Below are 71067 nucleotides of genomic sequence, written 5' to 3'. Positions count from 1 at the left end.
CTCAGCTGAGGAAAAACACTTAAAAAGTAATGTCCCTCTTTAAGATACCTGGATGTCTAGGCATGAGATAAAGGACAGAAAGATATGTCTCCCCTGCCAACCTTTTTTAATCTCCTAGTGAAAATTCAGGGTGTAAAGATAACCTTAAAATAGATACTTGTGGGTTTCTGCTGTAATAACAAGTGGAAGAAATGACAAATGCCAGAAGAGGCAAGGGTTTGTTCTTTAAATGGTTAAAGCAGATTGTGATGTGACTGGAAGGGACCAGCCAGAAGGGTGGTGAGCACCAGTGAGTGCTTCCTTTTCCCCAGTGACCCCCATCGCTAGAGAGCCATACTGTTATCCCACAGCAGGTAACTCATCTGAAACCCACCCTGAATCCATGTGCAGCAGCAACAAACCACGTGGTTTGTTGGTGTAGCTTGAGAAGTCACTTCTGAGCCTTCTCAAGAGAAAGCATATTATTCTGTGAAACAATTTGTTCTTGTTGAATGAAAAAAAACCAAAAACCAAACAACAAAATTCCAGCATTCATCATTTTTACCATTGTAAACTCCAATGAAGCTATACATGTTTCAAATTCACATGAATGTCAAAGAGGGAAAGATTCATTTTTGGCTCACAGACTTTAAACTTGTTAAGAAGGCACAGATGCAATGACTGATAAAACTGAAGCCTACACTTTCTTGCTTTGCTGTGGAAGAGAGGAAGTGGTTTTTCATCTAAAATGTGATACCACAAAGAACTAACTCTTTCCATGCTAGAGTTGTACAGTGTTCTTTGTAGCTAGGTTCTTGGCATCTATGAAAATATGACTAATAAAAGGACTGCAGTTGAAGAGATATGTACTGAATCCAGCTACTAAAATGAAGTAACCTTCATCTCAGTATGGGCATTCCTCATCAGAGCGCTTCTAGGTTTCTTAAAATGGAGTGTTGTTCCTGCTCTCTGCCCGGTTTAGCTGCTGCTGAGGTGCAGCTGCAGGATATGACTACCTAAGGGAGCTGTCAATACCTTGAGCTGCCAGGAACACCTGAATCCACGGGGTACCTGTCTGCTGCCATAAATGTGTGTACTTCCATTGCACCCACTCACCCCAATGGAAGAGTTGGTTCTACATGCTGGCCTCTCTTTTCAGGAGCATCTAGGATTTCTTGTGGGGTGAAGCTCATGGATTTAAGGAGCAAGAGGATGCAGTGCCAGAAGTTTTTTTGTATGATCCTGTACCTGAAGGAAGTAGCTTACACAGGAAAAATTTTCAGGGAGGATGGACTCTCAGATGTGCCCTTCTTTCTGCCTTTTGGCTTTAGGAAAGGGTGGGGGTGCATGTGATTTAGGGAAGGAACCACAGAGTAGGGATTGCTTGGGGGCTCTCTCTTAGCTCCCAGAACCAGCAGAATTCACCTTGATTGCTTATAGCAATCCCCACCTGCTGTGTGTGTACTTGTGCTTCTCATCCCCTTTGAGCGATGCCTTCTTCCCACATACTGTGATGGACTGGAGAAGTTGAGCTTCTGTTCTGGCACAACCACACAGAGGGCCTTGGCTGAAGAGGGGGGCAGATATGCTCAGCAGGTGCCCTGTGAGCCTGTCTGGAGCATGCTGCAACTGCCTTTGGCCTCTGATTTGTTTTCCTTCATAAAGAAACTAGGCTGTTGAGAGGGGATAGGAGAGAAAATGCCATGTACTTGGGCCACTTAGAGCGTAGAGGTGGGTGATATAGCAAAGTCTTGCAGTTTAGATGTGGCCAAAGGGTAGGTAACATTGAGGTCTTTTATTTAGTTACTGAAAACCTATTAGGTATAATTTTAATCGTAGTAAGGCCTCATTGCACTAATGAGAAGGAGTAAAAAGGTACCTTTTAATGACATAAATTAGTTTCGGTTTTAAAGCACTACTTGAATTCATTCTTCAGTGTTGAAGAGTGAAGAATAATTGCATTGGCTTCTTGATATCACTGCCTGGTATATTCAGACCATCTGTGTGCATGTTATCATAACTGAGCAATGGCTGTAGATCTTTTGTGTATGCAGCAGAACTATGGAGCCTGACTTGAGGCTTCCAGATGACACCAGGTCTAGGATTTTGTTCTGAACATCATTTTAATTGTCTTCTAATTGATGTTTTGAAAGAGAAAGTTTTGAAAGATGCAAATGGAAACTTTCTGGAAGCAAAATTCCCCTGAAGCCCCATAAACAGTTTCTCAGGTTACCTACGTGATTTCTTGTTCTTACACCAACCTGCTGAAACAAGGCATTGTAAGAGCTCTCTGCCAGTTTCCCTTCAATATCCCAGCCCTTACAAGGGTCTGGTGATGTTTGGTATTTTGAAGCGCTTTAAGATCCCTGATGAAAGGTGTTGTAAAAATGCTAGAACTGTGTGTATATTTATTGAGAGATCTTATTCCCATTCCCCAGCTGCCCATCTAGAATGTAACAAAAAAGTATTTTCCCTCTGTGGCACTGGGCAGGGCTGGGAAAGCAAGTAGAGTCATATTGCCACAGCTGTCTGTATGATTCAAAGAGCAATAAACCTCTTAACAAACATCACAAAACCCCACCTCTACCTCCTCCAGGTGCAAGGTTAGTGTGTGTAGGTGACTTGCCATGCTAGAGCAGGGTGGGAATGAAGGGCTGTTGGTGGCTGGATTGCAGCAGCCAGGTGCCTGATCTCGTCCTTAGTGATGTGCTGCAGTTTGCTTTGGCTTTTTCTCAAAATTGGGGTGACCCCCACCTGGTGTAGAGGCATCTCTGGGTGTCACTAGCTGGCACTGTAGCCGACCTGCCAAATAATCAGGGGGTTCTTCCAGATGGGGAAAAATACATATGGAAATTCCACATATCCAAGATGTACCATGCTAGCTGGCAACAACCCACAGGAATAACCACTCTGGCAACAGCCTGAGTGTGCATATCAGATCTTCATGTACCAGAGAATGATCTTGAGATGATGGGGAAAGGCAAAGCAGTCGGAGACATGTTAATTGTCTGGGTGTTCTTACCAGCCCTTCATCCTTGTAATCAAGAGACCCAAGGGTTCCTAATTATCTGTTGGTATCTGGCTTTCAGGAAGTTGGGGTAGGGGGATGTATAAACCAAGGACTAGGCTTGTTTCCACCAAACCGTGGAAAATGCATGCTCCAAGGGTGTAAGATAGAGCGATTTACATGCAGGAAGTTTCTCATCTCTCTGTCTCCCAGATTTTAGCTGACTGTGTAATAGATAAGTGTGTAGGAAAGAAATCATCTGGCTTGGATTATCTTCTTGCAGGGAAAGCATGAGCACAGATTTTGGAGATGAGCTACGCCCTGCACTATGGTTAACCATATCAACAAGCAAAAACTCCCCTTGCTTATATTAACAGCAAGATCATGCTCCGCATCCTATTTGATAAAAGCATGTTTTCTGTTTCAGTTTTTTACAAAGGTTGTCGGGCCTTGCATACGAAGTTGCTAAAGAAGTCTTGTACTGCTGCTGCTGTAGTCCTTGGCCCTTTCAAACCAGGTTGAAAAGCACAGTATGAACCCAAGAGTCCTGGGGGTAGGCCAGCTGCTGGATCATGTTTTCTTCAAAGTGGGCAGCTTTGGGTGCTCTGATAATTTTGCTGTTTGCTTTTTTTGTGTCCTTGATCCTAAACATAATAGGCATTATAACATCTGACATGTGTAATGTGCTGTACATAGAATGCAGGAATCATTTGCTGTTCTGTGCTAGCAAGCAGCCTTCCCTTAGGATAGAGTGACTGTTATTTAACAGCCATAGAAATACATAAGGAAGCTGGAAAGGAAATAAATATGAAACAGGAAGCAAAGCTTTTTCAAGAACTGAAGAGGGAGGTCTATTATTTAACATTCAGGGATGCTCTCTATCCCTTGTGATGCTCCTGTGAGGTCTTCTGAATCTGGGCTAGCTTTTCTCTTCACTTTAACAAAGGCTGGATGGGTTCTGATGCAGTGAGTCCCCATGAGAGTTGGCTAAGGCTACCCCGGAGTGTCAAGAGGGAAATCAAAAGCAGCATTTTTAGTCTTGGTGCCTGATTTCATTCAAGCTGGCACCACACCTATACAAGGGAAAGCAAATCAGGCAGGCAGCTAAACTCATACTTCCTTCTGGTATAGCAATACGTTTTGTTAAAAACAATCAGTCAGTTATAATCCTTATACAACAGCTGCAGTTTCTCCTCTCAGTCTCTCACACTGTGCCATTATAAATAGATTGTCATATTCCTTGCAGCATTAAATTGCTTTCTACATTCCAGTCCCTGGAAGAACTGATTGACTTGGGAAACCTGCCATTTTGGTAGCCCTCCAGAAAAAGTGATTACTTATTTTTACATCTGTTGCCAAACCCCTGTAAGTATGTTACCATTAAAAAGTCAGTATTTAACCACAACTACCGTAAGGGGGTATTTGATATGACAGTTGTTTCATGCTCTGTTATGTTTCTCTGTACACAAAAAGTGAATGGGTGGTTTTAATTAGAGGAGGGGGCCTTCCTAGCTATATCTACACTGCTTTGAACACACAATACATTCTTGCTTCTTTAATCAATGCAGAGATAAAGGATTTAGAAGCGCAGCCCACAAAAAACTCCAACCAAAAATCCAAACAGAAATATACCTGTTGTAGGGAGCACAGAAGCAAATAAATGTTAAGTGCCTAAGGGTGGTGCTTTAAGTGGTGTGGTGTGTGGCTTTGAGATGCCAGAAGAATAACAATATTTCCAGCATTTGCCTGTCCTGTGGCCCAATGCAGTGTGCTGTAAGCACGGCGGTGTGCTGGGTACTTCAGAGTCGGGGATGTGTCTCTGTGTTTAGCAAGATCTGTTGCCATAATGACCTGATCCTGCTTTGGTGAGTCAGTGGAAACCTCCCCTCTGAGGTGAGTATTATACCATAACCCTTAAAAAACTTTCCAAGACAAGACAAAGGTGTCTCATGCTTAGCTCTGCGAAATAGGACATTTTGTGCTGTGCAGTTCTTAATGAGGCAATGTCTGTTGCATTTTAATAGAATTCTCTTAGGAATTGGCCCAGATTGGAGTTCATTCAGTGGCTGTTTATACAATTAACATTGAGTGCTTATTGATTAAAACTCAAACACAGCCTCAGAAGCAGGCACCAGTCCAGCCTGACCATGCTCTAGACCGATGCCCCCTCAGTGCTTGTTTTCTCCCTCTTTCTGTCTAGTCCTATGAACAGTGGATTTTTCACTTCAGAGGGAGAGCTTCAGAGCTGTTATTGTCTCTCTTCTGCTCTTCACCAACTCTCTTTTTAATCTGGCTGTGTTTGGCAATTAAATGCCACATGAGAAGGTATGAAGTGGGCTGAGAAAGGAGCTGAGTCTCCCCTTCTGGGCCAGCTGCTATAAAAATACATTTAATGCTCAAAGGCTAGGGGAGGAGGTGACGTCCCTAAAGTGTCATTTTTGGTAGCTGATGACCATAGGAGAAAGCCTACTGGACTCATCTTTCAACAGAAGTGAAAGATAGAGGAGACATTAAGTTTATAGCTGAGGCTTGGAGTGGGTATTAGGAGGTTCCTCTAGGGCAGCTGCTATCATGCAGAGACTTTCTGGTGAGCCTGATGAGCTTGTGATCTGACAGGGGTCTTATAAATGTATGTTCCTCCAGGGATTGGTGGCAGGTACAGACTCTGGTTTGGGTCATGGCTTTACACTTGGATGCTTCTCCTTTTCTGAAATGCTTCATTAAAGTGAAACCTAAACCCAAAGACCTCAGAGTGCTTTTTGGAATAGGTAAATATAGCAATTTCATAGTTTTGGATGAGGGCAGGATTTCTAAAGATAGCCATGTCTACCATCATCTACTGTCTGTTCTTCTGTGAGGGGTCTTGTTTGACATGTATTTTAGTACTAGATTATAGACAACAGACTATTTCTTGATGGATGGTAGAGGAATATGGGGCAGAAATAATTTGTAATTGATGCTCACAAAAAGGTACAGATGTAAAAAAATTCTATTCCTTTGAATTGAGTAAGAATTTAAAGTTACTTACTGGAGTGTCTGAATACCAATTTACATCTGATCTGTGGAGTGTTTTAGCAGGCTCAGCCTATTTAGATTGAACAGATAGTTATTTCATGCTAATCAGAATACCTACTGATTTAGGACATCTAATGTTTTTCATCTAGCTAATAGGAATCTCTTCACTTGTTCTTTTCCTCCATAAATCCTTCTAATGTCCAATGCTCTTTTTTTTAATATGCAAGTCCATTCTTCTGAATGTGAAGAGCAAGGTTGAATAGGATGCTTACAATATCACTTATAAGGAAGTAGCTCTATACTACTGAAAGCAGCTGGCTAGTAATTACTGTAAAATCAGCATCCTTTTGTACTTTCAACCAGAGCATTAGGGAGCTTCATGCCTTGGTTCACCATCAAATCCAGGTCTGGGATAATATAAATGCAAAGATTCTAGAGTTTTTTCCCAAAGCAAGGAAAAGAAGAGATAACAGACCATTACATATCTACTGTATTTTCCCCGTACTACCTTATTGCTGAGCTGCAGCACTTTATCATCACTTCCTTTTGTTATTCCCTGTTGCCAGACATCTACAAAATGCCTGCAAAGCCTTCAACGTGAAGTAGGAAAGATGATGCCTGTCTCCAAGTCATGAAGATTGTTTACAATCCAAATATTTGAAGATGTTGCTAGTTATATGGTAACTAGAACCCCTGTAACTCAATGCTTTAATTAAAGGTTTCTGTTGACTGAAACAGAGATGATATCTGATTTAAAAGCTGTTGCTGCAGCTAGGTTTTAGCTACCTCTAAAGCTGACACCAGAAAACATGTAATTCAAAGCAAATATAAATTAAAAAAGAAAAAAAAGTTGCTGGCTGGTTGCTGTGCAAATGTAGTCAGCTATGAGTAGTCTGGCATAACAGGAAGAATATCTCTGATGGAGGAAATTGCACTCTCTGAGAAAGCCTCCAGCTTGTATTTTCTTCTGTTTTGTGACTCTCTATGGTTTTAATCTCTCACAGGACTCTCTGCTCACAGAAAATACCATCTGAACAACTTTCTGTGGGCTCTTTGAACAACTTTCTATGGGCTCTTTGCAGCTTCTTACTTCTTCTGTGGTTTGGCCAACATTGTTTTTATTGGTGTTGGATTTGGAGACTCAGTTATTTGTGTAGTAGCAGGTAGCGAAGGACTCAGATTGACCGTGCAAAGGCATGAGCTTGAACCTTACCAGCTTCTTGTTCCTAATAAATGTGAGCAGAAATCTTCCCTGAGGGGGATTTTAAGAAGGCATCGGCTGCTTTGGAGAGGTATCCAAACCTCTGGACCTTTTTAGGTTTGCCCTTCACTTCTTACAATCAAGAAAGAAATGCATGACTCTTTGAGGAAGGTATTTTAAGCTTATTTTCTTTAATCTTCTGGGTTCTGTGGTTGTGAGTCGCCTGAGGTCATACAGATATTTTTTAATTAATTCTCACTGCTTGAATAACAAGAAAATAATATCTTCGTTTTCAGCTTCTGTATTCTCCAGCTTCATAACTTTGGGCACTCCTGAAATGAAGCTGAAGTCGTTGGGCCATTTCAAGAGTCCTTTTGTATTTATACTAATAAAAACCCTTCTCCCTCAGAAAACATTTGCCATACTTCAAATGTTTATTGTTCAGCTGGGGCAGTGAACAGCTGTATTGAGCAAAGCCCCATTTGCATTCCTGGATGATTATAGAGTACTGTCAGCGACTGTTTAATGTGTACGTTGCAGTAGAATCTGCACGGCCTGGAGCACAGAGAAGAAGAAAATAAAAGCCCTTTGAATCTGAGTATGAAATTATTACACAAGGATACTAAAAGCAAGGAAGAGGTCATTGCACCCCTGGTAAAATGTCTTTTGTGCCTTCTTGCATTGAATTTCTACCTGTTTTTTGACAGGAGAGCACTCAGCTCAGCCTGTGTGTTGGTGTGCCTCAGCACAGAGCCTTTGGAACTCTTTTGCCCAGAGATGGCTCAAAGCTTTTCTCCAAACCACATTTGCATTGGAAAATGGAGTCTGTCAAAATATAACATGTTGTGGGCTCACACCAGCATTCAGGGGGTAGAAGGAGGGGACACATGGCTGCTCTGGGCATCTTCAGCTTGTTCTGAGTGGTGCCAGACTGGATTGATGTGACAAGACGAAGGCATTTTGTTTCAACCAGGAGTGCTCCTATTGCTTTTCATTTGGTTGATTTAAGTTAAAGGGAATGTTAACATTAAAACCTAACAAAGGCAACAACACTTCATATTGTGATGTTGTAGATGTGAGATATTTCTGCACTTTTGAATTGATTTATTTTAAAATAATTTCTAGATAACGTAAAAACTTAAAAATTGGACTTTTTAGGTTTATCATGACACAGAGTTGGAAATGCTGAAGTTGAATGTGTCCCTGAAATGACATAATTTCTTGCTTTGACCTGTGCCAGATACCAGTGTCTGAAAAATTAAATTTCCAGACCAAAAAGCTTAGGAAAATTTTATTCTCTGTTTCACTTACAAGCCTTTTAAAAATTTTTGTCATAAGTAACAAAGTTACGCAGCTGTGCTAGTAGGGGAAAGATTTTGATTCATCTATGGTGCTTAGATGGCTGCCCTGCCATAAGCTACTGTCTTGCTAATGTCATCCAACAGGCACAAAGGAAGAAAGAACTACTGCAACTTGTTCATAAAAATTGTTTTAGTCCTTGGGATTGTTTCAAACATGTTCTGCTTGGATGAGTTTTTGTGCTAAGAACAATGTTTTTACTCATCCCCAAATCATCTAAAAAAAAAGAAAGGGCCATGTAGCTGCTGATTGTCTTTTAGCAGTTCCCAAGTAAAGAAGGAAATTATATTCAGGCAGGCCTTTTAAATTGATTTGGAAGTCTCATCTGCACTTGTCTTGCATGAGAGCCCTCCTCTTCACTACCCCTCTGCTGTGTGCAGCCTGACTCTACTCCTCAGCTTGGCAAATAATAGTCTCAAACGTGGGTTAAACTGACAAGCAGCTCCCCAAAAAAAGGCTTTTTTAAATAGCTTTGTGAGAATTTCCAGCAAAATGTTTCAGGAACATTGGATCCTAAATCAGCTCCTTTTGATTAACTTCCATGCAGCAGGCTATTGCAGGGCTACCTTGATTCTTCCTCTTAATAAGGCTTATTTAAGGGGCAAAATAATGATAGTCTTGCAAAATGCCTGCTTTTGCAGGATTTTTGCTACAGTTTTGATGACTCAGAATTATCAGATGTAATTCTTTTGAATTGCACGTGGCCAGTAACTGTTAACCCTTTTGCAGGGTATTAAACATTTGAAACTGTTTCATGGTAGCATTTTTGTTAGGAAATAGGAAATAAGGTTTTGCAGGCTGTGCAGAAATTCAGTGCAGGTTTTGGGTTTCCTCTTTTTGTGATGCTATTTTCTACAAAATTAAATACTCCTTAAAAGAATATTTGAGTTCATGTAACATTAAAAAAGCTTTAAAGGCAAATAATTTCTCCAAACCCTAGATAAGGCTCTGCCTAATGAACTTAAAGAATTAATTTTGCTTAGGAGACAGTGCCCCAAGTCAAACTCTTTGGGACTCACTTCATAAGATGAAACTGGGAATGGAGCTGCTAGCCATGTACAGCCCACATCCCTAAACCCAAGGGGAATTAAAAAAAAAATCACTTTTTGTGTACAGCTCTTGGTCTATGTCTGCTACTTCCTTGCTAAGAAACTTCTCTGAACATTTACTCACTACTCTAAGTGGAGATCTGTGTAATGTCTCCCCTTTTCTTCCCCCTTTTTTCATCTGAAGTGCTGACTTCAGAGGACATTTTCTCTGAGATAGTGGGGAACAAGATACAATTTTCCCTTGGATTGCTTCCCAATCCTGTTCCTATCTAGCCTAAATTAGCCCAGCAGGATCAAAGGGATGGCCATTTGTGTTTCCCAGTTGGGAAAGGATGCAGCCTGAAACAGCAGGGAGATGGTTGGCTGTGTAACTGGTGTTTCTGATGCAGAGCAGGGAGACAAGAGATGGAGAGGACTGTGACCTGAAAATTATACCTTGAGCCCACTGAAAGTTTAGAATAAAGATTTCAAAGCTTTTGTTGACTCTCAGATTGTTTAGATTTAAGTGATCCATCAGACATTCGAGTAAGGAAAATGCCATTATTTGGAGAAAATGCTCCATTGCAATGGAGCCACAAGACTCTCAACTTAAGGGAAAGGAGCAGGGATGCCTCTGTGGATCCACTGGGATGCTCTGACACATCCTACTCAAGGCTGTTGCAGGAGAGGTGCGGCTGCAGTGGAGTCGCCACTCTGCTCTGGACCTTGCCACATGGATAGTGCAGCCTGCACTTATTTTCTGTCTGTTATACTTAGGGGGAAGTGTGGTGCACTGATTGATGCAGCTAAAAATGAGCATGCTAAATCTGTTTGGATCTGCAATGTATTTCAACTTTGACCTTTGATATCTTTGGCTGCCACTGTCATGCATCTTCTTTTATCAGAGACTTCCAGTCTCATGTCAATTTTAAGACATGGGCTGAGGGCTCTAGGGAAAATATTCACTGGAGATTAGGAGGAGACTTTAATGAGCACAGCGCAGCAGAAGCACTCGCACGACAATGGCTTTTGAAAAACCTTTCTCAGGGCAGTTGCAGCAAATCTGGAGCACGCCCTGATTTTGTTCACTTGAGATGTCAGCTGCAAGGCATGTTGTTCCATGTGAATTTCCCTTTGCATTTCACCCGCTAAAAATGTCTACTCTGTGCCTGCTGGGGTCTTGGAATGAATTTGGGAACATGTCCAAAAAATGGTGGGTGGGTGTGTTGCGTGGGTGAAGGGTTGTAGACAGAAATCCTCATTAGATGAGGGAATACAGAGAAAAGATGATGCCAGTGCTCACCCTGGCCAGAGCTGGGACAGAGGGAGGGAGGAAACATTTGTTTCCACAGGGCGCCTCAAGATGCTGACCCAGATTTGCAACACTGCAGTGGTGGGGTTTTCACAGCACTGACTGCGCTGGCAGCAGCTCAGCAGGACGTGGCTGATGCAGCATGAACCTTCCATCACATCCTTTCCAGAGTGATGAACCTGAAAGTCTCTGAAGCCTGATGGCTGGATTGGGAATTGCTTCCCAGTTCTTCCCCTCTTCTTCTCTGTAATTACTAAAGCTCTGTAGATCACCAAAATCAGTGGATTTGTAGTGGTATGAGTGTGGTGTCAGGTCCCTCAGGATATACCCACCAGTGCAGAGCTGGCTACAGATGCATCCACCTGCCTACGAACTGCTTCAGTAAGAGTTTATCCCTTTTACCTGTGTCCTAATTAGTTGCTCAGTGACCAAAAAATGATCACTGCTTAGTCTTAGTGTTTCCCCACCTTCAGTCAGGTAAAACTATCAGTGTTCTTTTACGTCTCGTACAGTTCTGTTGAAGGAAATTGTGTTATTCAAACACATAAAAGATGCAGAACTTGGACTAACCTAGAGCTTATTTAATAAAACTCTGTTGACTTTATTGGCTTCTTCTTTCTGTTCGAGGTACAGATCCACATCCTCCTTGCATTTTCACCTGCCTTCAGAGTTCCAAGCTCAGACCTGTAGGAAGCACCAGGGAAAACAGGAAGGCTGGACTTGCTGCTAAGGCAAGTCTAAGGTCTAACTCAGTCCTGCTGAGATCTGTTCAAACTGTCATGGACTTCTGCTTCCTGTTTGTGATCCATTTTCTCCCTCTAGAAAGTGGGAATGATTCTATTGACTTGCTATCAAAGCATTAAATAGCTAAAGAAGCTGAGGCTTAGAAAGAAGCAGACAAAGCACTAACTGTGGCAGCATCATGCAGTCCTCAAGGAGATTGTATTTGCTTCATCACAAAGCAAGGCCACTGGGAAGGTCATGGCAGTTCGGCTTCTTGCTCAAGCCCCCTTCACAGGATTTGGAGGGCAACTCAGCCTGGCTCCAGCTGTGTGTGAGCCCTTAGGTCTGTGGATGTGACTGTAAGGTAGCAGTTCTTGGGATATTTCAGGTTTTTTCAGTTTCGATTTCTGATGAGGTAGCAAGAGGAGAGCTGGTGGTCTGCTCCATGTAGTAAACCCCAGAAATGTCTCTACTCCTCCAGTTTTGGCAGATGAGTCACAACCAATGTTATCCTAAGTGAAAATCACCTCCTTATGTCCCATGAGGAGCTGTGATAAGTTATCTTCCTGCAGGCCCACTTCTGTAATAACTTGGCTAAGCAGGAGTTGAGTTCCTTATGTGGGACAGCTTCAGGCTGGCAGCAGGGAGCTGTATTTTGGCACCATGCTGGGTCCCCTCTTCATGCATGGGGTGACATAATTTTAACCCTTTGTGGTGTCAGGGAGGTGTCAGGTCCCCTCACTGCTGAGGTCCAACACATCACTGCTGTGTGATGCCAGCCCTTGTTTGCCCTCAGACATGCTCATTGTGCCTGCCAGTATTGATTTCATTGAAGAGAAGCCCTCAGTTTAGCACATCAAGCTCTTTTTTTTTCTTTTTTTTCTTTTTTTCCTTTTGTGTCAAGATCTCCTTGGCACAGGAGAGAGGGGTATTTGTCAGGAACTGCAGCTATCCCTGAGGTTTGCTGGTAGTTTTTAAAGTTGCTATAGTTCATCAATGACCATGGAGGCTGCACCTTCCAGGTCACCCAGGAGGGACTCAGTCACCCCAGGCCACAGCGCTCTGTTGGGCTGCTTGTTTCAGCCTGCCCAGTGAGATGAAGGAACACTTCTTCCAGCACTGTGCTGGATAAGGCCATTCTCCATAATAGAACACTTAGTGTGGTTCCTGTGGTCAGGATATGTCCCCTTTGCATGGTTTGGGTTGCAGAAGGGCTGGGAGCATGGGGAAGACCTGTCTCCAATCCATGTGACTCTCCCATTTGCTGCCTCTTCATCTGAACTTTCCCCTACCCCTGGTAGGGGAAATGCCAACTCAGATATGTCTTATTCTTCCCCATCTTTTTCAGCCTGGACTTCTTTCCTTATCAGAGAAGCCAAAAATAACCTCTGCCTCCTGTCCAAATGTTGTTTATGCAAGATTGGCCTCCTACTACCCACATAGGAGACTTAAGTGCACAGCTGGAGTTTTGTCCCTAGGCAAAAAAGGACAGTAGTGCAGTGAGCAGGGGATTTCCAGAGGCTAGGTTTGTCTGCAGCTACTGGGGATTTTCCAAAAAGGATGATCCAAAGGGGAAGCCTTGAGTAGTCCTCACTGCATCTGTTTGGGTAGATCACATCTCACTGCCTATGTATCACAAAACATTGCAGGAAAATATTAGTGTTTGGATTCAGAGGGTTTTTCTTTCTACTCTTCTAAAACATAGATTTCTTCCTTAATTGCCCTCTTATTTTGATGTGCTTTTTTGTGGTTACTAGGTAAGAGAGAGACAGAAGCACTGGTGTAGAAATGTCCTGTGTGGAAACAGAGACTTTGATATGGGTAGATAGAAAGGGGTCAAGTCTTCGGCAGAAGATAGATGGGTGCAGGGACATCTGATGGACACAGAGGTTGTTCCCCTGCACAGGTGAACCTTCATGGAGGTGACTGTTCAGGCCAGGGCAGCTCAGGCACAGGGTGTCCCATGACCATGAGCATATCAGGGAGATGTGTGGGAGTGGCAGAAGTTTTATAGCAGCTGGGACTCTGAGGAGAAGGGACATGATATGGCTAGAGCCTGCTTGATGCAAGTGCTGCACGTCTCTTGCATGTTTGGTGCATGAGGTATGAGGAAGCATGGGGGAAATCCTTGAGCTTTGTCGGCAATTTTATTCATATCATATGTTATTTTAGAAGGCTGTTCAGACATCTCCATCCTCCATCTCTCATTCATTCAGTAGGGCACTGCTTCTCCTGGCATACTAGCACAGGGAAGAACGGTAGCACTGGCTACACCTTAGGGCTAACAAAAGTGTCACTTGAAAGTCAGGATTAGAGCCAGGCTTTTGACATAGCAATCTCCCAGCATGACACTTAGTAAAATTTTCCTTTTGCCTTGCTCTTGTATCATGTTCAGCTCTTCCACATTTATGTGGAGACTGGACCTAAATCTGCAGCACCTTCAGTAGGGCCAGGAGGCCAAGATGTTGATTTCACTGCCAGACCTGGAATAGAGATTCTTGAATTCTGGGCACCAATTTTGCACCATTAAATAACCTTTGTAATGATTTCCCAGGGCTTTTCTTCTCAGGATTCAGGTAACCCGAGCATATATTGACTTTGCATGTGAGCTGGAGGTGATGGCTCTGTCATCAGCTTCATCAGGCAAGCCTGGATAGACCAGTGCTGCTGTTACGCCCATCCCTGCTTGCTGCAGATCTACTCTACCCATGGCAGTGGAAATAGCTGGGGAGGGGAAGACTCTTCCCTGGGGTCAAGGTCAATGTATCAGGACATTGAAGCAATATCAGAATTCACCACTTGCTTCTCTGAGGCAAGAAAATGTTAAACATTTGGCCTGTCAGAATAGCTCAAGGGATGAGCTTATATGGAGTGAAGCCTTCAGTCAGCAGGTTGTTACTAATGGGTCTGGTAGCAATGGCAAAATATCTGCCCTTCTTTGGGATTGTTAAAGGATTTCTCAATAGCTTCCACTATCCCTTTGTAAATAAGGGCATGAGCCTCAAGTGGCATAAAAAGACAAAACTGCCTTGGTGTTGTTGCAGCCATTCGGCCCAGCATGACAGGGAGTGTTGGCCTGATTGTTACCATTGGCCTTCGTTACTCATTTTTTTCTGATTTCCACTCGGAATTACTCACACCGCTTTTTCAAATGGGATATTTATGGTGATTAAGCAGGGTGGAATGAGTCTAGTACAGTTCATGATGTGCTAAAATAAGGTCTTATTTTTAATGTACTGGTTTATGAAAAGTATATATACTGGGGGAGGATGGGTATTATATATGAATATACTATATACGGGATCTCTGCTTGTAGTATCAACTTTCAGGCAGTTGAAAGTGCTTCCTATTTTGTATGCAACCATATAGAATTGGATTTAATGCTCCATGGGGCTATGTAAAATGATGCACTGAGGGAACTGGGATGTAAAAAGACATTTAAATGCACTGTAATATTTAGCTCCCAATGTCTGTACAGAAAGGAATGGTCTGAGACATTTGCCAACACTTGCCAACAGCTGTCCCAAGAAATACTGTCCCTGGTGTTCCTACTGTGTGGTGGGTGTGCAGTACTGACAGGTTATTGTGCTCCTCTGGCACTGGAATACAGCTTTACACCCTTGGTGGGAACAGCTTTCTGGTATCCATTTGTCTCTGCAGGCCTAAAAACCTGGGAAAAGTTAGTCAGCAAAGAAAAAGACTAGGAATCCTTTGTTTTTCTGCTAAAAGAGAGGTATCTTCAGAGGAAAACAAAAACAAACTGTCTGATTTTGTCTTGTAGATCTGAGCTGAAAAGTCAAGAGCCTGTGGTATCCTGCCTGTGAATTTATATTTAGGCATACTATGTGTTCAGGAGGTTATGGAGCTGCAGTATTGTACCAGCGGGAAGGTGTTCTGCAGCTCAATGAGTCTTGTTCTTGAAGTCTCTCGAATCTCAGGAGGGATTGCAGTGTCCGTAGGAAATGACTGTGTTTATGGCACATCCACCCAACTGCTGAGGAACTGTGGCACCACGAAATCTTTGAGAACATGTTACATCTTCCATTGGAGGTGGCATTTCAGCAAAACCTCTCTTCTTGCACCCAGTAGGGGTTATTCTCAGAAAAGAAAATCCTCTCTCTGCAAGGTGGGGGTGACCTGGCAGGGTGTGAGCTGGATGCAGGTTGGAGGGTAGTCACTGAAAGTTTTCACTACCTTCCTGGTGTAATTACCATCCCTGTGGCAGTTTTGATTTCTAAACAGTTAAAGCTTATGAGTCACTTTCTGTTTCCCTTTTCCATAGCTTGATAATGAATGTTTTTTCCTTAAAGTCTAGCCATGACTGATGAACTCCAGTCATCACTGCTGTGAATGATTGCAAATTGTGCAATATTGTTCCTTGATGAAGATTTGTCCCTCAATTAAAAGGGGTGACCTCATAGTTTAGGACCCAGTGTGACTCTTCTCCCAGGCATTTTCTTCATTAGCAGGAGTTAAAGTCACAGAAGAGGAGGAGGAAGGTTCTTGTAATGGTAAACATCAAAAGATTTGGGAATGGCTCACTGAAACCACCTGAGATTGTTACAGCCCCTTTCACTCAGTAACTAGCGCGTGAATCGGGGAAGTTAGCTCACCAAATTTTTACATGCTTCTCACAGTATGGGAGTATCCCAGAAAATTTAAGAGGCAGTGAGTGTGTGGCAGAGTAAAAACACTCTGTTTTACACATGGTATAATTAACATGTGGAAATTCCTTTCACAGAGAGTCTCCAGGTCAAGAGGCAGGAGAGAGGGATTCAGAGAGTGAAGGGAACACTTAAAAGGCTAATGAGACTGCTCCTAACAGCTCTATTAGAAGGAATCAGAAGCACTGAGGAGTTTCACCTTCACAAGTGTTTGCCAAGGCTTGGATATTGTAGCTGTTCCTTGGTTGTCCACTGAGGAGTTCAGTCAACTTTTGGATGGATCTCTTTGCCGTCAGAGGCTCAAAATGGAGTAGTAGGTCACAGGGGTTGCCGATAATGCCAATTTGTTAGTGTGGCATGGAGGGAATCAGCCAAAAGCATTTTGTGCATGTGCAGTTGTGCCTATGTGCACAACATTAATTGGAACTATTTAATATTCAGAGTTGTTCAGAGCTCACTAAGTTTAACGGCCAAAAAGTCTGAAGCCGTGACATTGTCAAGGATAAATGTTGCATTTATCACCTTTTTGCTTGCAGTTTCCATTTTATATACTGACCTCAGCAACTGTAGCAATGAAGACAGCAATATCAAGGAAAAAAATCAAAACAAAGCCTCCTGGCTGCTTACACATGCATGTTCCCAAATCCTTCAGTGTGCTAGGTTTGAGTTTTGCAAAATCTTTTCTTTATACTGGGCTGAACAAGCAATTATATTAAAACAACCTCCTTTTCCCTTTCTCTTCCCACTCCGTACCCAAATGTGCACTAAGACCTTCCCACCAAAATTTGCTGTTTAAACTAAAATTTCTGAGCTCTTCCTGATATGTGTTTCTTTGGAATATCTTAGTGAAACATGCATGTCCTAATCCTCTGAGCAGTGGCTCAAGGTCCCTGCTGTTCCCCAGCAGGCCAGGCTGCAGGACATTGAGCCAGCCAGGATGACAGAATGCTTGGAAGCTCCCATCACCCTCCTGAGCCCAAGCTGAAGTTTTATTTACACAGTTTGTCAGAAAAATGTTAGTCATGAATGAAATACCCATAAGATCACTGTCCTCCTAAGCTTTTATTTTATCTATTTTGAAAGGATGTATAACCCTATAATATAATGCAGTCTTTTAAGAAATGCTGTGGATGAGAGATGACTTGTATTTGCAGTGACAAATGGAACAGAGGAAGAGACCTGTTGTTTATGGCCCATGGTGGCAGTTACATACATCCTTTGCCTGATGAAGTAATTCCTTATTTGTGTATTGAGCACTAATTGTTTGTGTTTGCTCCATGTTGACTACAGAGGACATTGCTCACTCCCCTGTCATTTACAATGAGTGCTAATCATGAGCAGTGGAGTCAGTACCACAGCGAGTAGTACACAAAGAGCTGCTGATTTTGTTAAATCTTGAGGTGAGAACATCAATATTACCTTCATCAGGAGCAGACTTTCTCTCTGCCAGGTGCCCTGTACTATCCCTGACCCTCCTGGGAATGAAGGTGGGATTGAAGAGTTGAGGGGACCAGCCAGAGAACAGGACAAACCTGGGATTCCTGGGAACTGCAGGACCTCCTCTTCTTTTCTGGTCTTGATGCCCTGATGGGAGAGCAGTGGGAGGATGAGGGCAAAGGAGAAGCAGTGCTCTGGCTGTGCTTGGGATTAAAAATGTGTTCACTGGCAGGGAAAGCTTTGGTGATTCATTATCAGAGCCTCCATGGGTCTGAAACAATTTTACTGCACATTCCTCAATCCCTCCTCTGCTCATTCTGCAGATAACTAGGCGACAGGCAGAGACTTTTGAGAAAAAGAAAAAAAAGAAAAAATTCAGAAGTCAGAACAGCATCAGAGCAGCAGCTGGCAGAGCTGCTGCAGATAAAGCTTGTGACGATTTCCAGTACTCTGTTGCTCAAGTGCTTACGGTTCAACCATTAAAATTAGTTCAGAACTAAAACCTGACCTTGAATTGCTCATATCTAAAACTGAACACAAAGAAGAAATAGTTTTTACAGTGAAGCATTCTTGGCAAAATTAGTAGTAAATAGATTTGCCCCCTCTGTTAGCTGCAGCCACAGACTTACATGTGTGGTTTGCAGGTACAGGGCACAGACCTTCATAGGAAATTACCCAGGTGTGGACTCAGGGCTTTGTCCTCAAAATGTGCAGGCAGCTGTATGGCTGAATGTGTAATGCACCCCAGAGTTTCTCCATGTGTGCCAGTGAGAGCAGCACACAAACACACAGTGGTGGACTTGGCTGCGTTTACTGCTGCTTCTGGACACTCAGCTGGGGTTGTGACATTTGCTGGCTTCTGTCTGGCCATGATACCAGAAAGAACTTCTTTTAATTTGAAAATAATGCAAACCCTGTTCTAATGATTTACATTTTTATTTTTGGAACCTGTTTAGGTGATGAGCTGTGCCCTTAAAAGGGCAATGAAGGTCCAGTTCTCTTCCCTTTCTATCCTCCCAACAGAGCTGCTACTGCTAATAGTTGTGTTGTGAAGCTTCCCATGTGGGCAGGGAAGCACATCTTTGGTATACAAGGAGAAAAGTCCCTTTGGAGAGCTTATTTCTGAAGAGGTCATCCTGCACTGTAGGAAGTAAAGAAATAAAGGAAATAAATCATGAATATGTGTTATACCTGTGTTGACACAGAGGGATCTGGTAGCTGCTGTTGTCGATGTGTGTGTTTACTGCAATGCCTCTGGAAATACCTCTTGGAACAACTGTTTTTCCTTAGTGATTCTCTGTGGTGTTTCTGAAACACCAGGTGTGCCTGATCACTGCGTATGGGATGGATTGTCTCCAGCCAAGCAGTGAAGCAGAATGGGAATGGGATGTGAAGGGCCACCAGGATATTCCAGCTAAGAAAGTTGGGGCTGTTCAGCCCAGAGAAGAGAAGGCTGCATGGAGACCTCATAGCAGCCTTCCAGTATCTGAAGGGGGGACACAGGGAAGCCACAGAGGGACTCTTTGTCAGACGTGTAGTGATGGGACAAGTGAAAATGGCTTAAAACTGAGAGAGTGTAGGTTTAGATGAATCTCTTGTAAGTGAATTGGTGAGGGTGGTGAGGCAGTGGCACAGGTTGCCCACAGAAGCTGTGGATGCCCCATCCCTGGAAGTATTCAAGGCCAGGTTGGATGGGGCTTAGAGCAACCTAGTCTAGTGGAAGGTTTCCCTGCCCATGGCAGAGGTGTTGGAACTTGATGATCTTTAATGTCCCTGCCAACCCAAGCCTTCTATGATACTTCACACCAGATGAAGGGTGTAATCTCCTCTGTGAGTGTGGGTGTGGTAACTGCTCATCAGGGAACATTAATCTCATAATGACCCAGCAGACCAGGGTGGGTCTGTTGTCCCACGTGAAGACAATAATCTAGTCCCAGCTCTCACAGGGCCTGTGTGACCATGACTTAATTAACACTCAACACTCATCAAGAAAGAATCTTTCACTTCATTATATCATCACTTTTTATTTTTACACTCCTTCAATTAAAACCTTGAGTAATTACACACACTGTTGACTTTGGCATCTCCTCTTAGATCTCCAGGGATAAGCAGTGGACAGGGAGGTGACTCAGAGCACTCCAGTGATGGGGGGGTAGTGTCTAATTTAGGCAGGGACAGTTGGGTGCCTCATCTGGGTCGGTTGGCTGCCTCATCTGGATGGCATGGCTGCCTAGAAAGGAAGAGGACTAAAATCCCGAATGAAAGTCCTGTGACAGGATTCAGAGCAGACCTTTGTGATATCTGGAATGACAGCGTTCACCATGTTATCACTGCATCCGACAGGGGAAAAAAAAATCTGTTCTTTACTTTCTTGCTGGCCAGATAGGATTAGTCTGAAAATTAGGAAAACTACTTTAATCAGACTAATAGTAAATATTTGCCCTCATCTAGGAAAAATAGTTTTTATTTTCAAGGAAATCTGCTTGATTTGCCTGATTAGCACAGCCCAGAAATATTTGCACAGTGTTCTGTCCTGGTGTACCACGACTTGCTTTTGCTTTTTACTTGCTTTTGCTACCAGAACCTTCCTCTTCTGCTAGGTTACAGCTACTTACACTGGCTTCCACAGCATTTTAAGGCTGAGTCACCATCTCATAAATAACATACAAAGTCCTGCAAGTTTTCTGTACCTTTATTATGTTATTTTTATCTCTGTAGTTAATGGACTTATTTTGGAGAAGAAGGAGAGGAAGCAGTGTTCTTTGAGCATGTTTATAAAGGCAAAATTGATCAGCATTTTAGGAGGAAGAACAAAATTTGAACACAAGGATGAAGACCACTAGGCATTGTTTATGCCATCAGCCCATCTTAATGTGTTGCTGTTAATTCACATAGAACTGAAATTCTGATGGGTGTCCTGGCATGCACTTAATGGTTTGGTCTTGGGTGTGCCATGGATTCTTCTTTCTGGGATTGCTTCTCATCCTTTTATGTCCTAAACAGTCTGGGTTTAAGTCACCTGGGATCTCAGAGCTACCAATGATCCCCCACTTTGGACAGGATCTTATTTCTCAGATGGTCACTTTGGAGCCTGCAGGGCCACTTCTGGAGTATGGCACCCTCTGACTGGATTGCACAGTGCCAGGTCCTCTTCCCCTGTTTCAGGCAGTCAGCACAGAGAACTGGTCAGCATGCTGACAATGCTCTCAGGATGGACAAGATCCATTGCTATGACCTCATGCAAAACTGCCTTTCAGTGATGAGGAAGGAGGCAATCCTGGAGGTCAGTGTGGTTGTCATTGTGAGGGTGGCGTGGGCATCGCTGCCTCAACCATGGAGGACTGGCACCACCACTGTTTTCATCTGTAGTGACTCATTCCAGCCAGATCTCAAAGGATGAGCCATGAATTAGAGATCACCTGCAAAAGGACACTATGGTGAGGTGATGGAGCAATAGGGTATTTCAGGGTGACGATCCTTCAGGTAGTGACAGCCAATCCCACAGCTGCCTGAATATGGCAGGCATTGGTTGAGGTGCTGCTTTGAGGCAGGGAAGGGACTGTGAATAAAGTTTTCCCATCCAGCTCCTGACATCTGCAGTTTGCTGCTGAACATAGAAACAAGGGCTGAGCTGACCAACCCCACTAGCAGCCACTGAAGTGGAGCTGCAGCAGTGCTCCACTGAGAGACTCCTGTGGGCAGAGCAGAGCTATGTAACCCAAGTTGGGATATGAAAACCTTGCTAGGAGATGTCTTTCTAATACATTGCACCTGCTGCAAGGCAAAATGCTTCTGGGATCTGGAGCCAGGGCCACTGGTGCTGGCAGGGATTTTACAGCCAACTCAGGAGCAGCCATGTGGCTGCCTAGTGAGAACAGGATACTTACAAAGACTGAAGGAGCTCATTAGAGGTCAGGAGAACTACAAGAATTGGCCTGGACCAAGAAAAAAGACTGGTCAGGTAATGGCTGCATGCCAAATTGCTTTCAGCAAGTAACAGAAGGGGAAACGATTATTGGACCAACCAACACATTAATCTCTCAAGGAGGTATCTAAGTAGATGGTAGATGTGGTGCTAATCCTCAGTGGGCTGGGGAAGCAGGCCCATTGTGTGTAATCTCCACTGCTGACATCTCTTGTGTGCATCCCTGCACTGTGGTTTCACAATCCATCAGCTGCAGGATCGTCAACGTGGGAAAACAGAAGTCATGAGAAATACCTGGGACATTAGCATTAAACCTAAAGAAACTTGGGTTTATATTTAGTACCTTGCTATATAAGAAAAGGGCACTGTGATTTCCTGTTAGGAACAGTCAGCCTAACCCGAGCTGCGTAATCTCCCTGCTAAGTGAGAAAAAGCATTTTGCACAAGATCTGCATTTATGGGCAAGTACTACTTGTTGTGCTCTCAGAAGGGGGCACAAGGAAGCCAGCTTCCTCTTCTGCCTTGATTACATTACGTCATTTTCCTTCTACCCAGAGGAAGTCCCTTCTTCCCTTAGGAAGTCCCTCAATCTCATGAGTAAAACAAGCAGGATTTGCCATAAAATGTTTAACAATTGCAACCATTGATTATACTGTCTCATTGTTGTTACTAATTTACGTGGCAGGAGCGTAGTCTGCCTGCTTAAAGTTTGGTCCCAAGCATGCGTCACAGAGACAGGCTCATCTGGCAAGAGCCAAATTGATCTGTAATCTTTTCTTACCGTCTTCAACCATCAGTGTCTTTCTTTCCCTCATCTCCTGGCGGCTTTGGTACATTTGACCTCACCAAGGAAGAGGGGACATCTAAACCATAGTGAAAGAACATGCTGTTCCCCTTGGAACAACTACACTTTTAGAGGCTCAACAAGGCCAGAGCATCACAGATAAAAGTGGTGGTGATCTACCAAGGAAAGAACTCTGCAGCAGCAACATGTGAGCTGGTGTCCCACATTGCATCACCTCACCTGCACGGATTAGCAGGAGCTTGGTCTCCTGTACCCACTCTGGCAAGTCTTGGCAGCCCCCAGCATCACAGCTGTTGGGCCAAAATTAAAGGAGATCCCAGGCATTCTGTGGGACTCAGCTGGCAGCTGTAAGAGCAGAAGGAAGTGAGGAGTGGTTTTCTGGTTGGAGGGAAGCTCTTTGAAGGCAGGAGATGGATTAAATTAAAATTTCATCCCTTTCAAAGGGAAAAGTTATTTAATGAAAGCTGTGTAAGCTCCAGTGGGCCTCATTAGCCTTTGGTACAATTGACTGGCAAGGGAAGCACCCTCTGCAGTTAAACTGGTTTGTTATATCAGCATGAAGCAAATGGTGATCGTAAATATTGCTCACTGTGTCAGGGAACTGGAGGAGGAGGAGGGAGAAAACCTCGTCCTGAGACACAGAGCACTTGGCTCATTCACTAATGAGTTGAAATTCTGGAGCCCATTAACATGAACTCCACTCTCCCTGTTGCCTAGCTTTGGCTGCATGGGGGTGACCGCTGGTTGCTTGACCATCGTGGGAGGAATGGGATTTGTGAGACTGGCAGAGGGGGCCAAGAACTCTCTGCTGTACCTGCTTGCCCCATGCTGGTGATAAAGCAAGCTGTGGCTTGCACTGAGGTAGTCATAAGTAGAACAAGGTCAACTGTCTATTTCAGTCAACATGACAGAAATAGAGTTGATCTCAATAAGATCCCAGCTCTTTCTTCCTGTTAGCTCCTCAGTTCCAATTTTAGGATTGCTGTAATCAAGCTGAGGAAGAAGCTGTTTATCCCATGGAGGGGAAATTGCTTGAGGCCCAGGCTGGAGAAGAAGAGTTGCTTGAAAATATACTTTAAGAAAGGTTTTGATAGCCTATGGGGAGGGTTTGTGTGGTTCAGGAGCTGTTCCCATCAGTGTAGAAAGTATGCTGGTCAGAAGAGGGCCTGTTCTCCTTCTGTTCTGGCAGCAGCTGCACTGAAGGAGGGAGGTAGTTGGGCTAAGCCATCTAGTTGGCCAAGAACAAGTTTCCAGGTTTGCAAGTCTGCACATTTGTTAAACTGTTAAAACTGAGGCTTTGCATAGAACCTCCCCTGCCTGCTGCCAGGGAATATTGATGTTCTTTTCACTGAAGGTGAGATGCTGACAGCTCTGTCTAGTACAGACAGTAATGGAGTCGGATGGAAAGCGGCACTGAATGCTAATCTAAATGCAGCAACTCGCAGTACAAAGCACCCTCCATAAACAAATAAGTGAGGATGTTCTCTTAGGACAAATGTTTGGAGCGGTTTCATGAGATGTCAATTAGTTTCTTCTGAAACACCTGCAAATGCCAAAGTGCAGCGCTGCTGATGGCTGACTGAAGTGCTTTTCCTTGAAGCCCGCTTGTGTGGTCTTCCACCCCCTCATCTCTGTGGGCTGGTGGGAGGGCTGGGACTCTGGTGTCCTTCCACCTGCTTAATCAGGTGAATGAGCCATGCCATTCATGCCTCGAGAGAGGCTGTGGAGGCTCAGGTGGTTTTTGAGCAAAGGAGAGGAGCTGATGATTTCCCTGCATGGGTGGTGTTTGCCCGTGGGTCTCTTCTGCTCTGTGCCCCTTTGCTGCTTTGGCACAAGGCCTGGTGAAAATTCAAGAACAGACCTGGTACAAGGAGAGGTAGAGGAAGGGGGATCTGTGCCCTCTTCTGCTGGTTCCTTCAGTGGGCCAGTGGAGGGCAGGCAGTGAAGCAGGAGCAGCAGCTGGAGATGTCGTAGGCACAAAACCCTGGGTTAAAAAGTTGCCTGTAAATCAGGGCAGATAATGCCAGTTATCTGGGCTGATGTTTGACCCCCAAAAGTCAGGTCAGTTATGTCAGTGAGTGAGGCTGGTAAGAGCTCAGCTCTGGTATTGACACACATCTGCTTTCTGGAAGGGCTTCATTTGCATTGCACTTTTTCACACCCCTGACCTTCAGAGCCTGACTAGTGTTTGCAGGCAAGCAGGACCAAAACTGTCACCCAGGTGGAAGGACTTAGTTGAAAGCTTGCTCTGGAGGATGAGAGCCAGGAGCTACCCTTCCCAAATTAGAGCTATACAGGGCTGCTGCTCAAGCAGCTACAGCGGCGGTTGAAACCAGCATCTCTGATGATCTGTTCTGGCACACTTCCAAGTGCAGAGAAGTCATAAAGACCATATTCCTGTCCTGCTTCCCCTTTTGTTTCTGGGGGTGGAGGCAGAAATATGCAAGACAGAGTATTTTTGCTGTTGGTTCATGAAAGAAAAAACAGGAGGGAGAGCACACCAAAGGAAAGAGTTGTCACTTTTAGCAAGCAGGGAGCCATCCTTCCTGGCATGAAAAGCAAAGGTTTTGCCACCTGGCTTTGCAGTGGAGTAGGAAGGTATAGGTCTGCCCAGGACAACATCTACAGCCTCTCTCAGCTGGGGTCCTGAAAGGATCTCCAGAAGTTCCCTGTCCCACTGTATCAGCCCCAGCATGCCCTTCTCTGCCCCGTGCACGTCTGCCTGCAGCTGCCAGGCCAGGATAATCAGATATTTGCCTCTGGGAAGGGGACCTTGTGTTTGGAAGGCACTGTTTGCTCTCACGGCATCGATTGGGAAGGTTGAGTGTGACGGGGAGTGGAATTTGGCCCAGCTGGCTGTCAATAGCTCTGCAGCACTCTCTGCTCACACCGATTGTCGCAGCAGTGACTGTCTGTGCACTTATTTTCCAAAAGAGCCAATTTGGATAATTCACCTTTCCTGATCTCTTTTTGAAGCCAGGAGGGACTAGCCTTTATGACCCCAAACTGCTGAACAGAGTTATGGGAGTGACTCCAACTGGACTTTTTTCCAGCCTTCTTGCTCTGCTCCTCAACACCAGTGTCTTCCCCTTTGGCTCTACTAAGGAGAGACAGAGTGAGGGATCTCACCCAAGCTCTACGAAAAGAAAGTAAGACTATATCTGGCTTGGAGGCAATTTATAAATAAAGACCTTCAGAAAGCAGTTTCTTTTTTCTTTTCATACTCTTTTACTCCTTTCCTCCCAAGCCCTTGTCCCTTCCTGGGCAGCACAGATGTGCCTGCCTTGTCCTGTCCTACTGATGTGCTCTTGGTGTGCTCCTGATGTGTTAGTTCATGCTGGTGGTGTGGAGGCTGCAGGAACACCCCTGAAGACCAGAGTCTCTTCTGCTCTCTATGGTACAAGTACCCTGGGGAGACCAGCAACTGCCTGTTCACTCAAACAGCCACAGTTTAAATGAGAAAATCATAATGATAAAAGGACTGTTAAGAAAATAATAATCTCTGTCTGTCCTGCTGAGATTCCTGGCCATGCTGCAGCCAGAGATGGTTAGAGAACCTTAAATTAAAATGAGCAGGTTAGATGCATGCAGGTTTGAAAAACTAGACGACTTTAATGAAGCAAACTCCTATTTTATCATTCCTCTGTTGCTTTAAAGGTGGAATATACAGCCAGGTAAGTGGGAATATTTTTTTTCTGAAGTCCTGGGTTAATGTCATATAGAGGAATTAAAATATCAATCTGTAGCTGCATTTGTTTAATGAAATTGCATAAACAAGGCTGTGAGCACATATCATCTCACTCCAGCAACTTAAAGGTGTTGAACCACTTCCCACTCCTCCGAATGTGCAGCCATCCCCACACTTTGCTGGCAAAAGGGTCAGGAGGATGCTGATGGGATGCTGGAGGCAAACTCCCTCAGGCTGGCTTGTCCCCTAATTCGTCAAACTAACTCATCCATCTGCAGCAGCTCAAGGTGTTTGCAGGGTGGTCTTGAGCTGTCATCTGCCACCAAGCACAAGGAAGGCAGGGATGCCTGCAAGGGCTATGGAGTGAGTATCTGACCACAGTTCCACAGCAGTGACTCAGAGCTAAACTGGAGCAGGCATGGTCAGGAGATGTGGGCTGACTTCACCTGTCTGACTGCTTGTGTTGTTGCTTTGTTTAAAGAATTCTGCTCACCACCATGACTTCCTTGCCCTAACTCTCCTGTGGTGTGCCCCAGGGAAGGTACACCTGGCATCACCTGTGCCTTACCAAACCCACACAGGCTGGTAACTGTGCAGTGGAAGCATCCACGTGAAGTTACAGTGCCAGAGCTGTTGCATTTCAGTTTCTCACTTAGGTAATTTTATAGCAGCTTCCCCACTGGGCATAAACCATAAAAAGCACGCAGGAGTACCAGGATGCATCTTTATGTTTACTACTGGCTCTCACTTTCCTTATAAATTAATTTTGTGCACAGCTTCAATCCCACCCCCTTGATTAGAAGATGAACTGTTTGTCTGAAACAGGTTGTTTCCTCTCGTACCAGACAATCACTTAAGAGAGAAGCTTTTACTTTACTAAGGTAAATACTAAGGTGCCTTTAAAACAGGCTTCCAAAAGAAAGGAAAAGGGGGGGATATCCTTTTCTTGCAAAATGGCTAACAGTGGTTTCTCAGCTTTGCCTTTGTAGTGAATTGACATTTCTAGCAAGGACAAACAAAGGCGCCATACGACGTATTAAAACCAAACAAGAAGCAAAGATTGCTTAAAAAAACAAATGGGCAAATTTAATTAGTGAACACATAGATGTTCAGTCTAGCCCCCCTCACATTTTCTTTTACCCAGTTGATGTGATACCTGATGAAGTGCAAGCTACAGGTTTGCAGTTGAAATACTGTGTTAGTTAGCACATTTGTTTTCCCCAGTTTCCCCAATTTTCTGCTCCACTGTGTAAGCTGCTGTGTCGCTTTAGAGAAGTCACTCAGCCTCTTGCTTCCCATTTCTGCTGGTAAAATTGGGAACTTGCATTGTTCTGTTCAAATGACAGTCTCAGGAGGGACAGGCATCTGTCCTTTGTTGTCTTTACACTCAGCCTGTTACTGTGAACTCCTAGCTTTGGGTATTACTGTGCCCCTAAAACCAGAATAATGCTACATCAGAGAGCAGCCAACATTGGAGTGCCCCATTCTGCAGCCATATATACAACAGGTGAAATTCTTTCTTCATGCATGACTCCAGAGATTTGAATGTTCAGGGGACAGGACAGCATACCTTCTTCTCTACTTAGATGCAGGACAGGTGCTGTACATGGCTGTGTTGATGAAGGCAATTATGTTCTGGGTCTTTTTCTAATCCTAAACAAGATAAAAGGTCCCTGATTGTAGAGTGGAAGAATGGTTGATGTGCAAGAAATATTTCAATAAGAAGGAACTGTTGAGTTTGAGAGCACTTAAGGGATTGGTAAGAATTGTGATGGCTTCTTTTTGACATCTGTTAAATATTCAGCATGTGCTTTTAGCAATCTTTACCCTTTTTGTGAAGTTGAATAGGTTTGATTGGATTTTATGCAATTAGTATACTGTGAGAGTTTGTGAGGATTTGCTTCAGTTCTGAGATGATTTCACTTTGTCTGCCTGTGGTTTTCTTCAAATGTCTGAGCAAGTGCACCATGGTGGCAAAAGCATTTGAGGAAAATAAATGTCAAAATCCCATGTGCTGCTACTGCTGGAAGTGGGAATTTAACTAAGATCTGCCAGCTTTCATAGTAAGAATTCTTGTGTGCTTTTCAGAAAATAGAAGTTTAGTTTATAGGGAATAGATAAGTATTGTCTGTTTTGGGTGTTGAATTACAGAGAGCAAAAGCATTTAGAAAGCTGTTCATTGAATATGCTCAGAAAAAAGTCACAGTGGGCTGTGGTTTCTGAGAGCAGGAAAAGGCCAATCTTATGTCATAGGCTAATAAAATGTATTAAGCATGAAGTCAGTAAAGTCGTGTAGGAAATCCTCTGAAACTGGGGCGGAATAGCGACTTACTGTCAACATTCTTAGAAAAAGAAAAAATTAAGTAAAATATGGGACAAAATAACATTTGGCCTCTCTTTGTATTGTAAGAAAACTCGGCAAAGGCTGAGTATCCTTCAGAAGGAAGCATTGCTTGCTATGAGTAACCTCTGCACAGCTCTCCTGTGAGAACTCCTCCATAAGCAAGTCACAAAACATTTTCTTGGTGCACATTGTTAGTACTGTACTGAGAAGTTTGGTCAGAAAGTTAAAGGTTGCTAAATCAATGACTCCCAGTGTTTTCTAGCAAATATTTGCCTTAGGAGATGTCTAGCTTTGGGAGATGCACAAACAGGAATACAGTTTCCAGCTGCCCAGGTGGAGGGCACCATTTCAGGTGGTGAACTGAACACAAGCTCCTGCATGGGGAGCTCCTTGCCCAAGCGTGGCCTGAAAGAGAGGTAGGTTTTGAGGGAAGCATGAGCTACCTCTCCTCTGCTGTGATCCCACTGCCAACCTCAGCAAGCCATGGACAAAGAGGAATAGAGAGTGTGGAAATGCTCCAGTGGTGTCTCACAGTGGCACCTCTGGGGAACTGACCGGTGTTAGTAGAGTCTGAGTGAGACCAGTGCATTTCTCCATCGAGTGTTTGCTCCCTCGCTGAGGAGGGCAGCTGTTCATGCAGCTGGCTGGTTTGCATTTTTGCTGGGTAGCATCAGGTAGCATTTATTAAAAAAATATTTTATGAATATTTTATTCAGAAGGTAATACCTCCAGACTATGGTCTTTGTGGGGTGAAGTCACTCTATGACTTAATTGCTCGAAGTCTTTCCCCACTCAGTGGAATCAGATTGCTGGAGGTGAAGCTGTTACAAGTGAGAGCCTTCCCCCTCTTCCCCATCCTTCCCAGTGCTGTGGTATCACAGCTCTGGAAACCAAAAGCCTGAGTTTGTGTTGGATGAGTTGCTGTCCTACAAGGAACATTAAGGAGAAGCAACTGATTGTTTAAAGAATGGCTGTGAGGAAAAGTATTTGCTGTTTACCTTAGAACTATTAATAAAAAAAAAATCAAGTATTCAAGGCTTCTAAAGTCTGGCTCTCTGTTTTCATAATTTTTTTTTAAACTGAATTGCTGGATGATGATATTACTGCATTTTATGTTTTTATTTTTTTTGCAATAGACCTTGTTGGATTGGTAGTTACAGCTTGAAAATCCCAGTTCAAAAATGAATTATCTGTATACATCCCAGAATCAAAATCTTTGGAGGCTGATTTAGATTCAATCTTATCATGCTGACAACTTCTTACCAGCTCTAACTTTATCTTTCCTCCTGTAGCTCAAAGCTTGGTTGGCATTCCCAGCTGGTGAAACGCTTTGTGACTCCCATGGTTAGGAAGGACATGGGAGGATGTGTTGCTCTGGAGATGCCACTTTCCCTGTCAATGACTTGGTGGATTGATATGTGATGGACTGGTACATGATGAGATGTGGTTGCTGAACCAGGAAATGTGTAAACAGATTGCGCAGTGAGGAAGGGGTGCAGAAATCCTGTGCTGCTGCCAGGTACTCTCCTAGTGTGTGTGATGAGCTGATCTATGTGGCTTGAAAATCAATTCTCACCTTGTAGTGCTCACGTAACAAGGGTGAGAGCTCGTTATTTTGCCCATGTCAGCCTCTAACAGAAAGGATGAAAGGGATTCATGCTTATCCTCAAAATCTTGTCCTCCAGCCTGTGCTGCTTTCCTTTATACACTGACTGGACTGGGAGAGTCCAGTCTAATATGAACATTCAAGATCTTTACTGGACAATGTGCCAAAGCTGGATTCTATCTGAGTTTCCATAACATGGAGCATCTGGGGGTCAGGCAGGCAGGGACCTCCAGGCCTGGCTATCTCTGGGCAGTGTAGGGCACATCTCCTGCCCTGCCTGTGATTTACTGATTTTGTGGGGGGAAATGACTGTTTGTCTCCTCCCAAGGAGTTAGTGTGGGCTTGTTCTTATCTGCTCCAACTTCATCCTTCCTCCTGTAGCTCAGCGGGTTTGCATGCTGGGCTGTGGGTGAAACTCTCCAGTGCTACCATGGTCAGGGTGGACTGGTAGAATGGAGATGCCACTTTCCCTGTCTCTGCCTTGGCGGATTGATGCGTGATGGACTGACCCAAGAGGAGATGTAGCTGCTGGGTTTTCCTCCTCCCGAGTACCTCATGTGAGCTTGTTTCTGACAGGGAAAGACTGCTTGGAAAAGTACCTATACAGCATCCTCTCGGGGTGGCGCCGCTCTTTCATTGCCGAGCCTCTTGCAGCGGGGCTAGCGCGGACGGGCAGCACTGCCCGCTGCCGCCGCGCTCCGAGAGCAGGGCTGATGCTCTCCTGGCCCCCGTAGCTGGTGCCGCTGCCCCGTTCCCGTGAGCCGCGGCCACGGCCGAACGCGGGGCGCTCCCGGGCGCTCCCCGTCCTGCGGGGGGCGCTGCCGCGGGGCCGCGCGCGTTGGCCGCCCCCTCCCGTCCGCGGGGAGCAGCGGCTGGCTAGGTGCGCGGGGCTGGCGCCGCGCCCTTTCCATTGGCTGCCGATGACGTCACCACCCGCCTTCGGGCCGGCCCCCGCACTTGGATTGGTCGGCGCGGCCGCCCGTCGGCGCGGGCCCCGCCCCCGCCGGTCCGTACATTTACGCGGTAGCAAAAGAGAAAGTAACGAGGATGGTGCGGGCGGCGCGCGGGGCGGGTGGCGCGTGGGGCAGCGGGCGCGACACGCACCGGCGGCTCCTCCCGCGGCGGCCGCCGCCACCTCCGCGCACCGGGCCGGAGCGCGACGCGCCGGTGAGTGCGGGGCACGGCGCGGAGAGGAGCCCGCGGCTGCGGGAGCGCCGGCCCGGCCTGGCCCGGCCCGCCGCGCGGTTGATGGCAGCCCCGGCTGTCTGCGATCGGGGGCAAAACTTTAGCTTCCCGCTTTTCGTGGGCTCTTTCGTTGTCTCCCCTCGCTGGGGTAGCTGGGTTGTCTCTCGTTTATTTAAAAATTTTCACTGCGTCAGGCGAAGGCTCTCGGGGCGCCCTTATCCTAGTTCTTATCCTAAAATAGAGCGAGGGGAGGGTTGGGAAAAGAACGGGCTGGGAAAGCCTCTCGAGCGAGCCGCCGCTGGTCCCGCTCTGCCCGGCCGCGGCACTCCGCCGTGCCCGGGCGGGCGGGTCGCGACACCTTTCCGCGCTTCGGAGGTGCCCGCCATCCCCTGTTCGGGATGGACATCTAGCCGTCACGGTGCAGAGCCGGCCTGGGCGGCAAACGGGAGCTGCGACTGCTCGCCCTGCTCGGGGCCTTGGTGGAGTTGGTGAAGTTGATACTGGGATGGATTTTTCAGCGAGAGCTGCGGCTGCTCCCAAAGTTGATGGTGAAGGTGGCGCACTGTCAGGGCTTGCTTTGGGTATTTTGCTCCTGTCGTCTTCGTTGTCTGCCGAGTAGAAACGGGGGGATTTGCTGAATGCTGTGTCTTAGCCGATAGGAAGGCAAAGGCGGGGCAGGCAGTGACCTTGGCTGGGGCGGAGGGGACCACTCTTTGAAGAAGCTGTGAAATGTGGTGGGGAGTGGGAATTTACCTCACGGACTGCTGGAGAACAGCAGACTTCCCGAGCTTGGAGCTAGGGGCTTAACTGGAGTTGGATTCACCTCTAACAGAGGGAGGGAAGTGCAAGGTGCACGCTTATAAGGATCTCCAGAAGCTAATATTTTTGTTTTCTATTGAGTATTTTTTTGTTTAGCCTCACGTGTTCAAATTTGTAACTGTCTCAGAAAAATTATTCACAGGCTAATTTTATTCCAGCTTGCTGGAAAAGTTGCATATCAACCCTGACACATTCAGCTATTCAGCTCTTACACGTTCCTCCCTGTAGTGGACTCAGCCCAGTAGTTGCTTCCTTTTCAGTGAGAAACAGGATAAGGGAACATGCCTCTGTCGTTATCGGTGGTGAGCCTTGCAGCCTGGGGTTTCGGAATAGCTCAATACTGTCTGCATGTAGCTAAATACCTTCTCCTGGGTGTCGCTGCACAGTCCAGGCTGCTTGTGTGGATTCTGCGTGCCATGGGTGCACATGCAGATAGCTGAAGTATTCTCTGCAGCACTGAAAAGGCTTTTTAGCAGCTACTGTGAGCTGGTAACTGTCAGAAGGGATTGTTAGGCTAGGGATAATGGTGTTGGCAAAATAAGTTGCTGGATCTGTCAGTTGATGTGATTTCATGATCTGTTTTCATCACCTTTTTTCTTCTTTCCCTTCTGCTTTTTCTTTTTCAGGGTGATCTTGAGTTCTTCTTAACTTGCTAGTGCTCAGCCTCCTCATGCCTCCATCTCCTTTAGATGACAGGGTAGTAGTGGCACTTTCAAGGCCAGTGAGACCTCAGGATCTCAACCTGTGTTTAGACTCCAGCTTCCTTGAATCTGCTTCTTCTGCAGGTGAGAGCCACTCCACTTTGCTTGGTGCAGCTGTTGTGTCCCTAAAGACTGCTAATCTCACGTATATGCCCTCATCCAACGGCTCTGCACGCTCCCTGAGTTGTGGATGCAGCAGTGCCAGTTGCTGCACTGTGGCAACATACGACAAGGACACTCAGGCCCAAACTCAAGCGAGCACCAGCAACACCCACACCGGAGCCTCCCCCACCTGCCCTGCCAACCAAATGGTCAACAGCAATGGGAACACCGGCAGCCTGAGCCCACTGGGCGGAGTGGGGAGCCCCGTCTTGGGCAGCACCAAGCAACTCACCAGCATCAAAATCATCTACCCCAATGATCTGGCCAAGAAGATGACCAAATGCAGCAAGAGCCACCAACAGAACCAAGGGCCTGTCATCATTGACTGCAGGCCCTTCATGGAGTATAATAAGAGCCACATTCAAGGGGCTGTCCACATTAACTGTTCTGACAAGATCAGCCGGAGAAGGCTCCAGCAGGGCAAGATCACAGTCTTGGACTTGATCTCCTGCCGGGAAGGCAAGGACTCCTTCAAGAGAATCTTTTCCAAAGAAATTGTAGTTTATGATGAGAATACCAATGAGCCAAGCAGGGTGACACCTTCCCAGCCACTCCACATAGTTCTGGAATCACTCAAGCGAGAAGGCAAGGAGCCCTTAGTCCTAAAAGGTAATCCTCCTCGTTGCCCAGACACAGTGTGTTGGTTTGCTTTGCAGTGTGTACTCTCTGCTGTCAGCCTTGCTGATGGTTGCACCTTGAAAGCATCAGTTTATCTCTGGGAAGGCCTGTGTGCCTCAAGTCATCCGTGGCAAAGCAAATGCCTTCCATGGACAGGTCATGGAGCTGGTAGCAGAGAGATGCTTGCTTTTCTCTGGATGTTGTCCTTGAATAGCAGGAGGGGTGAGAAGTGCAAGGAGGAGGAAATGTGCTTCCTGGTGTCTGTCTGTGCAAACAAAGAATTTCCCCCAGTGCTTATTCTGAGTATTTATAGCCCAAGGAACAGAGGTCCAGGAGGGGATACTTCTCTTTTAGCTTGTCAGACTGACCTTTACTTAGCAGCCTTATTTTAGTCCATGTAAAACTGGACTCATAGGTGCTGGAGATGGACAGTGGGAGAGTAGAAGGAGGGAGAAGGAAAGACGAGGGAGGTCACTTGGTCTGAGGCATTGTGTCATGGATCAGTCAGCAAAACTTGAGCAATCAAGCTTAGTTTTGGTGATATGGGGTCAGAATAATGGACAAGCAGAAACTATTTGTTTAAAAAGTGATCTGAAAATGGTGTGTTTCTGTGTATGAGTGCTTACGTATGTATATGGCTTTCCTGTAAAGGCTCCTGTTTTAATATGGAATTTGATTTATCCCTTAATGCTTTGGTGGAGATGAGCCCCACCAATTAAGGTATCATCCAAGGACACTTCCTTTCTTCACTTTATTCTTGAGATCCTATTTATAACAATGCTGTCCTCTAGATTAAATTTCCTTTCCCCTGAGTGCTTATGCCATTCGGAGGCATGGTTGGCTGGCTGTGGCAGTGGGGAACTATGGAAGGATTTACTGCCTAGCTCATACTGTATGTATTTAATTTGCTTAATTTTTCTGTGCAGCTTGCTACTTCAACCTGCATGGTGTGGCAAGAGACTAGAATGGGCTGGTACTTTATCCCTTTTCCTCAGCTGTATTTCATGCCTTTGTAGGACCTAGGGATCCTGTGAGATACTCCTCTGTCTGTATGTCTTGTGGAAGTTTGAACAGTATGCTTTTATTGAGTCTCTGGGGTCACGATGATGCCCTTCATCTGTGGAAGAAGGAGATGAGGTGCTTGGCAGAGCGAGGCTGCCACTGGAGTTGTGCCTTTCTGGTGGTAATCCTTCTGTTGTACAGCCTTTGCAGCTGGATATGTGGCTGTAGTCTGCAAGCCTTCCTATCTTTAGAAAAGTGGAGTGCTGAAGGTGTTCTCTCTGTTTTTCTGAAAACACTCTAGCTTCTCTTGAACCTCACATGGTACTTCTTCAGTACCTGGAATGAGATCATGGCTGAGATGAAACTGCAGAGCAGTAATTGGGCAGCGCTGAGCTGTTGGGCCCTGTAGGCAGGTTGTGGCTGCCCCTTCTCCCACCTCCCAGCTCTCTGTGCTGCTCTGGGATTAACCTGGTGCTCATGGCAGTCCTTGGGCCATTTTTGGTTTTCAGACACTGAGAAATGTTACCTCAAAGCCCTGCTTAGCAGAAATCTCTTCCCCAAACTGGCCTGTCAACAGATCTGGAAGTGTGCCAGAAGACAGAAAACCCAAATCCTTTGCTTTTTGAATATAGTGATGAGCTGGGCTGGAGCAGACCTCACCTCGGGGAGCCTGTAGTGAGGAGGTCCCCCCTCCGGACCATCACCGGAACTCCTCTCCCGTTCTTTGAAGTGGGGCTCCAGCTAGGGTCAAATGGAGTTGAGCATGGGATAGAGCAGCATTTAGGAAGGCTGCGGCTAACTTTCCGAGCTGGGGGAGTGGCGCTGGAAGCACTCGTTATTTAGTTTCACTTGACAGATAGCGTTTTTTTCCGTCGTGCTTCAGTTGGCGCATCCCCATCCCTGTGTTCAGGCGCTAAAACGGAACTGGGGCGGGGGGGGGGGGGCAGGGAGCCCTCTTTGCCTGGGTCTGTTACTTTCAGTGATTTCTCTTGCTCTGCCCGGCCCTAATTTATTGCCGGCCCATCTGATCCCCGGTGTTATGTTTGCAAACACTGGTTGCTAACCGGGCTGTCCAAGTTCCCGTCCCCGCGATGTGGTGGCACCTTCTCCATGTTTGGTGCTGCCTGTCAGCCCGCGGCCCCGCTGCCGCACTCGTGGCACGCTGGCACATCGCGGTCCCATCGCCGAAGCCGGGGCTTGGGTTACAGCTCTGCCTGGCAGCGCCTGGCCCTGCAGGCAAGCGGCTTTGAGGTGCCCCAGGCTTTTTAAGCAGCACAGAAACCCTCTGCTGTTTTCCAAGGCCGGGTCGTGATTTATAGATGATAAATGAATGTGTGGTGTGCCTTATTAGGCACGAGTTAAAAAGAGATGGTGTGGTTTATTTTTAATGTAGCAGACCAATGTATAAACTAGGGCTGTCACAATAGAAGGTTTCGTGTACACTGTGGCAAGGAAGATTTTAAGACTTCAGTTCCCCCCTTTCTATCCATGCCTCTCTTTTAAAATTTTTTTTTTTTTGGTCATAAATGTAACAAATGCATAATTTTGATTTAAGCTCTTAAGAAAGATCTGCTTATTTCTTTTGCCACGAGGCACAGCAACACTTGAGACAGGCATAAATTATCTATTTTTACAAAAAAATAAACCCATAAGAATCCTGTATTTTACAGTCCTGCTACCGTAGCAGCCTGAGCTGTCCTGGCTGAAGCTGCTGCTCAGTCTGTTTATAAACAAAATATTTTCCCCAACATCCCATGACCATGGTATTCCATGTTTGCTGAAAACTAAAGGCCTCACTTTTTGTAGATGCTTTTTTTTAAATTTAATTTTTTTTTTCTTAGCATTGAAATGGAGAGGGGGCTGGTGATATGTGTCCAGTGTCCCTTCTGCTCAAGGCCAATGTTAAAGCTGAATTTGGGGAGGGAAAGAGCATGGTGCTGTGACCCCGGGCTGGGTCACCAGCCCTGGCCCTCCTTGGTAGGGCTGTACCCCTTTCCCTCCTGCAAACCCAACAGTAAGGCATCTCTGCCTTCCTTGAGCACCTCAGCTCATAGCAAAAGTTTCCTTGAGTCTTGGGGGCTTGTGTGCTTGAGTTTGCTACTGGGACCTAAAAATGGAAAGTGGAAAATTCATTTACATTCAGATGAAAAGTACTCGTTTTCCATGACTGAAACATTTAGGCTTGGAGTTCAGCTTTTTTTTTTTTTTTTTTTTTTTTTTTTTCCCACAAGCTAAATTCAATCTACAAAGGAAAATAAAATGAAAAAATGGAAGGATCTATGCCAGCACATCTTGGCAGCTTTTAACACTAGAGGAGTTGCCTTTGTCTCCCTGACCAGGGTTCAGTGGCATTGTCTCCATTCTGCCATTCTTCCTTTTCCCTCAAGACCCAGCAGTGGGAGCCTTGTGAACCTGCTTAAGTCTTGTGTTTAGTTTGTAAAGGCTTTTGTGTTTGACTTCAAGGAATTCAAATGCAGAGGTAAAAAATATGATTTAGCTTTTTTTTTTTTTTTTTAATTTCTACTATATGCTGTAAACTCATGGCTGGACTTCTGCAGAGAAGATGGGGAGGAACCAGCTGGTTCCTCCACAAAACCTGATTCTTTCTTGGTTCTTGTTCACAGTCTGAGGAGCTTATTTATGCTCTGCCTTTCAGTCTTCTCTCTGCTCATCTGATGGGGAAATAAATGAAGTGACAAGCTCTCATTATAGTGGGGAGTGTAAGACCTGCCAAGAAACCACTTCATACTTTCTGCCATGGTCTAAGAATAGTTTCAGATCTCTTACCACACATATCAGCAAAGTTGAAACAACTACAGGGGAACTGAGATCCTTACAAAAGGAATAATTACTTGCTTTATGTTCTCCTGCATTCATGTAAATACTGTAATCCGCTGCCTTTGAATACCTGACCTGGTCATAACTTGTACAAATACCTTAATTATTACTTTCATTAGTTATAGAATTTAACACTGTCAGTGTTGCTTTAAACCCTAATTGGATTACACTGCACAAGTGTATTTGAAAGTAAAGCTTGATGTAATGGTCAACAAATCCAGCTGACCAACAAAACATGTGCCTGGCACTTATTTCTACCAGAGATCTCAACTGAATAAGTATTAGGTCATGGTTGTAATAGGGAAATGTGTAGTTTTAAAAGCACTGGACATTTCACATGAGTCACTTAACATTTAAAAATAAAATGTGTTCCCTCTGTGCTGCAGAGGAGAGCTGGCCCTATCAGTCATTGGGGGAAGAGCTTCTGCTAGCTCTGTCAGGGCTGAGATATCACCTTCATTGTTCAGGCTCTGATTGCTGGTGCTTAAAGTATCTTTCTACTGGAATAACTAATCTTCTTGGCCATTACACTAGCAAATTGGTTGTATGTGTCATTACCTTTTGCATATAGATAAATTTGGATGATGGTGTGGCTGGAGACCAGGGTATTTGACATATTTTGAGGGTATACTTCTGCAGAGGAGACGTACCTCTACTTTGCCTGTTGAACAGTAATGGTAAATGTGGCATTTTCTCTGAGATTAAGGCATCTGAGAGTTTGCTGTGCTGGCTTGCATGGTGCCTGTCACATTTTAACTGTCCTTGGGAAGAGAGCAATGACACTGTCTTGGAAAGGGAGGAATAGAAAGGAGTTTTTTTTTTCTCCCCCCTGTTTTTGGCTCCCCAGTTTCTTATACCCTGGGAATTAAGAACTAAGAGTTAAGAAGTAAAAAAGTTACATTAGGCAAACCTCTCTGATGCTTGTAAAGAAAAATCTGGTTCCAGTTATGGGTAAACTGGGGTAACATTCCCTGTGATGTTCCTGGTAGGTAGATGTTGGGTTATAATTAGCTGAATGCCTCATGTGCTGCCCTTACCCTTTCCCTGCCAGAGATTTCCTCTACTGGAATCTCTCAAGGATCGTATACTCATCTACCTTCTGGCTTTTTGTTCTCAAGGTGGAGAACAACATTTTGGAGAGGCTCAGGATGGAAGGGTAGCTGTGTTTGAGGTTTGAGTGGTGTCTGGATCTTAATACAGATGGGCTTTTTTTTTTTAAAAAAAATTTAGACCTGTACATGTGTGATTTTCTTCCAAAGCAGCAGCCAAAATTTTCACTACACTTATGAGCACAGAAATTTTTAGTGAGATTACCTTGGCTTTATGATGCATTTGAAGTGGGGGTCAGTCCCTTGTCTTTTGGCTATGACTCTTTACTCTGTGAAATGCCCCATTATAGTTAGGGGTTGTTATTTATGCAAACAAGTCAAAAGTGAAGAAATGCCATAAATATAAGCAGCATGTGTACATCTCAACGTTTCCCTGCTTTGCAATTTCACCAGCCAGCCAGGAGGAAAACACCTCTCAGATATTCAGCATCAGCTTGCAGGGCTGTAGAAGTCATGCTGTTTAAAGAAATAGATTATGGTAATCTGAAGATAACCTAATGCATTGGTCCCTCTGTGTGTGAGATAAGATTTTGTGTGGTGCTTTGACCTTGTTGGGAAATCCCTGGTGGGCCTGGGAGAGTGCTGGCTACAGAAATCACAAGACTGACCTGAATTACTGTGAGCAGCTGTTTTTCTGAAGCTTTGATTCTAAGTTCTCAGCTGAATCAGTCTGTAGCAGTTTTTTAAACACCTCCGTACTGTAAAAGTTAATTTGTTGTTATCATAAAGGTGTTTGGTAAGCTGGGGCTTAAAGAAGAGCAGTGTGTATCTCATGGATGTCACCTTTCCCTGCCTCATGGAAAAGTAAAGGCTGCAAAGAGTCCCGTTGAAAGGAGATTGGATCAAGGTGCTGTCTTGAACATTGCATTTGCTTCAGCTTCCTCTGGCAGCCCTTTCACCTGCTCTTGATCCATTGAGTGTTGAGGGTTGTGGAAAAGCTGAAATGTGCACTAGTGCTCTTAGGTTCAGCCACCAGTCCTGGCTGTGCCAGTCAGGACACCCTGATGAGGCAGAATGGGGACTGCTGTGGGCAGGAGGCATGAGGGATTCAGGGGACATGTTTTGGCAGCTGGAAAGTCCAGGGGTGCTCGTGGTCTCTTCACAGTGTGTTGATGAATGCTCTGTGGTTCAGTAGTGAAGCTTGGAGGTTTTGTTGTTTCCTTTTGTTTAAACACCTTATGACTTTTTAGTACAGGAAACTCTTTGCTTCAATTAGTATCTATGGTGAAGGCAGCCTCACATCTGGGAGCATTCTGTAGGTTTTTGGTGTGTCCTCTGCTGCTTAGAAAGATGTTGATTCCCCATGGGCCTGTGTCCTAACAGGAGGTGGTCTCTGACCACCTGGAGCAACATTTTAGGGGCTGGAAGGAAAGGGGAAGAGATGGAGAAGCAAGTCCGTCTACGATGTGGTACAAAAAGGGAGGAACTGGACTAGAGGGATAAATCTGGGCCGAGATAGCAGGGCAGGGAGCTCTGATTAGGCCCACACGACAGACTTGCCATGAGGCATAGAGAAGTTATTTTCCTCTGATTTGGAGGGTTTGTTTTGTTTTGTTGTAGGGTTTTTGACTGGTTGGTTTATTTTTTATTTTTTAATGCCCCTTGCACCATTTGTTACACAGAGCTTGTCTCTCTTGTTGCCATTGGTGTTAAGTGTGTTTCACCCTGGCTCCATCCATAGTTACAGTGGTGCCCTGGGACAACACAGCTGCCTGCTGCAGAAAGTGGGAGATGGATTTAGGAGCACCCTCTTCCCTTGATAGTTCATTTTTGCTAAATTTTAGGCTCTGATTTGCCTCCAGGTATTTTTTTTTAAAAATCAAGGTTCATCTTCATGTGTTTCTTTGCTTGGGTGAGGGAGTTGCCTCCTTTTCGAAGGAATGCTCTGCTCTCAGTAAAAAAAAAACAAGATCAGGAAGGGGCACAAGCTGCTTCTGATCTCTGGGCACTTGGTTTCAGTGAGCCTGTTCCATGAGAGTGTGTGCAGAGAGACCTAAACTGGCCAGTCTGCAGGGAGCAACTGGGACCTTACAGGTCTAGGTGCCACCTAGTCCCTCTGACTTGAAGGAATGAACTTGTGATTGCTGCTGCCTGGAGCAGTGCCACCCTTTGTCTAGCTCAGCTACACCCACCCACAGCTCCTGCAGTGGGAGCTTCTGCACTGGGCTGTCCCCACTGGAGAGTCTGGGCATGGTGGGGTTGAGAGGGAACTCTAAATCTGTCATTACCTGCTGCTGGAGGACAGGAATGCTTCTGCTGGGTGGGAGGGCTTGGAAGCCACAGCTCCTGCCAGGGTTAAATACTGCTTTGTGTGCATGCAACACCCTGCTTCCAAGATTAGGGCTTTGAAGGAGTAAATTGGGAAATATAAATTAAGACAATAATAATAGAGATGTGAACACATTGGCTCCAACTCTTTTACTATGCCCTAGCTTTAAAAAGTCTACAGCATGCCTGGATAAATTCCCACTTGATTCACTGCAACAGAGCAGAGCTGCTTCTAATTAAAGGTAATAAAAAGAAGAACAAATGTTACTCTTTGTCCACACATGAATTTTTTTTTACAATGGCTTAAAGAGACTTGGAAAATAAAAGATAACTTGCAAGCTTTTGTCATATCAGTCAAATTAGTTGTCTCCGGTTCATTATGCCAAAGTGTGATATTAATCCTTATGTAAGCAGTTGAACACTAATGCTTTAAAGCAAAAGCTGTTGTTGGAGCAGTTGACCTGCACTATGTTGAGTCTGGGCTCTTAATTCTTCTTGTTCTCTGCTAAGGTAATGGGAATCTGCCTGTCCAGTTGATGAGAGCAAGGAATAAGACTTTTGCTGCTGCTTAAAATTTGCTAGCATATTTTAGGTACAGAACAACTCTGATTGTTTAAAATGAAATTATTCTTAAATTCATGGGTGGTAGTCCAGGAAGGCAGAGCATCATCTCTATTTAGGGACAACACAGTTCTTATGTTTCCTGGGAAATATGAGTGGAGACAAGGAGTTATTGTATTTGTACAGAAGGGATGATTTTCATCTAGCTGGAAATATTCCTTGTTTTATTGCTGTTTAGCTCTGGATTCTGTAAACAGGTCTTTTTCTCTTCCCCCTCTCCCTGTTTCCTTCTTGCCTTTAGTCTGAAGAATATGGATGCAATCTGGGTCGGTCAACTTTCTCTTTGCCTGTGGGGTTTTTGGGGGCTAGCTTTGGTTCCTTGACCATTTATACTGGGATGTATGTGCCAGCAGAACTGGCCCTGAAGCTTTTGTCAAAGTGGGGGTGAGCATACACCATGCTAGTTCCAGTAGTGTGCTGCTTTTAATTTGGACTCCGTGGCACTGAGATATGTCAAGACACCATCCTTTGCTTTCTCTGTTTTTCCTTCATGTGCTTTGGAATGCCTTGCTAGAAAACGTCAAATCAGAGCCAGATATTGTTATTTCTAGACAAAAGGGTAGAAACTTTTCAGTCTAAAAAGAGTTTAAATTCGTCAGGAATGGATAGTACTCCCAAATGAGGGTGAGGTATATCAGCACCCTGTTTTCCTTTCATATTAATGTGCATGGTGCTGGTGTTTCTGATGTAGAGGAGCAGTGGCTTGGACTGGAAAAGAGCCTGTGTTATCCTCAGGAGAAACAAAGCATCCTGCTCTCTCTTTAGAAAGAAACTGTCCTGGAAAGGTTGTCCTTAAAAGGGGAAAGAGAATAAATGGGTGGGTGAAGCATGAAAATGTCAGTGTTCTCTAAAACACGCAGATTAAACAGAAAGATCCACTCCTACGCATCTAGGATTACAGATCTCTGACACAGTGCTGGGACCCTTCTCCTTCCTCAGACGTGCTGAGCCACAGCTGCTTGCATCCTGCTCCTGTGCTGGCTCTTTCTAGGCCACTTGCTTGAGAGATGCATGTGATGATGGCCAGGGAGAGAACTGGTAATAGATTAAAAAACAAATGAAACTTGCTGTTTAGGGCAAATCTGCTCAGCTCTACCTCGGAAAACAGACCCGTAACTCTTTGTCAATATAAAACCATTTATGGTATTTTATTGCATTAAGATAGTTCCTGTTCCCCCCCCCCCCCCCCCAGTTCCCCTGTCTCTTTTGTACATTGCTTTAGCATTTCTTGATGACCTTTTTGTTAATATGATTTCCAGTGGGAGCATTTCACAGTAGAAGTATGTATTCCTTCAGGGTTTATGCTGACATTTCCAGTGATTATTTAATTGGACTTCATGTTAGTCTGCATTCCCATGGGAACACATACTTTTGCCCTGAGAAGTTGTAATGTGACTAATTTTGAGTTTCTGCTATAAACGCTTGCCCTCTGGGGAGGGTGAGTACAGTCCTCCTTGGTGGCTACAGAGTTGTCACCATAGTGTGTTTGGGATACGGGGTTTCTTGCCTTATTACTATTTACATTCTTGTATAATTTAGTCCTTGTACCAAAATTGAGAGCAGGCCTTCTCCTCTTTCACCTTCCTGACTGCTCCCCAAGGATAACTCAGTGCTTTGAAGAATACTAGCTTATTTTCCCGTGAATACTTAAGTTTTTATTTTGAAATAAGCAGAATCAGCACTCCCATAGCATAGGGCAGACTTCCAGTTACAAGCTGGAACCAAAGTACTCAGGGTGGCTTCTGGACAGACTGATGAGCCCAAAGGTTAGTAGCATCTCTTGGAAAAGCTGACAGGTAAAGGGATGATATGGATGGGATATGTGGTTTGTTTGGGTGTTCAGGGCCTGAGAAAGAAACCTAAATTTAAGACCAAAAAAAAAAGTATAAAGAAGAGTTAAACTGAAATCCAAGAAAGGTTTTCTAGTGACAGGTCAAGGAGGAATGGTTGTTTTTTTTTCTAATTGGAATGGATTTAGATGATCTGGTAGTCATGAAAAGAGGAAAAGTGAAGGGGTAAAAGCTGATGGTGGAAAAAAGCAAGACATGTGTTGAGGTGTGGGAGGCTCCTGGGGGTGATGGTGTGGTTGAAAATGGGAGAAGACGAGAATGGAGCTGGACAGAGCCAGCCACTCTGGCACAGTCTGGCAGGGGAAGGGGCTTTGGATGACTTCTCACCTGCCTCCCCAGGATGTGACCCTGGGAGAGCCAGCTTTGCTGTGCCTGGTGTAAGAGGAAAAAAATAAAAGTGGATGAGGCCAAAGACCTGAAAAGCCAGTGGGAGAGAATGTGCTGTGACGAGGAATATGAACCATAGTGAGATAAAATTAGAAATAACATGGAAAACGTGTGTGCATGTCCTTCAATGCTGAGGGGAAACCTTTCCTCTTCATCCAGCATTGCACTCTTGACTTCTAAAGGGACCTCAAAGCTATTGTGTCAAGGATGTGCTTGTGACTCCCTTGTGTACAAACTGACCTCTTGGGATAGTTCCCACACGGAAAAAAACTGACCTTGCAAGTTCTTTGGAATGCGAAATTTGCCTTTTTTTTAAGTGCTGTTGGCAGCTCAGTTCGAGGGAGAGCCTAGATTAGATTGAGTGTATCAAGGTGGAAGCTGTTCTTTGTGTGTGCTGTTTGCTCAGAGCTTAATCTTTTGCAGCACCGCTGTTGCTGAATGCTGTGCGGGTGACAGGGAAAGCCCAATGGCAGGGTTTCCTTGGAACATCCCACAGGCAGGTGAGGAGTTCACTAATGTCACCTGGCTGAGTGTGGTCCAATAGGTCCCCACCCCTGTGGATTTAAGGGAGTTGCTTCCTGCTATGTGAGCAAATACAGTATTTTCAGCCATGTCAAGGGTGCTGCAGCAGTGAGGGCAAGCCTTGAGCACTGCTCAGCTGTAGCTGTGGTGAGGAGATAGCCATCTGCTTGAAGAGTAGGAACACTCCTACAGTGATCTTCTTGGATTGGCGCTGTTGCTCTAGAAGAAGTTTGGGAAGCAGAGCCCTGCTTGGGCAAGGAAAGTGTGTGTCTTGTGTTGTTCTGAGATCTGAGCATCCCTTCTTTCAGTGCCTCAGGATGAACAGAGCATAATCCCCAGGACACAGCAGGAACAATCTTTGTTATGGCTAAAATCACTCCACCAACATCTGTGAGCAAGTGTAATGGCTGCATCTTCTACTGCAAGTTGGCCTTAGGTCCTGTGCCTGATGGGTGCAACCCCAGTGCCTCCATGCCCTCCCTGACAGTTTCCTTGGTGCTCAGCAGACCTACACCTGCAGCCATAGCTGTGTTGGTGGTGTGAAGAGATTGTTTAGGTCATTGTCCATATCCTGGGAGTGGATTTGGCCTATAATGGCAGAATTCTGCTTCAACCTGTACAGCAGCAACTGCCTTGGTAGAAGTCCCATGGTACAGGAGCAGCCCACATGGTGGCATTGCAGTGGTGGTGGCTCAGCACCAGTGTGCCACCCTGCAACAGGACCTCTACACACTGGTGGTCAACATGGTGGGAAGTGGCCATGAGACCTGGGCCCTCATGCCCAGGAGGCTGAGGAAGGAGGAGAGCACTGAGTGGGCGAAGCATCTGGACAATACCTAACTTCTACTTTTACATGCTGGAGTCACGTTTGCTTAACCTTGAGGCATCCTGTGCTTTGAATCAACTTGACACAAAGTCATCTGTTCATTAATAACACAGGAGCAGTTTAATTGTTGTCTTAGTGGAAAAATACATGAGACTGTCATCAGCTGTTGCTTCTGGCAGCGCTTTTCAGCAGTAATGTAAATAAATGAGGTCACAGATTTAAAGGAACAGGCTGTATTGCACAAATTCAAAGCATTATCTTAAACAGATTCACGCCAATTGTCTGAATGTCTCTGTCCTCCACCTGGAATGCTCCCTGTGACATTTCAGCCCTAAACTCACTGGAACACAGCCACGGGGTTTGCTGTGGTGATATGTTCAGGGCACATGCTGAGTGGGTGTTTTAAAGCTTGGCTTCACTCCTGAGCGACTAAAGCTTGTGGTGACCAGAACTGTGGTATCACCAGATCCTCTGCTGTACACCCCACAAGAGCCCAGCAACATGAGAGGAGGGGAATTTACAGATTGAACATCTCTTTTGCTGATACTTCCCAGTGTCCTGGGATTTCTGTTCTTCTTGTGCTTGTGTGTGTATTGCTTTTCTTTTTTTTTTTTTCCCTTTTTTTTTTTCTGAGATGGCTTTGTGGTATTGTAATCAAGGATGAGCAGATCCAGAAATCCACCTGGACAGCTTTGAAAGCCATATAAAAGGTCTGGTTGTCTCATAAGACCACGTGCTTAATCTAAATGTGGCTCCCACATCTGCAGTCTGTCATGTATAAAAGTATGTTCCTGTTTGCAGTGGGAGCGGGAACACCCAATGCCTGCCATGCTCAGAACAAAGTATATCCACACCGATGAGGTAATGCAAAGGTGTTGCTTTGTGGTGAGGGTATTTGACTGTAGCTGCCTCTCTCTAAGCTCTCTCACTGGAGGGGAAACGAGGTCATTTACTTCCTTAACTACGGGGCAAGAGCCTGTTTCCAGATTGGCACATTTGCAATATGTTTCCTAAGCACATTGTGAACCCAAATCCTAGTTTGCATATAGTCAAACAGCTGGAGAGCAGCAGTGGTGGCTGAAGGAGAGACAGAGGAGGAGGCCAGGTGTTACTGTACTCCTTGTACCTAAATTCTCAATATTCTTGAACAACAAACAACAAAAACCCTAAACTAAAAAGCTGCAATGGTAAAGACAAACAAAAAAAATCCCCTCAAACAAACAAATCCCCAACCAGCCAATCCACTTTTATAAATCTGTGCAGGTAAGGTTTGTTTCTCTGGATTTCTTTGAAGATGATGCTATATCAAGGCCATAGTCTCTCATAAAAAGCTGGCTGCCTCATTCTTGCTGTACCTTTTGTGCTTGTTTTGCATTGTATTTGCCCTCTTCTGATGGCAAATGACAGACACAGTGTTAAGCATGACTTGGATGCCAGAGCCATGCTTCTTGTCTTTTTTTATTTGTTCAGAGCTGCTTTGGCTGCTGTTCAGCTGCTCACCTGGTCTTGCAGTGCTGATGTGAGCCCTGGGCTCCTGGGTGGCTTTGGAGCTGGAAAATCTCTGTGCAGCTGCTGCTTGGGTGCTGCCTGGTGGGGGAGTTTGAGGAGCATTAAGTGAGATGTTTATGGGCAGATGGCTGCAGAGAATTTGAACAAATGAGTGGGAATAGCTGGAGCACGTATGATGCTGACTTAAAACTTCCCCAAAAGTTTTGAGGTCTCAGACACTCCAAAGTCTGTTATCACTTACTAACTGTTCTGGCAGGGCAGGATGTTGGAAAATGTCATGCAGTTACAACTGCAAGAACGGTTCTGCAACCTGGGTCTTGCATCAGTGGTGAGCAAAAAGCCCTTGGTGTTCTGTTGTATTCTGCTAAATACCGCACAAGGCCATCTGCCAGCAAGGATTCTGCTTCACTGATTGATTTCCTCATGGAAGGAACCTTGTGTTGCCCAGAGTGCTGAGTGTCCTTGTATGCCCATCTCTCTTTGGGTTTGGATATGTTCAGCCCTCTGAACACCTGCCCAGCAGCCATTCTGGAACAGAGCAAAGGCACTTGGGATGTTGTCCGTGCCCATGCACAGGCTGCATCCCACTGGCTGGGTATACTTCCCATGCTTTGGTCATTACAAGCTCTGTGGAGAGTTTAAAGCCAGGGGAGATGGGCTGCAGGCAGGACAGTCTGTTGAAATTGACATCCATAAGTTGCTCATCTGCCTGCTGGCATTTTGGTTTGTCACTGAAGGTGGCTACACTCCTTAGTCCAGGCTCCATGGTTGTGGTTGCAGCAGCACTGCCATGCATTCCCATGGGCTTTCTTGGTGAATATATTATGTTGCCTCTCTACTGAGGTTGTTTCTATATGATGAAGGCTTTTCCCATATTGCAAACAGCATCTGAAAAGCTGCTTTTAAAATGCAGCTTTTGTGCTAGTGAGAGGCTTCTGCTAAATTCTGCTTCTTGGCCACAGGTGCTGTTACTGCCCTCTGTAGTGCTTCCTTAATTTCCCAGGTTTGGAAAGGCTTGGGCAGGGTCAACCACAAAACAGCTTTTGTTACAACCCCAAGGGGCGTCTCTGCATCCATGCCTTGAGCTTCCTTGTGATCTGGAGTTGTGGTCAGTAGGTGTCTTGCACCTTACTGAGTTTAATGAATCAACTCTTAGACCAGGCTTGCAAGAGATTTGTGTTGGCCTCTGGTGTGGGTACAGCTTCTTCTCTCCCACCTTTTCTACCCTTCCTAAATGAAGACTTGAAATTAACTGAAATAGCAGCTGCTTGCCAAGGGAATACAGATGCATTTGAATACTTTGTATGTTGTATTTACCTTTATGTGGGAAATCCATCCCTGTCTTTCTGACTGATCATTATTAACTTTGCTTGGACCTGTTTTGGGAGGTACTCTCGAACTTAAGAAAAGCCTGAGCATTATACATGCTTGAGCACCACTTAAATTACTCTAGTGCCTCATAAATCAGTTTGTGCAAGGATCGTGTGTGTTGAGAATGGAACACCACTGAGAAGGTATCTGGGCCCTTTTTTGGGACCTCCATGATTCATATGGCAGCACAGATCTAAGCTAAGCTCCTGCTGTTGGATTAGGGTTCAGCTTGCTGCCATAACTGCATCTTGCTGCATCTTTTCCTGGGTGCCAGTGTTTTTGTCCAGTCCTCCCTTGCTGACATGTCTGAGCCAGTCCAGGTTAGTAATCTTCTCCCCAGTAATGTGTTCTTTCAGGAAAATTTGCTCTGAGGGTTGCTTTAAATATTGTTTGAATTGACTTTTTAACTCTGCTCTCACCTGAGGAGATGAACAAGGAGAGTGGGGGATATGAACTGACAGTAGGAATGGTGATACTGGCAAATGTCTGTAAAAAAATTGTGAATAAAGGTATTATATGCCTGGCTACTCCACTTGTTGGGGCATCTTCTGCATGTTGCATTTGGGGTCCCTTCCCATCCTTTGCCTTGATTTTCTGCTGTGCCTTACAAGGCAGCTGCTGAAGCAAGATGGTGTCTGCCACACTGTCAGTGTGTCCCCACCTGAGTGACGAACCAGTGGGGTCCTATCTCCAGCTGGGGCTGCTTATTCCCAGAAGTGAGCAGGAGAGGTGGAAAATGAGTGTTGGCTCTAGGGTCAACTTTTTCAACAAAGATTTTTTCAGGGGTTTTCTTAGGAATCCCAGCATGCTGTGGCTATTGCTTAAACATCAATATTCAAGCTGAATGGATTGCTTGCCCATTCAGAAAAATGGGAATGTGGGTTAGGGTTTAGCCTTTAGCCTAAACTGTAGGCTGGGGCTATTGGTTTAGATGACTTCAAACATCTTCAGCTTGGGGACCATCATCTTGTTTGTTTTCTTGAGTGGACTGAGAAGACTTTTCAAGCCCTGTTGAGGCCGGGTGGTGCGGTTGAGCTCAAATTTTTGTCCTTGCTCTTCTTTCTATCGTGATCCCCTGTTATAACAACTTTGAGAATAAAGATCTTTAAAGCAAATCTGTTTGCTCTGTGTTCTGTAAACAGCAGAAATAGCTGAAGACACGCACATTTTTGAGGCAGGGGAAATATTCTGCATTTTGTAGGCATTTCAAGATTTTAGGGAAATTACGTCAGTAGCAGTGTGTGAAGGACACGAGTATGGATGTGGAAAAGGGCATTTTCATTACAGGGGCTCACATGGTTGTAACTAGTTTGGGTGCCTCATGCCCTTGAAATACAGCGCAGGGCACCAAAATGAGCCTGGGTGGGTCCCACCCTAGGCATGTCACAGACACTTGAATTGGACATTTGAATTGCAGCCCTTAACAGTAGGCATTGAAACCCTTTGCTGTGTCTGATCCAGAGCCCAAGTGGTAGCAGATTTTGCTTCACTTTAACACCTTCACGGGATCACTGTGAAAGAGTGTGGAAAAGACAAATAGCCTCTCTTATTTTTTTTTCTTTTTAAATAACATTATTGAGACTGTGACATTCCACAGTTATTTTGGCTAGTGTGGTTCTTTCTGGTAACTTCAGAGTTGCTCTCCCCTCTCCTGGGTTTTTTTTTTCGCTTGCAGTTAACAAAGTGCAATTGAGCACGAGCACTTGGCTCATGTTAATGCTGAGCATGACTTCAAGTATCCCGATACAACAGCAACGTGCATGGGGGGGGGCGGGGGGGGGAACACATCCCTGCGTTTCTCCTCTTTCTGCCCTTTTCTTTCGGAGGAGCCACCTGTTAGTATTACATCAGCAGCTCCCAGGAACAACGCCGCCTCCTACCAAAGGCCTTGCACAAAGTAGTAGTTCTTGTATTGTTTGCACTCAAAGAGCTGACGTCATGTCAGCTGATGTGATTGTGTGCTTTATGGGATCGCCATGGAAACTGGGCAGGTGGAGAGCCTGCCGCTGCTGATGTCAGTGCAGAATGAAGTGTAGAAAGAAGGTCCACTTTGCTTGCTTTAGCTCTGCGAAGCCACCCTCCTCAAAAAAAAAAAAAAAAAAAAAAAAAAAAAAGTAAGGGGAGGGAAATGGTTATTGAAAAAACCAGCAATAGAGCAGGGAAGGCATGAGCTTCCTTCACTGAAAAAATCAGATCTATTTTCCAATCCATTTTACTGTCCTAAAAATAACTCTTGCTAGATATTTTCAGGTGGCCGGGGCAGCAAAAGGAGAGCTGTTTGCCATATGTTAAGCAAGCACCTCAGTTGCTGTTAGGTTACAAGGAGTGGTTTTCTTTTGTTTGGGTGCACAGATGGGTACATGCTGTTCTCTGGAGCGATGTCAGGGTGAGCTGCTCCCATCCCCCTCAGAGCTCTTAGGTGGGGGGATGCCCTGCAGGCCTGCTAAAGGGCAGGTAAAGCTAAGACTGTCCCAGCTGGCCTGCTTCTCTGCTCTAGTGTGCTGATAGCCCTTTGGCCCCTTAGTTTTGGTGATGTTTCTTTCTTGGAACACCTTCCTTGTCGCATGGGCCAGTAGGTGAGGCAACCTCAGCAGGCTGATGTTGCACAGAGGCATGTTTGTCTGTGAGCCCTGTTGTCCCTTGGCACCATCCGCTGTGTAGAGGGAGGACAATGCCTGCTGCTGATTCATGCCTAGTGTCGACAGGCATGTCGACAGCCCAGTGACACTTACAGTGGTGGTGTGGACAGTAGAGCCAGCTGCAGCCCTTGAGGCCCCACTGTGTGCTCTGGAGAAATCTTGGGGTATCTAACCAAAGTATCTGCATGGTCTCTTTTCCCAGGAGGACTCAGCGGTTTCAAGCAGAACTATGAAAACCTCTGCGACAACTCCCTCCAGCTGCAAGAGTGCCCCGAGGGGGGAGGAGGGGGCGGTGCCTCCGCTGTGCCCCCTGTGCTACCTCAGTCCATCCCCACCACGCCAGACATTGAGAACGCTGAGCTCACCCCCATCCTGCCCTTCCTCTTCCTCGGAAACGAGCATGATGCTCAGGACTTGGAGAAAATGCAGAGGATGAACATTGGCTATGTCATCAATGTGACCACTCACCTGCCCCTGTACCATTACGAGAAAGGCATGTTCAACTACAAGCGACTCCCAGCCACTGACAGCAACAAGCAGAATCTCAGGCAGTATTTTGAAGAGGCTTTTGAGTTCATTGGTAATTACCCTTGCCTGGAAATACTCCCGTTTGTTTTTTAATTGTTACTATTTTTACCTGTTACAACAATTTAGAGTGAACTTTATGCTTTTCCAACAGCTCTGAAGGCTGGTTAAGGCCATATTTCCTTTAGTTTGGGCTGTCAGAAATGCTGAGCACCTCATATTTCTGTCATTTCTCATCTCTGGCCCATCTGGTTAAGTAGCCTGAAGTTACAATTTTTATCCAGTGATAGTAACGCCTACCTCCAAGGTTCTGAATTCAGGAAACCCCACAAAATTGGGACTTTCGTCATCCCCTCTTTTTGATTCCTTTGCATTCCTATTTTCCACACTGGCTTTCAGCCAGTTTTTTATAGTGACTATTCTTAATGTTCTCTCAGTCTTTGCTAACTTAATGAGAAAACTGACAAACTTTCACACTTGGCTTGTTCCACCATTAGATTTATAGCTTCAGAGTGTATGTGTGGTTGAGTGGGTAGTGATGAAAACTTGCATTAATAAGCCTCTAAACCCTCTAGGCTATGAGAGAGTTCACCACAGACACGCAGCTTGTTATGGAGATTGCTGAAGAAGTGACCCAGCAGCGTTGTTCTGGACCTCATTACAATCAGCACAGCATAGCCCTCAGCCAAGTTTGGGGCCATGCTCAGCTAGGCTAAAGCTAGATAGCCACTTCAAGCAGGGCTGGTCAGAGAGGACTTCAGCATGTGGTACTGAAAGCTTTTGGGGATCTTTCCTTGCCCCTCTAGATGTCTTTGTGGACACTGCTTCTGTGGCATAGTAAAGGTGCTTCCCTAGCAAAAGTATGTGTCCTAAGAGGTTTTCTGAAATATGCCAGGAGAACCACTGACATAAAATTCTATTTTTTTGTGCTGAGACTGAGCTAATTCGTTTACCAATACTTCAGGTTTGGTGGAGGAGTACTAGACAAAGGAAGAAGTGTGCTTGTGTGTGCATCGCAGTATAGGTCCTCGACTGACCCCATAATGGGGGGGGGGGAGTGGTGCAGAGCCATGTTCCTCCCTGCCCTCCTTTGTGCTGGCTCTGCACTCAGGTTTACTCAGGCTCGGCAAGGATTTGGCCCCAGCTGTGGGACTGGGTGCCAGGGCAGGAGGGCCAGGCTCAGCAGGTTGCTGTGAGCCCATCTGCCCCTGCTGTGTGCTGGGCAGAAGCAAATGGCTCCTCCTGGCTGTGTCTTGGCAGGGGGTTGTGGTGTGCTGATGCCTGTGCTCTGCAGCCATACTGCTTTAGTGAAGTGAATAGAGAAATCACTGCTTATGCTGAAGTTCAGGTGAGTTTTACCACTCTGAGCCTTTGGCCTTGTCTTCTACAGTGTGAAGGACCAAAGGATCTCTAACTCAAATTTTCCCTTGTGTTCCTAACCCAGTCCGAGCAGTACCAGTAGTGCTGTCAGCTCCCTAAGCTGCTGGTTACTGTGTGCCTGGGAAGGTGAACACTTGTTTGGGTGAAGGGCAGAGAAAAGGAAACCTTGCTTTGATCCTCTAGGAAAACGGCTATATCAAGAAATCCAGTAAAACCTTAAACTTTGAGTTCAACAAGATGAGGACATGCAATAGGCTAAGCTTAGGTAAAAAGACTGTGAAGCTCCATTGAGGTCTTTCTGAGGTACAAGAGAGAGATTTCTGCTCCCCTCATCCCTATGGATGGGGAGTTCTCAAAATCACTGAAAGAATAGTGTTTGGCTTGTGACCTTACCAAGAGCAGAGAAAGCAGCTTTGCTCTGGAAAGATTTAGAAAGCATTTCAAAACCCATTTTACTTCCTTTTTAATAATTACAGCTTGAGGGTCTGTTTTTGTTTTAATAAACAAATATTTCTCCATTGAGAGCCAGCTGGGGAAGTAACTGGTCAAAGCTTTCCCTTCCTCAGGGTAAACTTTAAATTGCTTTTGAGAAGATCTGGAAATGTTTAAACAGTGGATTGTTGGCCTATGTTTCTTTAAATATGTCCTCAAAAAACCACAGCCAACCCCAGGTTTAGCTAAGACTAAATCCATAGGAAGCGAAATCATCAGAAACTCTCTGGGAATGTGTGTCAAAATGTGTTAGAGTTTCAGCTTTCTGAAATACTAACTGGTAAAAGTGTCTAGAGGGAAGTTGGCTTCATTTATGCTCTCACAGTACAGGTTGAACCCATGGGGTGGGTTGAACTGTACTCTTGGTGGGGTTGGATTTGTGCCAAAACCTGCAAACTAAATTCACGTTCCTCCTGTGGATTGAAATAAAAGAAGTAGTTTGAAGTGTTACTTCCTGAAAGTTCCATCTCCTGTTTCAACAGCAAGCTGTGGCAGATGAGGATGTGTTTTGTTTTTCCAATGAACAAGTCAGAAAGTACAAGTCCCCTTGCACAGTTCCACCCTGACTAACCATAAAGAGAACAGGCAGACTCCCCTGATTGTCACATGTACCAGTTCTTCCCGTGTGATGCTGCTCTACAACATACAGTCTGTCAGAGCAAACAGCACACGCTGACACAGTTCTTCCCAGCCAAACCCATGGAGCCACAGTGACAGCAAAATTACAGAACAGCCTGGTCACTAAATTACCCAGCAGCATGAGGATGGTATGGTAGTGACTGTCCTCTCTCATGTCCTGTTACCATGTGGTTAGAAGGACTCTGTCCCCCCCAAATGCTGCCCAGGGTGCCTCCCTCTAAGTGATGAATCTTGGTGTAGTGGGTGTGTGTGTGTGTGTGTATCCAGCTCCTCCTTTTGCAGAGGCACCACAGCAGAGACACCCACTGAAGCTCATTTCAAGAGTACCTTGGTAAATCTTCAGAGGACAGGGCGTTGAAACACATGTATTGTTATGAATTGAATCTGAAAATACCTGGTTTCTAGAAGTGGTTCCCTGCTCTGAAAAACAGGGAGATTGAGATGCTGACATAATGCAGTGTTGTTGCAACTGAGGTGGAAATAGAGCCTAAGATTCCTCATCATGGACCTTACCCTCCTCACAAAATGCTCCCTGGCAGTGAAGCAGCATCTCTCAATGCATGGTTCCACTAATAAAGAGCATAGAGTGGATGTGAGGATTTTCAGTGTCAGAGTGGACTGGGGGTTTCACATGTCACAGGTTTCACAGGTGTGTTTCACAGGAATGTTTCACAGGTTTCACATTCAAGGTTTCAGTAGCTCTGAAACCTTGGGGGAAGATGTGCTGGAGGGGAAGGGGGGGAAGAGACACCACTGTGCTTGTAATCAAATCAAGAGGCTTTTCACATTAAGTTACTCTTAATTGCACTGAGCTTGTTCTAATTTACAAACTGGCAGAAATCTTACTTTCTTCTGTCTGTCTCGTTTGCAGAGGAAGCTCATCAGCGTGGAAAAGGTCTCCTCATCCACTGCCAGGCCGGTGTCTCCCGATCTGCCACCATCGTTATTGCATACCTAATGAAGCACACACACATGACCATGACGGATGCCTATAAATTTGTCAAAGGAAAACGACCAATCATTTCCCCCAACCTTAACTTTATGGGGCAGTTACTGGAGTTTGAAGAAGACCTGAACAATGGAGTCACCCCACGAATCCTCACACCAAAGCTGATCGGTGTTGAGACTGTTGTGTGACAGCCATGCTGTGAGGGGGAAGAACTTGTTCTTCACCTGATTTGGGGCAGTGATGTGTGGGTTGTGGGGTTTTCTTTTTAGCTTTCAAAGGGGAGTTTTGTGGCAAATTTTTTGTGAATAAAAACCTTTTTTGGTAAGGAAAGGTTTTTAAAAGATCCAAGAACTCTGCTGGGTTTGGGATGCTGTTTTGACTTCCTTCTCAGATACCGGCAGAGCAGGGAGGCTTCAGAGCAAAAAGAGTACTTTTAAAAATAAAAACAACAGGAAGAAGAAGTGTTGGGCTTTTTTTCTTATAATTTTTATTTTTCCCTCCTCTCCGGCTACTTGTAGAGTTTATGGCTAAGTAGTCTGTGCAGGTTCATAGGCTGAAGAAACCTAAGTTGAAGACGAAACACGAATAGCCAAAACAAAGCAGAAAAAAACCTCCCTGAAACAGAAGGGCCTTCCTTCTGCAAAGGCTTTGCTAAAGATAACCTAGCAAAATGCTCACTGATGCAAAGGAAATCAGAGCAGCTTAAAAGTCTGCAAGGCACTTTTCACACTTGTGACTCAAACTAAAGAAGAAAACAAAGTTTATTTGGCATGTTTCATGTTCCGGTTCTATTTTTCTATTTTAGGGTGTTAGGTTTTAACAGTAAGGGACTTTGATCATTCTATGCCATATGCCTTCACTGGCTTCTTGTGCAATAATAATTTGGGGTTTGTTTTGGGTGTTCAAACCAATTAAGAGTTGGCTGCCCACTAATAATAAGATAACAGTTTTTAAAATCTAATAGTGCAACAGCAGTCAGCTTGGTTCAGAAAGGATAAATGAGAGCAATTATTTTGTTCCTTTATATGATTTTGATCCTGGTTACAGTGCCATAAACCTTGTTACATATGTATATCAGAATGTACAAAAAGGTAGAACAAGCAAAGTTTATTTAAAAATATTTTTTGCACAAAATATTGGTGTGTTTTAGTTGTCTATGTAAAAGAAATTTGATTATAAAACAAAAAAATCTTTTGGAAGTGTGTGTCCTTTTATTTCTTTAGCCATTTTCCATTTTCTCTCTATGGGATTGGGTTTTTGTTTTGTTCCCTTTGGTTGGTTTTTTTTTGGCATTGTACCTCTCCCATTGGCAACATTGATTTCTCTTGTTTGGCATCTTCCCTTCAGCATTGCCTTCCTGTCTTCTGCTGGTGAAACATGTTTTCTTTACTTTCTGCTGTACTCTTCCATCTCTCTGTAACCAGATTTTTCTTTCTGGTTTGACTGAATCAGCACTATTGGTAAGGGCTTTTTGGAACAGACCTGTTATTTCTACAGCTCAGAAGCCATTTGGAAAAATAGGAAATAAACAATCTCCACTGATTCCTTTTCATATTCCTGTAGTTAGCTTATCTTCTATGTTACAAAATTGTCGAGTTTTTAGACATATGTTGGTCATGTGTGCTTTTCCCTGGCCTCTCCATAGCCCCCTTGTTTAGCAGTTCCACAATTCCTAGGAATCGTCCTCCTGGGATTTTCCCCTCCCTCTTGCCCTTCTTTCCTTCATGCCCCTCCTTATCCAGCTGTATCAGTGTTGTGTGGTGTGTATTGTAGGGCTGATGTTTCTTCCTGACAGTGTCCCTTGGGCACCTGACTTTCACTTTCCTTGTTTATATTCACTTTTTTTTTTAATGATATGGTATGACCTGATCTGTTCTGGACTGTTACCACCTCTAAAGTTTATTTGTATGAGCCTAAAATGAGTTAGAAAACATTTTTCATATGATTCTTTTGTGCAAACTGATCTGTCCCAGAAAGGATGATAGCAGTGAAGGCTTTTCCTAGATGAAAACCTACATGGACTAAAACAAGTGTAAAACAGGACCTGTTGGAAAACTTAATGTATAATCACATTAGACATGTATATTTTTGTGGACATTTTACTTAAAATATTGTTACTATACAGATATTTTCTTGAAACTTATCCCTTTATTAAATTATTTTTCTACTGAAGTTGAATTTTTTTTTCTTTTCTATTATTATTATTGGTCCTTTTGTTGAAAACACCCTTGGCAGTGATAGTTGCCCAGAAAGCAAAACTTCTTGAACTGTGACTGCTCCTGGAGCTAAGGGAGATAGTGGCTGGACAGAGAGGGTGCCATTTGCTGGTTGGGAGCCTTTGTGCACTGTGAAGGAAGGAGGTCCCTTAGCAAAGCTGCTCTGCTTCCCTTCCTCCCCTCTTTCCTCCTGTTTGGGCTCAACCTCTTTCAGCTGTTCTCCATGAGCTGCAGGTGGCCCTTTTTAGGTAGGAGGGGGAGGTTAGAAAATCAGAGAACCAAAAGTAGAAGTAGCAGGGTTGGGGGTTGGTTGAAAAGTTGTTGCTTGCAGCCTGTTTGTGGCCATAAACACTGTGTTATTCACCAAAGGTATGCAAGCTGCATACTTGGGACCGAGTGAAGGGAAGGAGGACTTGATTCAAAGTTGATCTTCCATGTTACTGCTTTTCTTATTTGAACACCTGGACAGGGAGGAAGGTTGTGCTGCACCAACACGACTCACAGCATCCTCTCTCTGGGTCAGCCTTGGCTACTGCATGCTGAGTGCATTAGGGTGAAGTTTGCAGCCATGTAAGTACTGATGTTTAATTCTTATTTGGGCCAATGAGTAGCTCTTGCAGCCTTGAGTGAGTTCCTGGCAGCAGAGGCAGTTTGGCTGCTGCTACTTCATGCATGGGGGTAGCTAGAGCTTTTTGCGCAGGAGTCCTGCCTGCCTGTTCTTGTCGCTGTGAGGAGCAATGCCTGATTTTATTCTCCAGTGTGATGATCTTGGAAATGATGGGGCAGGGCAATGTAAGGCTCTGAGTGAGTAGAGTTTGCTGTGGGTTTGTTGATAGTGGAGGTGGGCTGATCAAACCCCTCCTTTGTGCAGACCATTCCTTGGAGGGGACCTCTGGAAGGTTACATCCCACTGAAGGCAGTGCTGGGAAATGGCAGCCTGAGAACTGCTTCACCAAGGTACAAGATTGAGGGTAATGCTGATTTTTTCTTGAGGCAGAATTTACTGAAGCTAGTAAATGATCACGTAGCACCTTTATGCTAAGGGCACGAGAAATTTGATGAGGGTTTGAGGAGTCCTGCCTGTGTGCACGTTTTGGATCCTTTTCCGCTACCCAGTATGATGCACTGCAAATATGCGCCTGCGTGTCAGTAGAAAGCCCGTGCCTGAGCACTATATGCTCCTACCCAGAAAAAAATACAAGATCTGCCCTCATTTCCGGGAGGGAGCAAGGCTGAAGGGATGGGGGCCAGAATTGTGATAGGGTTTAAACAAGTATTGTTATTGCTGGGCACAGGAACACCAGAAAGGTATTTATGACTTTAAGGACAGAACTGAGGCTTGATCACCCATCCCTTGCTCTTACAGCTGGCTGTGACAACCCTCTCAGCCACTCTAAGATGAGGCGTGGTTAAAAAAAAAGGGAAAATCACTCCTCTAATTCACACAGCCTTTTATTCCCACATGGGTGTCAGTGACACCAAGACCTGCTTTTCCCTGCTTGGCATAAGCATTGTGCTCTTGTGCGAGGTGTGCTAAAATAGGCACGGTCCTGGAAAATTGATTCCTTCATAACTCATTTTCTATTTCCCCCCTGACTTGTTTCTGAGAATATTGCCCAGGTCCTGTGAGTGGCTCCCTGAGATCTGTCTTGCAAAGCAAGGCAGACAAGGTGTTGTGAGCAAGTGCTGCTTGTGGTTGGGAATTTACTTTCTCTTTACAAATGGTGACCCAGCCATGTGTGAGACCTGCTATAAAGTTGTTAAAGCTAGAACTGTTCAATTCATCCATCTTGCAAGCTATCCTGACTTTAGGGTTGGACTTCCAGAGCCAAGAGATTGTTTAACTTTCTACACTAAGCAGCTCATATGCTTTATTTTTCTTGATCACACTGGGGATAACTGAATCCCCCTTTTTGTCTTGGCAGATGTTTTTCTGAGGCTTCCTATGGCTTTACCTTTCACAGATGTGCCAGCATCCTTTGGAAAAAGACAGATTAAAGGTCCCTACCCTGTCCTCTTGGCAGATACAGACTTGGAGTGTTTGAGCTGAAGCAAACATGTGGGAAGTGCATTGGTGTCTTATAGTCACAAGCTCTGCCAAGGACTCCTTGCAGGGAGGTGTGTTCAAAAGCATAGGCAGGAGCTGACAAGGCTGAGGAGCCACAAGGCGTGTGGGAAAAGGCAGGTGGGGGGGTGTGTTTTGACCTCCAGTCCTGCTTAGCCCTGGTGAAGCTAGCTCCTGGCATGTGTACTACCAGCAGCAGGAAGGTCTCTGAGAAGCAGGAAGGTCTCTGAGAACTAAAGATGCTGATTCAGTAGGGAACACAAAAATAAACCCTGCTCTGTCTCCACTGAGCTAAGGAGGGAATCAAAAAGAGATAATTAGTAGTTGAGGGGTGGCTCATTAGCAGGTATCTGCTTTCCTGTGCTCTGTTTGTCCGCTGTTCCTGTAGGTACCACAGAGGTGTTACTGATGAGCAGGTTTCAAATGGTTTGGGCCAGCCTGAGATCAGTAGCAAATAATCAGAGCCATTTGTTTTCCCAGTGAGTGTGCAGCTGCTAGAAACAGAGTTCAAGTCCTGTTGTGTTCCCCAGAGTGATCCTGGGTGCTGCCAGCCCCCGTCATCCTCCCACTGCTGGGTGCAGTATTAATCTCTCTGCTCAGTCCAGAGCTCCTTTTGCTGAGGGATTTCTTGCCTCTGCTGTCTCCACTTCTTCTGTTAGGCCCTTGTCCCAATGGAGCATGAGCTGAAGGAGCAGGCTCCTTTCTTGTTTTGCTTTAGCTGTCTTCTGCATAATTTCCAGTCTTGTGATTCCTTAGACTGGAGGAAAGCAACTTAGTCAGTCATTTTTAAGGCATATTGCAGTGGGATGAATGTTTGCAATGATCTTGATGGGCTTCTGGAGTGACTTGGTTATTATCAGGCAGCAACTCTTCCTGGGAACCCAGAGCCCAAGATGTCCTGCAGCAATTTCAACTTGCAACTGCCTCCTTATTAGAAACAAGGGGCACTGTTGGGATGGCAAAATTGCATATTTCAATCACCTGCTGATTATCTCTAGTTGGTGCTGCCCAGGTGGAGAGGCCTCTCAGGTGAGCTGGAGTGAGGAACAGTAGCAGAACTTACCCAAGGAACAGCCAGGAATTCCACTGCTGACTCAGTGACTGAGCTGCCCTGCTCTTTGCAGGCTGACTTTATGGAGTCAGTATCCTGTATCCTGCGGTATGTGGAGATGCAATCCGTGGCCTTGGAAGCTGTCTGAGGTCCTGTTGAATATGGCTGGGTCCAGTCTGGCTTAAATTCTGCCCTATGAGATGCCCATCTGTTCAGTGTCTTCTCGGGATGTGGTGGGAGTTTGTCACACTGAGCCAAGAGCCTGAGAGCTCCTGCTTCAGGGCTGGGTCATTTCATTGGCAAGGAAAAATAACCTAAAGGTTTATTCCTGAGGATAAGAACAGCTGTATCTTGGAGGGGAAGAGTTCAGCACGGTACAGAAATACTTGAAAAAACCTTCATGTGAACCCGAGAATAAAATTAAAAATGTAGCACACTATTTCTGTTAATCACTAAATGAGAGGTTAAATATAATTTGACTCATATGCCTTGACTTCACACTTAGTTTCTTTGATTGTCTATATATAAGAAGCGACATTTGGAGAGCATGGATTTATCCTGAAGATTTATTTGTCATGGAGAGGTGAAGGAGCTGTCTGGCACTTGCAAGTTTCATATCGAGTTGCGCTTCTGGCAGACACCAGTGGAGCACTTGAAGATGATCACATTGTAGAGCAGCATAGTAAGTTGCTATAAGGATGGACAGAGGTTTGCTTGTGATGCAGGGACTCTGGGTAGAGGGCTGCTGGGTTGTAGAATCTCTCTCTGGTCCAGGACACATGCAGGTACAAAATGTCTAGTCAGAGGCATTGGCAGCAGCTTTAATGAGAGCATGTTGGTTGTTAAAATCTATTGGGGTGATGGAGGAAGATTCTGGTGTGAAAAACTGAGATACTGGCAGGTGGCTAAGAAGCTGTTCATATTTTCAGAGATCTGAACAAGGTCTGGCTGTCCTGAACCAAGTTTTGTCCTGCTAGCACTAATTTGGAAGCTCTTTTAAAGGCATCCAGCATTGATGCAGTGTTGTGCATGTGCCTCAATGTTTTACTCTGTCTTGTAACTTTTTAACACCTGGGACTGAACTTTTGCAGTTACTTATAGCAGCTTATACGGACTCATTTGCAGTGTGAAGCAAACAGGTACTGAGGGGCACGCTGATGGATTGTTTTCCTTCTCAGTTTTCAGCTGTGCCTCTTGAGTGGTGAGGGCTGGGGTGACCATCAGGACATGGTGTGGAGTCCAGCTGTTCACCTGCTGGAATGCATCCTGCTGGAGAAACTCCTCTGGACTTAGCTTTTCTGGGCTGTGGTCTGTGACAGTACCTGGAATGGAAACTCCAGTGCCCTGGGTGAGCTGTTTCTTCCAGCTGACTTAGCTGAACTATGATGTGTGTAACAACAGTAACAATCTCAGAAAGTTTGAAGAGTCCATTTCCTACTCTGAATTTTGAAGCATATTGACAATTTGATGCACAGCCACATATACGTAACCTTTGTCAGGGAATCTAGGCAGATGAAACATTTACTGCTCCATAGATGTATGAAACATAGTATGTTGGACATAAGAAAGGATTTGGTTTATTTTGAAGTCCTCTCTGCCTTAAAGTATCACCCACACTTGTAAATAACAACATGGAAGCAGGAGGCAAGACTTTTTAGACAGGTGTTGTCTCTCCCATTCTGCAGCTGGGGCAGATGAGAGGGATCTCCATGGTCAGAGTGAGGAACAGAGCCCAGGAGCTAGAATACCTCTTCCTTTACTAATGTCACAAAACCATTTCTTATGCTGATAATTGTGGTGTTTAGCTACAACTTCAGACACTTAGAGCCTTCTCCTTGCAGCTGGAGCAAATTAGGTGCTCCTTGTGTCCATCTGTCCTATGAGCACTGAAAATGCCAGAGGAATTTTAGCTGCCACAAAGTGACACTGATGGCTTGTTAGTGCCATTCACCAAACCCCTTTCTCTCTTTTTAGTGCTGTAGGAGCATTAGCAAGTGGTCCTCCACACCTTAGCTCCAGGGGCAGAGCAGTTTGTAGATATGGCTGTTACCCTTCTACATATAACAAAGCTGTGATTATGTGCAGATATAGAAGGGGCTGAAGCTGTTTGAGTGCTCAGCAGAGAAAAGGTACCAAAATAGTCATAGTGTTGTTTCTAATTGCAACGGATGAGCAGCCTGGCTCATTAATCCTCCCTATCAGCAGCACATAGCCTGTCTGCACCAGAATAGCCCTGATCTCAGCAAACCTGCATCCAGCCCTGGCCTTCTGTTTTCGACGTATTTGGAAAAGACCAGCTTCTTGCACAGCCCTGAAGGGACTTCCACTTGGCTGGGCTGAACATCCACAGCAGAGATGACCCAGGGCATGAGGCATGCTGCAGTGCTTCGGGAAGCTGCCAGGGTGCACACACGTCTGAGCAACCCTGACCTTAGGCCGAGCAAGAGCGCTGCTTTGGCAGGTGCTGCAGTGCAGGCACTTGGATAATCACAGAATGATTAAGGTTGGGAAAGTCCTCTAAGACTGAGTCTGACCATTAACTGCCACTGGCAAGGGGTGAACCATTGCCCTGCATCTCCCATGGCTCAGAGGATGGTGTGCAGGTCACTAAATATGGTGCAGGCAGGAGATTTGCTTTGGGAACAGGCTAATAATGCCTGTTGAAGGATGTGAGTTTTTTCCTCATCTTTTTTCCTTCATTTTAGTTGTGCATGTTGTATTTGCTTTGAAGGCTGCAAAGTTAGCAGCATCCTACAGCACACTGCTGAGGTGGGACGTGTCAGCTGAGTGCTGACAGCTGGCTGGGACCACTTGGCCAGTGCCAGTGCATCTCAAGATGGGCATTTGCAGAGCTGAGCCCTTCTCACAGAATCACAGAATTTCTAGGTTGGAAGAGATGTTTAAGATCGAGTCCAACCCATGTTCTAACACCTCAACTAGATCATGGCACCAAGTGCCACATCCAGTCTTTTTTTAAACACATCCAGGGATGGTGACTCCACCACCTCCCTGAGCAGATGATTCCAGTATTTGACCACTCTTTCTGTGAAAAACTTCCTCCTTAATTCTAGCCTGTATCTGTGGTGGGAATAGAGTATAAGAAATGTGTAAAAAGCAGTTTTACCCCCAAAGAGTTGCAGCTAGGCCAATTATCCAAGATCAGAAACAGGCTTAACTCACAGCTGTAACCAATAAGGAAGAACAGTCCTATAAGACACGGAGAACTGGAACCTAGAGTCAGTTGCTGTCTGGGCTTTGAAGAAGGAGCAGTGTTGAGAAGAACTACCCATGAGAAATCACCAAGAAGGTATGGGACTCTTGCAATAAGATAACAACACTTTTACATTGAGAACACAACATGTATCTCCCTTGGCGCAGCTTAAGACTGTGTCCTCTTGTTCTGTCTGTTGCTGCCCGGAGAAAGAGACCGACCCCCAGCTCACCACAGCCACCCTTCAGGAAGTTGAAGAGAGTGATAAGGTCACCTCTGAGTCTCCTTTTCTCCAGGCTAAATAACCCCAGCTCCCTCAGTCATTCTTCATATGGCTTGTGTTCCAAGCCCCTCTCCAGTCTCGTTGCTCTCCTTTGGACACGCTCAAGCATCTCAATGTCCCTCCTAAACTGAGGGGCCCAGAACTGGACACAATACTCAAGGTGTGGCCTCACCAGTGCTGAGTACAGGGGAAGAATGACCTCCCTGCTCCTGCTGGCCACACTATTCCTGATACTGGCCAGGATGCCATTGGTCTTCTTGGCCACCTGGGCACACTGCTGGCTCATGTTCAGCTGACTGTCAACCAGCACCCCCAGGTCCCTTTCCACCTGAGCACTGTCTAGCCACACTGTCCCCAGCCTATAACGTTGCAGGGGGTTATTGTGGCCAAAGTGCAGGACTCGGCACTTGGACTTATTGAACTTCATCCCATTAGATTCTGCCCATCCATCCAACCGTTCCAAGTCCCTCTGCAAAGCCCTCCATCCCTCTAACAGATAGACACATGCTCCCAGCTTAGTGTCATCTGCAAATTTACTAATGAAAGACTCTAAACCCTCATCCATGTCATCAATAAAAATATTAAACAGAACTGGCCCCAGCACAGACCCCTGAGGGACACCACTGGTGACTGGCTGCCAGCTGGATGCAGCACCATTCACCACCACTCTCTGGGCTCGGCCATGTAGCCAGTTCCTAACCCAGCACAGAGTGCTCCTGTCCAAGCCACAGGCTGCCAGCTTATCTAGGAGTATGCTGTGGGAGACAGAGGCCTTGCTGAAATCCAAATAAACAACATCTACAGCCTTCCCTGCATCCACTAGGTGGGTTACCTGGTCATAAAAGGTGACCAGGTTGGTTAAACATGACCTACCCCTCCTAAACCCATGCTGACTGGGTCTGATACCCTGGCCATCCTGTAAACTCTTTGTGATGGCACTTAATATAAACTGTTCCATTATTTTGCCAGGTACTGAGGTCAGGCTGACTGGTCTATAATTACCAGGATCCTCCTTTGCACCCTTTTTGTGAATGGGTGTCACACTGGCCAGCTTCCAGTCATCCGGAACCTCACCAGTGAGCCAGGACTGTTGGTAAATGATGGAGAGTGGCTTTGCAAGCTCATCTGCCATCTCTCTCATTACCCTGGGGTGGATCCCATCTGGTCCCATAGATTTATGGACATCCAAGCATTTCCGTAGTTCTTTGACTGCCTCCTCTTGGATAATGGGGGGACCATTCTGCTCCCTGACACCATCAACCAGCCCAGGCGGGTGGGTGTCTTGAAGGCAAGTCATCTTCCCACTAAAAACTGAGGCAAAGTAGGCATTAAGCACTTCTGCCTTCTCCTCATTTGCAGATACTAAGTTCCCTCCCTTGTCCAATAAAGAACAAAGGCTGGTCTTACCCTTCCTTTTAGCATTAATGTATTTGTAAAAGCATTTTTTATTATCCTTTACAGAAGTCGCCATTCTAAGTTCAAACTGAGCTTTGGCCTCCCTAATTATTTTCCTGCATGCTCTAGCAGCCCTCTTGTACTTTCTTAGAGACCTGACCCTCCTTCCAAAGCTGATACATCCTCTTTTTATTCCTAAGTTCCTCCAAAACCTCCTTGCCCAGCCAGGCTGGATGTTTACCCCATTGACTTATCTTTCAGCACACAGGGACAGTCTGTTCCTGTGCCCTCAAGATCACTGTTTTGAGGCATGCCCACCTTTCCTGAACTCCTTTGTTTTTAAGGGCTGCTTCCCAAGGGATGCTCTGAATAAGTCTCCTAAACAGGCCAAAGTCTGCCCTCTGGAAGTCCGATGCAAGAGTTTTACTGGTGCTCCTCCTGACTTCACCAAATATTGAGAACTCTATAATTTCATGATCACTGTGCCCCAAGCGACCTCCAACCACTCCATCTCCCACTAGCCCATCTCTATTTGCAAACAGCAGATCTAACATAGTCCCTCCCCTGGTGGGTTCACCCACCAGCTGTGACAAAAAGTTGTCCTCCATACACTCTAAGAATTTCCTGGACTGCCTCTTTTCTGCTGTATTAAGTTCCCAGCAGATGTCTAGTAGGTTGAAGTTACCCACAAGAACAAGGGCTGATGATACTGAAACATTACCTAGCTGCTTATAGAATAAGTCATCTACCTCTTCTTCCTGGTTGAGTGGACAATAACAGACTCCCAGTAGAGTGTCAGCCTTGTTGGCCTTCCCCTTAATTCTTACCCATAGACATTCAACTTCATCTTCCTTAGTTTCAATTTCTACAGCATCAAAAGTCTGCTTAATATAAAGGGCCACCCCTCCACCTCTTCTTCCTTTCTTGTCTCTTCTGAAGAGCTTGTAGCCATCCAGTGACCACCTTGCCGAGAGCATCTTGCAAGCCATCCAGTCAACCTAACTGCTCTCCCAGCTGAATTCCTGAGGTGGCTGGGCTGGATGTGACTGGACAAACCACTGGAGGACTAAGTAAATAAATTCTTGGTACCTTTGTCCTGCTTTCGCTGGAGTGACTGCACATTGTACATGAGGAAGCAGAGGAGCCATGGCTTGGTGCAACCTGTCAGAGTAAGGGTCACGTATGGGGAAAATGTGCAAAAGGGTTTCTGGATCATCCTAACATCCCAAGGAAGTTTACTATAGTATTTTTGCTTCTCCAACTTCTATTCTATGTTTCTGTCTGCCAGGTGCCTCCAGTAGCATTCCAGGCACATGGTGTAAGCACCACAGAATAATGATGGTTTGCCTATTGAAATTCTCCTTTCTGTTTTAGCTGGAAATGGTGTTTCTGTTTGCTTCCTTTTTCACCCTTAAGGTGAAAAACAACCCCAGGCTTTTAATGATTGAAGGGTAGAAAAGACATAATCATCTTCCTAAAAAGTAAGTGAGACATGAAGAAACAGAGGAAGGCATGGACAGGGAAAATTGGGCACAGAAGTGAGTGCCCCCCTCACCCAGATTTGAGGGACAGTGACAAGTCTCTCCCAAATGGTGGGGATTTGGAAGCACCACCTCTGGCAGTTGATAGCAGGACCTCTTGAGGTGAGGTGCTGACCAGGGATAGAAATGAGTCATAGGAGCTGGGCTGGAGCAAACCCCACTACTTTTGCTTCACTCATTTGTTTCTGATATTGGCCTGGTTCAGAGAAAAGGAAACAGTGACCAGATAGGCAGAGAGTTTCTGTATGGCCAACAGTCCCCAGTAGTCCCTGCTCTGGGCAGTGGTGACAGCTGGGCTGAGATCAGGCACCTGCAGAAGGCAGTGGAGTAATTGTGTGCCCATTCAAGGGTTTGAGAACCTGGTGGATCCCTACCTTCTCAGGATGGGCCTGGGGCCAGCTGGCTGAAAACTGATTGGGTCCAACAGGCATCCTAATGCTGGGAGACAAGTCTGGATGCCCAGCCATTGGCAGCCTTTCCTACCTGAGGTTCATCTTGTCTTCCCTGCAACCTTTTTGCCATAAAGGTTAAATTCTTTGTCCTCATGGAAGGGACTTGGGCACTTTGTCATTGTCCTGCTCGCTCTGTCTCACTGTGGCTTCCTTGCACTTATCATGAGAAGGCTCAGGTTTCTGTTCCTCATAATTTGACTCAATCTGAGCTATTGAGGCTAAAATTTTGCATGCTGGGTAGGTGCCAAGGCTGAGCACCCCTTTATGAACATCTGAAGCTGATTTAATCTATTTCCATTGTATTCTTAGGTAATTCTCTTTTAACTTGAAATAATGAGAGTGCTTGGAATAAGATGTTTGGATTTTATTCATGAGGAAGAATAAAATAATTTAAATTTTATTAGGAAAATGATGAATTTCATTAACAGCAAGACATTGCATAGAATGCATAATTCTCTTAAGGGTTTTGTTTAGAAAATAATTGGCAAGAAACATTTTGATAATATCAGAACATGTCACTTTAACCTTTTTAGTGATGAAACTGTTCAGTTTTTGACCATCTAAAGGGGCTTCATCTTCTGAATGCACATCTGAAATGAAATCAAGTTGTTGGTCAAAAGAAGTGACCAACAAGTTTTGGCTTTCCTCAAAACTTTTTGATCATCTGGGAAGGAACAATTTTTTAAGTCGCTTGGTGTAGGTAGTTTTTGAAACTATGATGTTTCTTCCAATAAGGAATGCTAACATTTCCCAGTAGATAATAATCCCAAATAGTAAATGTGAGAGAGTGGGGAGATTTGTCTGCCTGCCATGGTTGTTTCACAGTCTTTGTAGTTCCCTGAGGGTGTGGAGGTGCCTGGCCAGGGGCTGGTGTGGGTCACCAGCAGGAGCACTGGTGTCATGAGTGTGACCCAGGTCTGTAAAGGATGTCAGAGTGGTGTGCTGACATCCTGAAGGGTGCTGCTTTTCCAGAGGAATACAAGGTTTCACCTGTGGTTGGAACCAGATAGAATTGTCCAGCCTGGCCATGGTGAGAGGGAAAACACAGAAAGGGGCTCCTGTGTTGGGTTTGTATTGTCTTGAGGCAGTTCATCCCACAGCATGCACTCTACAGTTGTGCTGCTGCTAAATCAGATGTCATGGGGCTATGGGTGGGAAAGAAAAATGGGAAAATGTCTGTGTCAGTGGTGGACAACACTTGCAAGGCTTCTGTGCCTTGCCTGGAGGATGCTGGCAATGTATTTGGTCTACCAAAACTGTCTGGCAGCAAAGGGGGTACAAATAGACTCATATCTCTGAATTGAGTCTTAACATGAAGGTGAAATTCTCCTTATAGAAAATCATGATGTATTCTCATGCTTATGAGAGATCTTAAAAAAAATATTACTTACAGAGACTCCACAGAGTTTTAGGCTTTGCCAAACAAAACTTCAGTCTCTTCAGCCTGTCAGACTTTGAGGGAAGTGAAGCTTCTCTTCTAGATGATGGTTTCTGAAAACAAACTTTATGCATGTATTTATTTTCTTCCTTCCTAATGCTTGTCTGATTCCCTCTGGGGGAGCACACAGACCAGAAGCACTCAGCTATGCTTACTGGGAAAATCCTTCACTTGATACCCTGAAAGTGTAAGAGAAGGGCTTATGGGAGTTTTGTGTTTGTTGTCTCGACAAGTGAACTGCTCATTTGCAGTTGAGCTGAGACTGAATTTGAGCTGGACATTCCCTGCTGGATATCCCTGTGAGGATCCAGCCCAGCTGGAGGCCCTGGAAAATATCAACTCCAAGCCAATATCAAAACTTAACCCCAGAGCCAGTGGTGCTGCTGTGGTTGTAGCAATGCTGTGCCCACACTCTGAGGAATGTGAGTTCCTGAAACAGCTCCTGACTCGGGGCTGGCCATCAGCCAGGGCAGTAGTGACAGCTGGGGCTGATCTCCCTGACCTGGGAAGGTCATCTTACACCCATGTCAGGGGAGGTTTTCTTGTTTCTGCTCCTCTATCTGGGCAGGCAGGCATTTATGTGGTAAAGTGTGGTCTTAATTCTCACTCTCAGCATTCCATCTATACAATGAGGGAAGAGAATTACATCTCAGGGCTCAGTTCTGCTTGCAGGTGTGAGTGCAAGAAGACAGGTTGGAAGTCCTTCAAGAGAAGCTGTGGCCTTAGGAGCAAATCATGGAACAACAGAACGGTTTGGGTTGGAAGGGATGTTAAAGATTGTCTATTTCCACTCCTGCCTTGGTGCAGCTCTCTGGATTCACCTTGAAAACACCTGATGTGCTGCATGAGGTATCAGGGTGGGAATGCTTGTTATTAGAACATGAACATTCAGAGATGAGCAAGTATTCACCAGGAGTGGCTGGTGCTGAATTAAAGGAGGCTTGATAACATAGTCAAGAAGGTGTTAGGAAAATTAATCCACAAACACCAGAGGTTTATGTCCCAAAGGGAGACAGAGGAGTCCTTTTTGGCTTTATTCAAATCAAGGGAGAGGCCATGAGGCATTCCCCAGGATCTTTCGAAATTTTGGAGGATGCAGCCTCCTTTTTATCCTAATTTCCTGTCTGCATTTACCTTCTCTCTTTCCCCATGGCTGAGGTACTTGAGAGGTACAGACCCCCCCGATATGCCTGATACCAAGATTTCCCTCTAATGTATAACCCGCCCTTTTAATTTTTAATTCTTATGGAATTTAGGAGTTTTTCTTACCCATTGCTTCTTTCATATTTCAATGTCTAACTTTGTTTATCAGCAAACCTAAAGATTATTTGTAAAAGCTAATATCTTGTTTCTTTTATCTGCCAGTGCTAGTTTTATCTACCAGCAGACCCACAGCTTGTTTGTAAAGACAAATCCGCTATTCCTCTCAAAGGGAAGCAACAAGTGGAAGTTGGTTTCTCTGTGATAAAGGAGAACAAGCAGTAAAAGCTGGTAGAAAGACCCACAACAGACTGTGAGAAAATCAGCCCAAAATGTGCTGGGAAGAGCAAAATGGTTCATGATTATGATAAGACCATTATCCTGTGAAAACCTGCCATCTAAGGTTGAGTTTGAAGCAAGCAAATTATGCTTCAAAGGGATTTTAATATTTTGGTAATTCAGAGCTACATATTATTTAGTTGGTAATTTACCTTTCATTTCTTATGAAATCATCTACTCCTTTTTTTGCAGGGCAGGTATCAAAGACATTGATTACATTTCATGCAGATAATTCCACTGATGAGGTAAAAGGTATTATTTTGAGTAACTTTTCAGCAACTTTTCTTTATTAAAATTTCAGAATTTTGTGTCTTGTGTGCACAGTTTTAGTTTTCATGGATGATACTAAGGTTGGCTCCTCTGAATTATTTTGTAGAGATTTGTGGCATTTTTTAGAACTTGCTAGCAATATTTTTATAGACCTGTTATCACAGCATTTATGCAATCTAATTTACTCAACAGCATCCTTGCAATTAGCAGTTTGAGTAAATTTTTAACCTACTTTGAAATGTCTTATTTTTGTTTTTACTGCTTTGGGGCTAAGGTCCCCAAAGCATCTGAGCTTCTGCAAAGTAAAACCCTCTCAAATGTCTGATCTCAAAAGCCCAGTGGGTGCTGCCTGACACTGAAATGCTGAAGGACCTGTAAGTTTTGATTCTCTTCCTACACACCTGGTTCCTCTTGCTCTTCTCCCCAGGTTCTGTGTTCTATAAATGGAAATTCTGAGATAAGAACATTTCTCCTTTCCCTCCCCCCCCCATTTTGTTTTGACCACTTGCTTATCCTGTTCCAGGCAGGATACAATATTTCTCAGAAACGGTGGCCCCTTCTTCTTTCTCTTCAGCCCTACTATAACCCAGAAAATAAATCAGTGAAAGTTCAAATTCCAATCTAGTTTTCAAAATCAGCGTTGGAGTTATTACAAAATATATTTGCCTCTCTGTACCCATGCTTTCAAAATTACTCACTAATGTTGGCAGTTTGAGAAAAATCTGTTTGTCTATTTGAAAGTGGCTACGAATAAATCCAGATTTTAAGCCTTGCCATGTTTAGCACCAGCTTTTTATCGCTTTCCTGTAGTCCCTGACTCCATGGCTGGTGGTGATCATCAGTCATGCTCACAATCTGACCCACCACAATCCACTGACAATGTGTTTTTCCCGCTATAAGAAGTTCATCCTGTTTATTATGCATTTGCTCAGCTTTCTTCCTTCATCATCTTCTCCTTACCTGACCCTGAGGTTGAATGCCACAGAATTAATCCTCCACAAACACTTAGCCAGCCTGTTTTCTGTCCTCCTAATCACAGACTAGCTGGCTGATTGACTAATTTTATTTCTATTATTCAGTTTTATTCAGTAAGCCTTTAAA

At 45.0% G+C, this 71067-nt stretch overlaps 1 protein-coding gene across 3 annotated transcripts; it reads left to right on the top strand.

Annotated features, from left to right (window-relative positions):
• Nucleotides 1–31108: 31108 nt before the first annotated feature.
• DUSP10 (dual specificity phosphatase 10) lies at nt 31109–56677 on the top strand. 3 transcript variants are annotated; one of them, XM_038132724.1, is made up of 4 exons: nt 31109–31260; nt 32724–33569; nt 50723–51100; nt 54428–56677. In XM_038132724.1, the coding sequence occupies exons 2-4, from the start codon at nt 32768–32770 to the stop codon at nt 54691–54693; spliced, it is 1446 nt and encodes a 481-aa protein (XP_037988652.1). In that variant the 5' UTR covers nt 31109–31260; nt 32724–32767; the 3' UTR covers nt 54694–56677. The 3 variants fall into 3 exon arrangements, with proteins under 3 accessions (XP_037988652.1, XP_037988653.1, XP_037988654.1); XM_038132725.1 differs by lacking the exon at nt 31109–31260 and adding an exon at nt 31698–31832; XM_038132726.1 differs by lacking the exon at nt 31109–31260 and adding an exon at nt 31730–31859.
• The last annotated feature ends 14390 nt before the right edge of the window (nt 56678–71067 follow it).

Source organism: Motacilla alba, chromosome 3 (genome assembly GCF_015832195.1).
Source record: "Motacilla alba alba isolate MOTALB_02 chromosome 3, Motacilla_alba_V1.0_pri, whole genome shotgun sequence".
In the NCBI taxonomy this organism is placed as follows: Eukaryota; Metazoa; Chordata; class Aves; order Passeriformes; family Motacillidae; genus Motacilla; species Motacilla alba.
Note: the sequence above shows the minus strand (reverse complement) of the source record. Positions and strands in the feature narration are given on the sequence as shown.

Excerpts from the sequence above, each read along its gene's own strand:
- DUSP10 (XM_038132724.1), top strand. The coding sequence starts at position 32,768 with ATGCCTCCATCTCCTTTAGATGACAGGGTAGTAGTGGCACTTTCAAGG. Across the intron at positions 33,570-50,722 it reads GGAGCCCTTAGTCCTAAAAG|GAGGACTCAGCGGTTTCAAG; the intron begins GTAATCCTCCTC and ends CTCTTTTCCCAG. Across the intron at positions 51,101-54,427 it reads AGAGGCTTTTGAGTTCATTG|AGGAAGCTCATCAGCGTGGA; the intron begins GTAATTACCCTT and ends TCTCGTTTGCAG.